Source organism: Ranitomeya imitator, chromosome 1 (genome assembly GCF_032444005.1).
Source record: "Ranitomeya imitator isolate aRanImi1 chromosome 1, aRanImi1.pri, whole genome shotgun sequence".
NCBI lineage: Eukaryota > Metazoa > Chordata > Amphibia > Anura > Dendrobatidae > Ranitomeya > Ranitomeya imitator.
The window spans coordinates 117,097,614-117,169,702 of NC_091282.1; positions in this window are offsets into that span (position 1 = coordinate 117,097,614).

Consider the following 72,089-nt stretch of genomic DNA (forward strand, 5'->3'; position numbering starts at 1 on the left):
TCAGAGAGGGAATTTTCATGTGGACATGCTGGATGGAACAGCTTTGATGCAAATGTGTTATGATCTGGTGGCCTTGGAGCAGCATGAGACGTACTCTGGAGAAGGTGGTCCCTGTACTGACCGCAAACCCTGAACCTAGCAGCGCAACTAGAAGTAGCCGTGGGGGGTACCTAACACTCCCTAAACCCCTCGGCACAGCCTAAGATCTAACTACCCCTAAAGACAGAAACAGGAAACCTATCTTGCCTTAGAGAAAATCCCCAAAGGATAGATAGCCCCCCACAAATATAGACTGTGAGAGGAGAGGGAAATAACATATGCAGATATGAAATCAGAATTTAGCATAGTAGGCCACACTAGCTAAAAAGAAAGAACAGAACAGAGTACTATGCGGTCAGTATAAAAACACTACCACCGCAGAAAATACGGATCACCACATCTGACTAAAGACATGGGGGGTATATCTGCATCTCCAGAGAAATAGCTAGGCTGCAAAAAATCCTTCACAGACCAAGCTGGACAAGACAAAAACATGAAAAAGCACAGAACTATAAGGTCCACTGCAGGTGGACAGCAAAAACAAAGCCAGGACTTATCTTTGTAGAAAAACACAGCAAACTGGAGAGACCAGCAGGGAAGTGAATCCTTCAAGAACAATGGACAACTGGCACTGACTAAAGGATCCAGCAAAGCTATATACCCCAGTCAGTTTTGCAATTAGTAGATACACCTGTCCACTCCTGCAGTCCAGGCACAACTGCATTACCCTCTACAACCACCGGAGGGAGCCCAAAAGCTGAATTCACAACAGTACCCCCCCTTGAGGAGAGGTCACCAAACCCTCACCAGAGCCCCCAGGCCGATCAGGATGAGCCCGATGAAAGGCACGAACCAAATCAACGGCATGGACATCAGAGGCAGAAACCCAAGAATTATCCTCCTGGCCATAACCCTTCCACTTGACAAGGTACTGAAGCTTCCGCCTCGAAAAACGGGAATCCAAAATCTTCTCAACAACATATTCCAACTCCCCATCGACCAATACAGGGGCCGGAGGATCAACAGAGGGAACAACGGGCTCCACATATTTCCGCAACAAAGATCTATGGAAGACATTATGAATAGCTAAAGAGGCCGGAAGCGCCAGGCGAAAGGACACCGGATTAATAATCTCAGAAATCCTATAAGGACCAATAAATTGAGGCTTAAACTTGGGGGAAAAAACCTTCATAGGAACATGACGGTAAGATAACCAAACCAGATCACCAACCCGAAGCCGGGAACCAACACACCGACGACGGTTAGCAAAACGCTGAGCCTCCTCCTGAGACAGCACCAAATTGTCCACCACGTAAGCCCAAATCTGCTGCAACCTGTCGACCACAGAATCCACACCAGGAAGGTCAGAAGGCTCAACCTGCCCAGAAGAAAAACGAGGATGAAACCCAAAATTACAAAAAAAAGGCGAAACCAAAGTAGCCGAACTAGCCCAATTATTAAGGGCAAACTCGGCCAATGGCAAAAAAGCCACCCAATCATCCTGATCAGCAGACACAAAGCATCTCAAATAGGTCTCCAAGGTCTGATTAGTTCGCTCAGTCTGGCCATTTGTCTGAGGATGAAATGCAGAGGAAAAAGACAATTCAATGCCCAGCTTGGCACAAAAGGCCCACCAAAACCTAGAAACAAACTGGGAACCTCTGTCGGACACAATATTCTCCGGAATACCATGCAAACGTACCACATGCTGAAAAAACAATGGAACCAAATCAGAAGAAGAAGGCAATTTAGGCAAAGGCACCAAATGAACCATCTTAGAAAATCAGTCACAGACAACCCAGATAGCCGACATTCTTTGGGAAACAGGAAGATCGGAAATAAAATCCATAGAAATATGCGTCCAAGGTCTCTCAGGGACCGGCAATGGCAAAAGCAACCCACTAGCGCGGGAACAGCAAGGCTAAGCCCGCGCACAAATCCCACAGGACTGCACAAAAGAACGCACATCCCGTGACAAAGAAGGCCACCAAAAGGACCTACTAACCAAATCTCTGGTACCAAAAATCCCAGGATGGCTAGCCAACACAGAACAATGAACCTCAGAAATCACTTTACTAGTCCATCTATCAGGAACAAACAGTTTCCCCACAGGACAGCGGTCAGGCTTATCAGCCTGAAATTCCTGAAGAACCCGTCGAAAATCAGGGGAGATGGCAGAAAGAATCACCCCTTCCTTCAAAATGCCGACCGGCTCAAGAACCCCAGGGGAATCAGGAAAAAACTCCTAGAGAGGGCATCCGCCTTAACATTCTTAGTACCAGTAATGTACGAGACCACAAAATCAAAACGGGAGAAAAACAGGGACCATCGAGCCTGTCTAGGATTCAGCCGTTTGGCAGACTCGAGGTAAATCAGATTCTTATGATCGGTCAGGACCACAATATGGTGCTTGGCCCCCTCAAGCCAATGTCGCTACTCCTCAAATGCCCACTTCATAGCCAACAACTCCCGATTGCCGACATCATAATTGCGTTCTGCAGGCGAAAACTTCCGAGAAAAGAAGGCACACGGTTTCATCAAGGAACCATCAGAATTCCTCTGAGACAAAACGGCCCCTGCCCCAATCTCAGACGCCTCAACCTCAACCTGAAATGGAAGAGAAACATCTGGCTGACGCAACACAGGGGCAGAAGTAAATTGGCGTTTAAGCTCCTGAAAGGCAGAAACAGCCGCGGAGGACCAATTCGTCACATCAGCGCCTTTCTTGGTCAAATCGGTTAGAGGTTTAACCACACTGGAGAAGTTGGCAATCAATTTTTTGCGTTACCACTAGTGTTGAGCGATACCTTCCGATATCGGAAAGTATCGGTATCGGTTTGGATCGGCCGATATTCAAAAAATATTGGATATCGCCGATACCGATACCCGATCCCAATGCAAGTCAATGGGACCAAAATATCGGAATTAAAATAAACCCTTTCTTTCCTTGTAGGTTCATTCTACATCAAGGAAAACAACTAAGAATAATGTAGGATGTATTGGGGGAGGTGGCGGAGACATTAAAGGCAATGAGGATTAGCGCAATCAAATAGAATAGCATGATTTTTTTTTTTTTTAAAGATGTTCGGATTGAAAAAGATATTGACTATGTAAATTTTTTTTTATTTTGTCAGATATTGATGTTTCACTATTCCACGACCTTCCCCTTCTTTTTTTTCCTTTTCCCACACTTTCATCTTCATCATCATCAGCATCTTTGACATCAACTTCTTCACCTTATTCATCTTCTTCTTCATCTTCTACCTATTTTTTTTTTTTTATTACATTCTTCATATTCATTTTATTCAACTATTATTATTCTTCCTATTCTACATATTCTTTTTATTCCACTGTTATTATTCTTCCTATTCTACTTCTTCATCATATTCTCATTTGTGACAGGCATTCCCGTAGTTGTTATCTATAAAAGTTGGAAGATTACACCTTCCGTTCTGCCAGTCACAAAAGTTACATTTGTCCGCGTTCAGTTTGGCCTGCAGCATCAGGCTTTATCCAGGGGCACCACGAGGAGGAACGGACTCACCCCCATACACTGCTTAGTCTTCTTCTGCATATAATTTAGATAATATCTTTTGCTCTGATATTAAGTCTTATGCTTAATGTTCTTCTGCTCTTTGTTCTGCAGCCTCTTGTTCTTCTGCTTCTCGGTCTTCCATGTCGTCGTCTCCAGGGTCGTCGTCTTCAGTGTCGTCATCTCCGCCGTCGTCGTCTCCGCCGTCGTCGTCTCCGCCGTCGTCGTCTCCGCCGTCGTCGTCGTCGTCATCTCCGCCGTCGTCGTCGTCATCGGGGTGGTCTTCCGGGTCGTCGTCGTCGTCGTCATCGGGGTGGTCTTCCGGGTCGTCGACTTTAGGGTCTTAAACTTGGAAATGTAGCAGAAGGTACAAGAAGGCTGAGAAAATGCCAAGAACCAGCTGATGGAACTGGAACTCGGATGGCTACCCGAAGGTTCAAGAGCCTATGGAACTACCGAGGACCAGCTGACGTTACTGGAACCCGGTTACTAAGCAGGAGGTACCCGTGCCTGAAAGCACTACCAAGGACCACCTGACTTTGGCGGAACTCGGATACCCAGAAGGAGGCACCTAAGCCAAAGGCTCTGCCCGGAACCAGCTGACGTTACTGGAACCAGGATGGGGAGCAGAAGGTACAAGAGCAAAAGACACTGCCGAGAACCAGCTGACGGTACTGGAACCCGGATGGGTAGCCGAAGGTCCAAGAGCCAATGGAACTACCGAGGACCAGCTGACGTTACTGGAACCCGGTTACTAAGCAGGAGGTACCCGTGCCTGAAAGCACTACCAAGGACCACCTGACGTTGGTGGAACTTGGATACCCAGAAGGAGGCACCTAAGCCAAAGGCTCTGCCCGGAACCAGCTGACGTTACTGGAACCAGGATGGGGAGCAGAAGGTACAAGAGCAAAAGACACTGCCTAGAACCAGCTGACGGTGCTGGAACCAGGTGGTGGACCCGAAGGCCCACAGGAGAGGAGAGAACAGCTAGGCCGCGAGGCAGCCGCAGTTACCGAACCCCAACAGTCCTACAGGGGGAGCTGGGCCTACTGGCACTACAGAACCAGCCTTGACTACCAGTTCACGCAGCCCACATAGGAAGCTCCTAAACTGGAGGCACCCTGGAGTTGGCTAACTCGACCGCACCACGACGGGGCAAGCATAGGCGTCTCAGTGAAGTTGACACAACCCGGAAACAGCTGACGGTGCTGAAACCAGGCTTGGCACGAGGGAGTACCTGTGACAAGAACACTGCCGAGAACCAGCTGGCGGTGCTGGAACCCGGATGCGTTGCCCCAGTGTGCAAGAGCCAATGGCACGACCGAGGACCAGCTGACGGTGCTGGAACCCGGTTACTAAGCTGTAGGTGCCCGCGCTTAAAAGCACTACCAAGGACCGCCTGGCGTTGGCGGAACTCGGATACCCAGGAGGAGGCACCTAAGCCAAAGGCTCGGCCCGGAACCAGCTGACGGTGCTGGAACCAGGTGGTGGACCCGAAGGTCCACAGGAGAGGAGAGAACAGCTAGGCCGCGAGGCAGCCGCAGTTACCGAACCCCAACAGTCCTACAGGGGGAGCTGGGCCTACTGGCACTACAGAACCAGCCTTGACTACCAGTTCACGCAGCCCACATAGGAAGCTCCTAAACTGGAGGCACCCTGGAGTTGGCTAACTCGACCGCACCACGACGGGGCAAGCATAGGCGTCTCAGTGAGCTTGACACAACCCGGAAACAGCTGACGGTGCTGAAACCAGAATTGGCATGAGGGAGTACCTGTAACAAGAACACTGCCGAGAACCAGCTGGCGGTGCTGGAACCCGGATGCGTTGCCCCAGTGTGCAAGAGCCAATGGCACGACCGAGGACCAGCTGACGGTGCTGGAACCCGGTTACTAAGCTGTAGGTGCCCGCGCTTAAAAGCACTACCAAGGACCGCCTGGCGTTGGCGGAACTCGGATACCCAGGAGGAGGCATCTAAGCCAAAGGCTCGGCCCGGAACCAGCTGACGGTGCTGGAACCAGGTGGTGGACCCGAAGGTCCACAGGAGAGGAGAGAACAGCTAGGCCGCGAGGCAGCTGCAGTTACCGAACCCCAACAGTCCTACAGGGGGAGCTGGGCCTACTGGCACTACAGAACCAGCCTTGACTACCAGTTCACGCAGCCCACATAGGAAGCTCCTAAACTGGAGGCACCCTGGAGTTGGCTAACTCGACCGCACCACGACGGGGCAAGCATAGGCGTCTCAGTGAAGTTGACACAACCCGGAAACAGCTGACGGTGCTGAAACCAGGCTTGGCACGAGGGAGTACCTGTGACAAGAACACTGCCGAGAACCAGCTGGCGGTGCTGGAACCCGGATACGTTGCCCCAGTGTGCAAGAGCCAATGGCACGACCGAGGACCAGCTGACGGTGCTGGAACCCGGTTACTAAGCTGTAGGTGCCCGCGCTTAAAAGCACTACCAAGGACCGCCTGGCGTTGGCGGAACTCGGATACCCAGGAGGAGGCACCTAAGCCAAAGGCTCGGCCCGGAACCAGCTGACGGTGCTGGAACCAGGTGGTGGACCCGAAGGTCCACAGGAGAGGAGAGAACAGCTAGGCCGCGAGGCAGCCGCAGTTACCGAACCCCAACAGTCCTACAGGGGGAGCTGGGCCTACTGGCACTACAGAACCAGCCTTGACTACCAGTTCACGCAGCCCACATAGGAAGCTCCTAAACTGGAGGCACCCTGGAGTTGGCTAACTCGACCGCACCATGACGGGGCAAGCATAGGCGTCTCAGTGAAGTTGACACAACCCGGAAACAGCTGACGGTGCTGAAACCAGGCTTGGCACGAGGGAGTACCTGTGACAAGAACACTGCCGAGAACCAGCTGGCGGTGCTGGAACCCAGATGCGTTGCCCCAGTGTGCAAGAGCCAATGGCACGACCGAGGACCAGCTGACGGTGCTGGAACCCGGTTACTAAGCTGTAGGTGCCCGCGCTTAAAAGCACTACCAAGGACCGCCTGGCGTTGGCGGAACTCGGATACCCAGGAGGAGGCACCTAAGCCAAAGGCTCGGCCCGGAACCAGCTGACGGTGCTGGAACCAGGTGGTGGACCCGAAGGTCCACAGGAGAGGAGAGAACAGCTAGGCCGCGAGGCAGCCGCAGTTACCGAACCCCAACAGTCCTACAAGGGGAGCTGGGCCTACTGGCACTACAGAACCAGCCTTGACTACCAGTTCACGCAGCCCACATAGGAAGCTCCTAAACTGGAGGCACCCTGGAGTTGGCTAACTCGACCGCACCACGACGGGGCAAGCATAGGCGTCTCAGTGAGCTTGACACAACCCGGAAACAGCTGACGGTGCTGAAACCAGGCTTGGCACGAGGGAGTACCTGTAACAAGAACACTGCCGAGAACCAGCTGGCGGTGCTGGAACCCGGATGCGTTGCCCCAGTGTGCAAGAGCCAATGGCACGACCGAGGACCAGCTGACGGTGCTGGAACCCGGTTACTAAGCTGTAGGTGCCCGCGCTTGAAAGCACTACCAAGGACCGCCTGGCGTTGGCGGAACTCGGATACCCAGGAGGAGGCACCTAAGCCAAAGGCTCGGCCCGGAACCAGCTGACGGTGCTGGAACCAGGTGGTGGACCCGAAGGTCCACAGGAGAGGAGAGAACAGCTAGGCCGCGAGGCAGCCGCAGTTACCGAACCCCAACAGTCCTACAGGGGGAGCTGGGCCTACTGGCACTACAGAACCAGCCTTGACTACCAGTTCACGCAGCCCACATAGGAAGCTCCTAAACTGGAGGCACCCTGGAGTTGGCTAACTCGACCGCACCACGACGGGGCAAGCATAGGCGTCTCAGTGAAGTTGACACAACCCGGAAACAGCTGACGGTGCTGAAACCAGGCTTGGCACGAGGGAGTACCTGTGACAAGAACACTGCCGAGAACCAGCTGGCGGTGCTGGAACCCAGATGCGTTTCCCCAGTGTGCAAGAGCCAATGGCACGACCGAGGACCAGCTGACGGTGCTGGAACCCGGTTACTAAGCTGTAGGTGCCCGCGCTTAAAAGCACTACCAAGGACCGCCTGGCGTTGGCGGAACTCGGATACCCAGGAGGAGGCACCTAAGCCAAAGGCTCGGCCCGGAACCAGCTGACGGTGCTGGAACCAGGTGGTGGACCCGAAGGTCCACAGGAGAGGAGAGAACAGCTAGGCTGCGAGGCAGCCGCAGTTACCGAACCCCAACAGTCCTACAGGGGGAGCTGGGCCTACTGGCACTACAGAACCAGCCTTGACTACCAGTTCACGCAGCCCACATAGGAAGCTCCTAAACTGGAGGCACCCTGGAGTTGGCTAACTCGACCGCACCACGACGGGGCAAGCATAGGCGTCTCAGTGAAGTTGACACAACCCGGAAACAGCTGACGGTGCTGAAACCAGGCTTGGCACGAGGGAGTACCTGTGACAAGAACACTGCCGAGAACCAGCTGGCGGTGCTGGAACCCGGATGCGTTGCCCCAGTGTGCAAGAGCCAATGGCACGACCGAGGACCAGCTGACGGTGCTGGAACCCGGTTACTAAGCTGTAGGTGCCCGCGCTTAAAAGCACTACCAAGGACCGCCTGGCGTTGGCGGAACTCGGATACCCAGGAGGAGGCACCTAAGCCAAAGGCTCGGCCCGGAACCAGCTGACGGTGCTGGAACCAGGTGGTGGACCCGAAGGTCCACAGGAGAGGAGAGAACAGCTAGGCCGCGAGGCAGCCGCAGTTACCGAACCCCAACAGTCCTACAGGGGGAGCTGGGCCTACTGGCACTACAGAACCAGCCTTGACTACCAGTTCACGCAGCCCACATAGGAAGCTCCTAAACTGGAGGCACCCTGGAGTTGGCTAACTCGACCGCACCACGACGGGGCAAGCATAGGCGTCTCAGTGAAGTTGACACAACCCGGAAACAGCTGACGGTGCTGAAACCAGGCTTGGCACGAGGGAGTACCTGTGACAAGAACACTGCCGAGAACCAGCTGGCGGTGCTGGAACCCAGATGCGTTTCCCCAGTGTGCAAGAGCCAATGGCACGACCGAGGACCAGCTGACGGTGTTGGAACCCGGTTACTAAGCTGTAGGTGCCCGCGCTTAAAAGCACTACCAAGGACCGCCTGGCGTTGGCGGAACTCGGATACCCAGGAGGAGGCACCTAAGCCAAAGGCTCGGCCCGGAACCAGCTGACGGTGCTGGAACCAGGTGGTGGACCCGAAGGTCCACAGGAGAGGAGAGAACAGCTAGGCCGCGAGGCAGCCGCAGTTACCGAACCCCAACAGTCCTACAGGGGGAGCTGGGCCTACTGGCACTACAGAACCAGCCTTGACTACCAGTTCACGCAGCCCACATAGGAAGCTCCTAAACTGGAGGCACCCTGGAGTTGGCTAACTCGACCGCACCACGATGGGTCAAGCATAGGCGTCTCAGTGAAGTTGACACAACCCGGAAACAGCTGACGGTGCTGAAACCAGGCTTGGCACGAGGGAGTACCTGTGACAAGAACACTGCCGAGAACCAGCTGGCGGTGCTGGAACCCAGATGCGTTGCCCCAGTGTGCAAGAGCCAATGGCACGACCGAGGACCAGCTGACGGTACTGGAACCCGGTTACTAAGCTGTAGGTGCCTGCGCTTAAAAGCACTACCAAGGACCGCCTGGCGTTGGCGGAACTCGGATACCCAGGAGGAGGCACCTAAGCCAAAGGCTCGGCCCGGAACCAGCTGACGGTGCTGGAACCAGGTGGTGGACCCGAAGGTCCACAGGAGAGGAGAGAACAGCTAGGCCGCGAGGCAGCCGCAGTTACCGAACCCCAACAGTCCTACAGGGGGAGCTGGGCCTACTGGCACTACAGAACCAGCCTTGACTACCAGTTCACGCAGCCCACATAGGAAGCTCCTAAACTGGAGGCACCCTGGAGTTGGCTAACTCGACCGCACCACGACGGGGCAAGCATAGGCGTCTCAGTGAAGTTGACACAACCCGGAAACAGCTGACGGTGCTGAAACCAGGCTTGGCACGAGGGAGTACCTGTGACAAGAACACTGCCGAGAACCAGCTGGTGGTGCTGGAACCCAGATGCGTTGCCTTGCCTATTAAAGATTGTCTTCCTAGAGCCCCAACTAGCGGTGTTGGAGCAAAGGGTAAGCAGGGGGAGATGAGTGTAGGCCGAAGCCTGCACTGGAGGCAGCTTTGTGTCTGCGTTGCGTTTGCAGGACACTTTGCCGGCTACACACTGGGGGAACAGCTGGTGTTGCTGAACCCCACTAACACAATGGCGTGTGTTTTTCTCTGTGCAGCTAGCACTTGCGGGCAAAAACTAGCGATGTTAGAGCCCGTGTTGAAGCAGGAGGAGGAGGAGAGGAGCAGAGTGTAGGCCGAAGCCTAGTTGAACCAATTTCAAAGGAAACCTTTAACCCCCCCCCTCAGGTGTTACAAAGTACAAGAGACACACCTTGTGCAGTATTAATGCTGCACAAGTGAAAGGTTGCTCTATTAATTTGTCTACTTGCACACGCTGAATGAAAGACATACACAATTTACCCCATTCTACATTCAAACTGTAGTGGATGCGTGACTTGGTTTTTTGATGAGACGCAGCACAGGTGTCCAAAATAACGCCTTGGTGCTTGGCGCAGCTTCCTGAGCGTTGTTATTTGCTGTACAGGAGTCTGCGCTCTTGTGTTATCCCTTGGCAATGCCCTGTTAGCGCTGCCCATCTTATGACATCATTTCATGTTGGCCGGTGCGGTTAACGATGGCCATAAATCCCAGACCCACAGTGTCTTTTCATAAAGCCACACTGCGGTGCTGGGATTCGTGGCCTTGAGCAGTAAATATTTTAGCCGCTCACACACGTCCTTACACCTGCTTCAGACTGGGCGGCCTCTGCTGATCCCTTCTCGCATGCCGCGGCCATGAGGCTGCACAGTCTGAAGAAGGCGGAAGGAGATGAGTTAAGACAGGCGAAGATATGCACTGCTCGTGCCCATCAATCACACCCTCGCAGTCAAAATAAGTAAGACAACGAGGAGCATTTTATTCAGGCAGGGCGGACGAACAGGCGCAAGTAGCCAACCAATGATGTCAGAAGACGGGAAGCGCTACCAAGGGGGGTGCTGCGTATCATTAGAAAGGAAAGTCACACCTCAGGGACAGTGGAATGGTCTCAAAGAGTCACATTTTGTACGTGTTGAGTTCCACGTGGGCAAGGAGAAAACATCAGCCACCTTGTACAAATGCAGCAGTACTGCTGTACAAGGTGGCTGTTATACATAGAAACACCTGGGGGTGGGGGCCAGGCTCCCTTCAGTTTCAGTTCATGTGCCTGCGTGGCGTTTGCAGGTCACGTTGCAAGCTACACAGCAGGGGAACAGCTGGCGTTGCTGAACCCCACTGACACATTGACTGGTGTTTTTCTCTGTGCAGATCGCATGTCCGGGCAAAAACTGGCGGTGTTAGAGCCCAGGGTCAGCAGGAGGAGGAGAGGAGCAAAGTGTAGGCCGAAGCCTGCACTGGTGGCAGCTTTTGGTCGGTTGTGCCAGCGTGGCTTGTGCTGGACACGATGCCGGCTACACAGCGGGGGAACAGCTGGCGGTGCTGAACCCCACTAACACATTGGCTGGTGTTTTTCTCTGTGCAGCTAGCATTTCCGGGCAAAAACTAGCGGTGTTTGAGCCCAGGGTCAGCAGGAGGAGGAGAGGAGCAAAGTGTAGGCCGAAGCCTGCACTGGTGGCAGCTTTTGGTCGGTTGTGCCAGCGTGGCTTTTGCTGGACACGATGCCGGCTACACAGCGGGGGAACAGCGGGCGTTGCTGAACCCCACTAACACATTGGCTGGTGTTTTTCTCTGTGCAGCTAGCATTTCCGGGCAAAAACTAGCGTTGTTAGAGCCCAGGGTCAGCAGGAGGAGGAGAGGAGCAGAGTGTAGGCCGAAGCCTAGTTGAACCAATTTCAAAGGTTACCTTTAACCCCCCCTCAGGTGTTACAAAGTACAAGAGCCACTCCTTCTGCAGCATTAATGCTGCACAAGTAAAAGGTTGCTCTATTAATTTTGTCTACTTGCACACGCTGAATGCAACACGTACACTATTTAGCCCATTATACTGTTAAACAGTAGTGGAGGCGTGACTTGTCTTTTTAAAGAAAAGCAGCACAGGTGTCGAAAATAACACCTTTTTGCATGGGCGCAGCTTCCTGAGCGTTGTTAGTTGCTGTACAGGAGTCTGCGCTCTTGTGATCCCTTGGCTATGCGCTGTGAGCGCTTCCTGTCTTATGACCTCATTTCATGTTGGCCATTGCGGTTAGCGGTGGACATGAATCCCAGACCCACAGTGTTTTTTTAAAAAATCACACTGTGGTGCTGGGATTCTTGCCCTTGTGCACTAAATATGTTTGCCGCTCACACATGTCCTTACACCTGCTTCAGACTGGGCGGCCTCATCTGATCCCTTATCGCATGCCGCGGCCATGAGGACACCCAGTCTGAAGAAGGCGGAAGGAGATGAGTGAACACAGGCAAACATATGCACTGCACATGCCCATCAATCACACCCTCGCTGTCCAAAACAATAAGACACCGAGGGGCGTTGTTTTGAGCAGGGGAGATGCACAGGCGCAGCCAGCTAACCAATGATGTCAAAAGACGGGCAGCGCTAACAAGGGTGGTGCTGCGTGTCATTACAAAGGAAAGTCACACCTCAGGGACATTGTAATGGTCTCTAATGAGACACATTTTGTACGTGTTGAGTTCCACGTGGGCAAGGAGAAAAAGTCAGCCACCTTGTACAAATGCAGCAGTACTGCTGTACAAGGTGGCTGTTATACATAGAAACACCTGGGGGTGGGGGGCAGGCTCCCTTCAATTTCAGTTCATGTGCCTGCGTGGCGTTTGCAGGTCACGTTGCAAGCTACACAGCAGGGGAACAGCTGGCGTTGCTGAACCCCACTGACACATTGACTGGTGTTTTTCTCTGTGCAGATTGCATGTCCGGGCAAAAACTAGCGGTGTTAGAGCCCAGGGTCAGCAGGAGGAGGAGGAGAAGAGCAAAGTGTAGGCCGAAGCCTGCACTGGTGGCAGCTTTTGGTCGGTTGTGCCAGCGTGGCTTTTGCTGGACACGATGCCGGCTACACAGCGGGGGAACAGCGGGCGTTGCTGAACCCCACTAACACATTGGCTGGTGTTTTTCTCTGTGCAGCTAGCATTTCCGGGCAAAAACTAGCGTTGTTAGAGCCCAGGGTCAGCAGGAGGAGGAGAGGAGCAGAGTGTAGGCCGAAGCCTAGTTGAACCAATTTCAAAGGTTACCTTTAACCCCCCCTCAGGTGTTACAAAGTACAAGAGCCACTCCTTCTGCAGCATTAATGCTGCACAAGTAAAAGGTTGCTCTATTAATTTTGTCTACTTGCACACGCTGAATGCAACACGTACACTATTTAGCCCATTATACTGTTAAACAGTAGTGGAGGCGTGACTTGTCTTTTTAAAGAAAAGCAGCACAGGTGTCGAAAATAACACCTTTTTGCATGGGCGCAGCTTCCTGAGCGTTGTTAGTTGCTGTACAGGAGTCTGCGCTCTTGTGATCCCTTGGCTATGCGCTGTGAGCGCTTCCTGTCTTATGACCTCATTTCATGTTGGCCATTGCGGTTAGCGGTGGACATTAATCCCAGACCCACAGTGTTTTTTAAAAAAATCACACTGTGGTGCTGGGATTCTTGCCCTTGTGCACTAAATATGTTTGCCGCTCACACATGTCCTTACACCTGCTTCAGACTGGGCGGCCTCATCTGATCCCTTATCGCATGCCGCGGCCATGAGGACACCCAGTCTGAAGAAGGCGGAAGGAGATGAGTGAACACAGGCAAACATATGCACTGCACATGCCCATCAATCACACCCTCGCTGTCCAAAACAATAAGACACCGAGGGGCGTTGTTTTGAGCAGGGGAGATGCACAGGCGCAGCCAGCTAACCAATGATGTCAAAAGACGGGCAGCGCTAACAAGGGTGGTGCTGCGTGTCATTACAAAGGAAAGTCACACCTCAGGGACATTGTAATGGTCTCTAATGAGACACATTTTGTACGTGTTGAGTTCCACGTGGGCAAGGAGAAAAAGTCAGCCACCTTGTACAAATGCAGCAGTACTGCTGTACAAGGTGGCTGTTATACATAGAAACACCTGGGGGTGGGGGGCAGGCTCCCTTCAATTTCAGTTCATGTGCCTGCGTGGCGTTTGCAGGTCACGTTGCAAGCTACACAGCAGGGGAACAGCTGGCGTTGCTGAACCCCACTGACACATTGACTGGTGTTTTTCTCTGTGCAGATTGCATGTCCGGGCAAAAACTAGCGGTGTTAGAGCCCAGGGTCAGCAGGAGGAGGAGGAGAAGAGCAAAGTGTAGGCCGAAGCCTGCACTGGTGGCAGCTTTTGGTCGGTTGTGCCAGCGTGGCTTGTGCTGGACACGATGCCGGCTACACAGCGGGGGAACAGCGGGCGTTGCTGAACCCCACTAACACATTGGCTGGTGTTTTTCTCTGTGCAGCTAGCATTTCCGGGCAAAAACTAGCGTTGTTAGAGCCCAGGGTCAGCAGGAGGAGTAGAGGAGCAGAGTGTAGGCCGAAGCCTAGTTGAACCAATTTCAAAGGTTACCTTTAACCCCCCCTCAGGTGTTACAAAGTACAAGAGCCACTCCTTCTGCAGCATTAATGCTGCACAAGTAAAAGGTTGCTCTATTAATTTGTCTACTTGCACACGCTGAATGCAACACGTACACTATTTAGCCCATTATACTGTTAAACAGTAGTGGACGCGTGACTTGTCTTTTTAAAGAAAAGCAGCACAGGTGTCGAAAATAACACCTTTTTGCATGGGCGCAGCTTCCTGAGCGTTGTTAGTTGCTGTACAGGAGTCTGCGCTCTTGTGATCCCTTGGCTATGCGCTGTGAGCGCTTCCTGTCTTATGACCTCATTTCATGTTGGCCGTTGCGGTTAGCGGTGGACATGAATCCCAGACCCACAGTGTTTTTTTAAAAAATCACACTGCGGTGCTGGGATTCTTGCCCTTGTGCACTAAATATGTTTGCCGCTCACACATGTCCTTACACCTGCTTCAGACTGGGCGGCCTCATCTGATCCCTTATCGCATGCCGCGGCCATGAGGACACCCAGTCTGAAGAAGGCGGAAGGAGGTGACTTAAAACAGGCGAACATATGCACTGCACATGCCCATCAATAACACCCTCGCATCCAAAATATGAGACAACGAGGGGCGTTGTGTCGGGCAGGGCGGACGCACAGGCACAGGCAGCCAACCAATGATGTCAGAAGACGGGAAGCGCTAACAATGGGGGTGCTGCGTGTCATTAAAAAGGAAAGTCACACCTCAGGGACATTAGCATTGGTCTCTAATGAGACACATTTTGTACGTGTTGAGTTCCACGTGGGCAAGGAGAAAACATCAGCCACCTTGTACAAATGCAGCAGTACTGCTGTACAAGGTGGCTGTTATACATAGAAACACCTGGGGGTGGGGGGCAGGCTCCCTTCAATTTCAGTTCATGTGCCTGCGTGGCGTTTGCAGGTCACGTTGCAAGCTACACAGCAGGGGAACAGCTGGCGTTGCTGAACCCCACTGACACATTGACTGGTGTTTTTCTCTGTGCAGATTGCATGTCCGGGCAAAAACTAGCGGTGTTAGAGCCCAGGGTCAGCAGGAGGAGGAGGAGAGGAGCAAAGTGTAGGCCGAAGCCTGCACTGGTGGCAGCTTTTGGTCGGTTGTGCCAGCGTGGCTTGTGCTGGACACGATGCAAGCTACACAGCAGGGAAACAGCTGGCGTTGCTGAACCCCACTAACACATTGGCTGGTGTTTTTCTCTGTGCAGCTAGCATTTCCGGGCAAAAACTAGCGGTGTTTGAGCCCAGGGTCAGCAGGAGGAGGAGAGGAGCAAAGTGTAGGTCGAAGCCTGCACTGGTGGCAGCTTTTGGTCGGTTGTGCCAGCGTGGCTTTTGCTGGACACGATGCCGGCTACACAGCGGGGGAGCAGCGGGCGTTGCTGAACCCCACTAACACATTGGCTGGTGTTTTTCTCTGTGCAGCTAGCATTTCCGGGCAAAAACTAGCGTTGTTAGAGCCCAGGGTCAGCAGGAGGAGTAGAGGAGCAGAGTGTAGGCCGAAGCCTAGTTGAACCAATTTCAAAGGTTACCTTTAACCCCCCCCCTCAGGTGTTGCAAGGTGCAAGAGCCACACCTTGTGCAGCATTAATGCTGCACAAGTAAAAGGTTGCAGCTGACGGTGCTGGAACCAGGTGGTGGACCCGAAGGTCCACAGGAGAGGAGAGAACAGCTAGGCCGCGAGGCAGACGCAGTTACCGAACCCCAACAGTCCTACAGGGGGAGCTGGGCCTACTGGCACTACAGAACCAGCCTTGACTACCAGTTCACGCAGCCCACATAGGAAGCTCCTAAACTGGAGGCACCCTGGAGTTGGCTAACTCGACCGCACCACGACGGGGCAAGCATAGGCGTCTCAGTGAAGTTGACACAACCCGGAAACAGCTGACGGTGCTGAAACCAGGCTTGGCACGAGGGAGTACCTGTGACAAGAACACTGCCGAGAACCAGCTGGCGGTGCTGGAACCCAGATGCGTTGCCCCAGTGTGCAAGAGCCAATGGCACGACCGAGGACCAGCTGACGGTGCTGGAACCCGGTTACTAAGCTGTAGGTGCCCGCGCTTAAAAGCACTACCAAGGACCGCCTGGCGTTGGCGGAACTCGGATACCCAGGAGGAGGCACCTAAGCCAAAGGCTCGGCCCGGAACCAGCTGACGGTGCTGGAACCAGGTGGTGGTGTACCCGAAGGTCCACAGGAGAGGAGAGAACAGCTAGGCCGCGAGGCAGCCGCAGTTACCGAACCCCAACAGTCCTACAGGGGGAGCTGGGCCTACTGGCACTACAGAACCAGCCTTGACTACCAGTTCACGCAGCCCACATAGGAAGCTCCTAAACTGGAGGCACCCTGGAGTTGGCTAACTCGACCGCACCACGACGGGGCAAGCATAGGCGTCTCAGTGAAGTTGACACAACCCGGAAACAGCTGACGGTGCTGAAACCAGGCTTGGCACGAGGGAGTACCTGTGACAAGAACACTGCCGAGAACCAGCTGGCCGTGCTGGAACCCAGATGCGTTGCCTTGCCTATTAAAGATTGTCTTCCTAGAGCCCCAACTAGCGGTGTTGGAGCAAAGGGTAAGCAGGGGGAGATGAGTGTAGGCCGAAGCCTGCACTGGAGGCAGCTTTGTGTCTGCGTTGCGTTTGCAGGACACTTTGCCGGCTACACACTGGGGGAACAGCTGGCGTTGCTGAACCCCACTAACACAATGGCGTGTGTTTTTCTCTGTGCAGCTAGCACTTGCGGGCAAAAACTAGCGATGTTAGAGCCCGTGTTGAAGCAGGAGGAGGAGGAGAGGAGCAGAGTGTAGGCCGAAGCCTAGTTGAACCAATTTCAAAGGAAACCTTTAACCCCCCCCTCAGGTGTTACAAAGTACAAGAGACACACCTTGTGCAGTATTAATGCTGCACAAGTGAAAGGTTGCTCTATTAATTTGTCTACTTGCACACGCTGAATGAAAGACGTACACAATTTACCCCATTCTACATTCAAACTGTAGTGGATGCGTGACTTGGTTTTTTGATGAGACGCAGCACAGGTGTCCAAAATAACGCCTTGGTGCTTGGCGCAGCTTCCTGAGCGTTATTTGCTGTACAGGAGTCTGCGCTCTTGTGTTATCCCTTGGCAATGCCCTGTTAGCGCTGCCCATCTTATGACATCATTTCATGTTGGCCGGTGCGGTTAACGATGGCCATAAATCCCAGACCCACAGTGTCTTTTCATAAAGCCACACTGCGGTGCTGGGATTCGTGGCCTTGAGCAGTAAATATTTTGGCTGCTCACACACGTCCTTACACCTGCTTCAGACTGGGCGGCCTCTGCTGATCCCTTCTCGCATGCCGCGGCCATGAGGCTGCACAGTCTGAAGAAGGCGGAAGGAGATGAGTTAAGACAGGCGAAGATATGCACTGCTCGTGCCCATCAATCACACCCTCGCAGTCAAAATAAGTAAGACAACGAGGAGCATTTTATTCAGGCAGGGCGGACGAACAGGCGCAAGTAGCCAACCAATGATGTCAGAAGACGGGAAGCGCTACCAAGGGGGGTGCTGCGTATCATTAGAAAGGAAAGTCACACCTCAGGGACAGTGGAATGGTCTCAAAGAGACACATTTTGTACGTGTTGAGTTCCACGTGGGCAAGGAGAAAACATCAGCCACCTTGTACAAATGCAGCAGTACTGCTGTACAAGGTGGCTGTTATACATAGAAACACCTGGGGGTGGGGGCCAGGCTCCCTTCAGTTTCAGTTCATGTGCCTGCGTGGCGTTTGCAGGTCACGTTGCAAGCTACACAGCAGGGGAACAGCTGGCGTTGCTGAACCCCACTGACACATTGACTGGTGTTTTTCTCTGTGCAGATCGCATGTCCGGGCAAAAACTGGCGGTGTTAGAGCCCAGGGTCAGCAGGAGGAGGAGAGGAGCAAAGTGTAGGCCGAAGCCTGCACTGGTGGCAGCTTTTGGTCGGTTGTGCCAGCGTGGCTTGTGCTGGACACGATGCCGGCTACACAGCGGGGGAACAGCTGGCGGTGCTGAACCCCACTAACACATTGGCTGGTGTTTTTCTCTGTGCAGCTAGCATTTCCGGGCAAAAACTAGCGGTGTTTGAGCCCAGGGTCAGCAGGAGGAGGAGAGGAGCAAAGTGTAGGCCGAAGCCTGCACTGGTGGCAGCTTTTGGTCGGTTGTGCCAGCGTGGCTTTTGCTGGACACGATGCCGGCTACACAGCGGGGGAACAGCGGGCGTTGCTGAACCCCACTAACACATTGGCTGGTGTTTTTCTCTGTGCAGCTAGCATTTCCGGGCAAAAACTAGCGTTGTTAGAGCCCAGGGTCAGCAGGAGGAGGAGAGGAGCAGAGTGTAGGCCGAAGCCTAGTTGAACCAATTTCAAAGGTTACCTTTAACCCCCCCTCAGGTGTTACAAAGTACAAGAGCCACTCCTTCTGCAGCATTAATGCTGCACAAGTAAAAGGTTGCTCTATTAATTTGTCTACTTGCACACGCTGAATGCAACACGTACACTATTTAGCCCATTATACTGTTAAACAGTAGTGGAGGCGTGACTTGTCTTTTTAAAGAAAAGCAGCACAGGTGTCGAAAATAACACCTTTTTGCATGGGCGCAGCTTCCTGAGCGTTGTTAGTTGCTGTACAGGAGTCTGCGCTCTTGTGATCCCTTGGCTATGCGCTGTGAGCGCTTCCTGTCTTATGACCTCATTTCATGTTGGCCATTGCGGTTAGCGGTGGACATGAATCCCAGACCCACAGTGTTTTTTTAAAAAATCACACTGTGGTGCTGGGATTCTTGCCCTTGTGCACTAAATATGTTTGCCGCTCACACATGTCCTTACACCTGCTTCAGACTGGGCGGCCTCATCTGATCCCTTATCGCATGCCGCGGCCATGAGGACACCCAGTCTGAAGAAGGCGGAAGGAGATGAGTGAACACAGGCAAACATATGCACTGCACATGCCCATCAATCACACCCTCGCTGTCCAAAACAATAAGACACTGAGGGGCGTTGTTTTGAGCAGGGGAGATGCACAGGCGCAGCCAGCTAACCAATGATGTCAAAAGACGGGCAGCGCTAACAAGGGTGGTGCTGCGTGTCATTACAAAGGAAAGTCACACCTCAGGGACATTGTAATGGTCTCTAATGAGACACATTTTGTACGTGTTGAGTTCCACGTGGGCAAGGAGAAAAAGTCAGCCACCTTGTACAAATGCAGCAGTACTGCTGTACAAGGTGGCTGTTATACATAGAAACACCTGGGGGTGGGGGGCAGGCTCCCTTCAATTTCAGTTCATGTGCCTGCGTGGCGTTTGCAGGTCACGTTGCAAGCTACACAGCAGGGGAACAGCTGGCGTTGCTGAACCCCACTGACACATTGACTGGTGTTTTTCTCTGTGCAGATTGCATGTCCGGGCAAAAACTAGCGGTGTTAGAGCCCAGGGTCAGCAGGAGGAGGAGAAGAGCAAAGTGTAGGCCGAAGCCTGCACTGGTGGCAGCTTTTGGTCGGTTGTGCCAGCGTGGCTTGTGCTGGACACGATGCCGGCTACACAGCGGGGGAACAGCGGGCGTTGCTGAACCCCACTAACACATTGGCTGGTGTTTTTCTCTGTGCAGCTAGCATTTCCGGGCAAAAACTAGCGTTGTTAGAGCCCAGGGTCAGCAGGAGGAGGAGAGGAGCAGAGTGTAGGCCGAAGCCTAGTTGAACCAATTTCAAAGGTTACCTTTAACCCCCCCTCAGGTGTTACAAAGTACAAGAGCCACTCCTTCTGCAGCATTAATGCTGCACAAGTAAAAGGTTGCTCTATTAATTTTGTCTACTTGCACACGCTGAATGCAACACGTACACTATTTAGCCCATTATACTGTTAAACAGTAGTGGAGGCGTGACTTGTCTTTTTAAAGAAAAGCAGCACAGGTGTCGAAAATAACACCTTTTTGCATGGGCGCAGCTTCCTGAGCGTTGTTAGTTGCTGTACAGGAGTCTGCGCTCTTGTGATCCCTTGGCTATGCGCTGTGAGCGCTTCCTGTCTTATGACCTCATTTCATGTTGGCCGTTGCGGTTAGCGGTGGACATGAATCCCAGACCCACAGTGTTTTTTTAAAAAATCACACTGTGGTGCTGGGATTCTTGCCCTTGTGCACTAAATATGTTTGCCGCTCACACATGTCCTTACACCTGCTTCAGACTGGGCGGCCTCATCTGATCCCTTATCGCATGCCGCGGCCATGAGGACACCCAGTCTGAAGAAGGCGGAAGGAGGTGACTTAAAACAGGCGAACATATGCACTGCACATGCCCATCAATAACACCCTCGCATCCAAAATATGAGACAACGAGGGGCGTTGTGTCGGGTAGGGCGGACGCACAGGCACAGGCAGCCAACCAATGATGTCAGAAGACGGGAAGCGCTAACAATGGGGGTGCTGCGTGTCATTAAAAAGGAAAGTCACACCTCAGGGACATTAGCATTGGTCTCTAATGAGACACATTTTGTACGTGTTGAGTTCCACGTGGGCAAGGAGAAAACATCAGCCACCTTGTACAAATGCAGCAGTACTGCTGTACAAGGTGGCTGTTATACATAGAAACACCTGGGGGTGGGGGGCAGGCTCCCTTCAATTTCAGTTCATGTGCCTGCGTGGCGTTTGCAGGTCACGTTGCAAGCTACACAGCAGGGGAACAGCTGGCGTTGCTGAACCCCACTGACACATTGACTGGTGTTTTTCTCTGTGCAGATTGCATGTCCGGGCAAAAACTAGCGGTGTTAGAGCCCAGGGTCAGCAGGAGGAGGAGGAGAGGAGCAAAGTGTAGGCCGAAGCCTGCACTGGTGGCAGCTTTTGGTCGGTTGTGCCAGCGTGGCTTGTGCTGGACACGATGCAAGCTACACAGCAGGGAAACAGCTGGCGTTGCTGAACCCCACTAACACATTGGCTGGTGTTTTTCTCTGTGCAGCTAGCATTTCCGGGCAAAAACTAGCGGTGTTTGAGCCCAGGGTCAGCAGGAGGAGGAGAGGAGCAAAGTGTAGGCCGAAGCCTGCACTGGTGGCAGCTTTTGGTCGGTTGTGCCAGCGTGGCTTTTGCTGGACACGATGCCGGCTACACAGCGGGGGAGCAGCGGGCGTTGCTGAACCCCACTAACACATTGGCTGGTGTTTTTCTCTGTGCAGCTAGCATTTCCGGGCAAAAACTAGCGTTGTTAGAGCCCAGGGTCAGCAGGAGGAGTAGAGGAGCAGAGTGTAGGCCGAAGCCTAGTTGAACCAATTTCAAAGGTTACCTTTAACCCCCCCCTCAGGTGTTGCAAGGTGCAAGAGCCACACCTTGTGCAGCATTAATGCTGCACAAGTAAAAGGTTGCTCTATTTAATTTGCTCCTTGCACACGATGAATAAAACACGTACACTATTTAGCCCATTATACTGTCAAACAGTAGTGGAGGCGTGACTTTCCTTTTTACGGAGATGCAGCACAGGTGTCAAAATTAACACATAGCTGCTGTGCGCAGATTCCTGAGCGTTGTTATTTGCTGTACAGTAGTCTGCGCTATTGTGTGATCCCTTGGCCATGCGCTGTGAGCGCTTTCTGTCTTCTGACCTCATTTTATGATGGCCGTTGCGGTTAGCGATGGACATGAATCCCAGACCCACAGTGTGTTTTCAAAAAATCACACTGCGTGGCTGGGATTCGTGGCCTTGTGCAGTAAATATGTTTGACGCTCACACATGTCCTTACACCTGCTTCAGACTGGGCGGCCTCATCTGATCCCTTATCGCCTGCCGCGGCCATGAGGACACCCAGTCTGAAGAAGGCGGAAGGAGATGAGTGAACACAGGCAAACATATGCACTGCACATGCCCATCAATCACACCCTCGCTGTCCAAAAAAATAAGACACCGAGGGGCGTTGTTTCGAGCAGGGGAGATGCACAGGCGCAGCCAGCTAACCAATGATGTCAAAAGACGGGCAGCGCTAACAAGGGTGGTGCTGCGTGTCATTACAAAGGAAAGTCACACCTCAGGGACATTGTAATGGTCTCTAATGAGACACATTTTGTACGTGTTGAGTTCCACGTGGGCAAGGAGAAAAAGTCAGCCACCTTGTACAAATGCAGCAGTACTGCTGTACAAGGTGGCTGTTATACATAGAAACACCTGGGGGTGGGGGGCAGGCTCCCTTCAATTTCAGTTCATGTGCCTGCGTGGCGTTTGCAGGTCACGTTGCAAGCTACACAGCAGGGGAACAGCTGGCGTTGCTGAACCCCACTGACACATTGACTGGTGTTTTTCTCTGTGCAGATTGCATGTCCGGGCAAAAACTAGCGGTGTTAGAGCCCAGGGTCAGCAGGAGGAGGAGGAGAGGAGCAAAGTGTAGGCCGAAGCCTGCACTGGTGGCAGCTTTTGGTCGGTTGTGCCAGCGTGGCTTGTGCTGGACACGATGCAAGCTACACAGCAGGGAAACAGCTGGCGTTGCTGAACCCCACTAACACATTGGCTGGTGTTTTTCTATGTGCAGCTAGCATTTCCGGGCAAAAACTAGCGGTGTTTGAGCCCAGGGTCAGCAGGAGGAGGAGAGGAGCAAAGTGTAGGCCGAAGCCTGCACTGGTGGCAGCTTTTGGTCGGTTGTGCCAGCGTGGCTTTTGCTGGACACGATGCCGGCTACACAGCGGGGGAGCAGCGGGCGTTGCTGAACCCCACTAACACATTGGCTGGTGTTTTTCTCTGTGCAGCTAGCATTTCCGGGCAAAAACTAGCGTTGTTAGAGCCCAGGGTCAGCAGGAGGAGGAGAGGAGCAGAGTGTAGGCCGAAGCCTAGTTGAACCAATTTCAAAGGTTACCTTTAACCCCCCCTCAGGTGTTACAAAGTACAAGAGCCACTCCTTCTGCAGCATTAATGCTGCACAAGTAAAAGGTTGCTCTATTAATTTGTCTACTTGCACACGCTGAATGCAACACGTACACTATTTAGCCCATTATACTGTTAAACAGTAGTGGAGGCGTGACTTGTCTTTTTAAAGAAAAGCAGCACAGGTGTCGAAAACAACACCTTTTTGCATGGGCGCAGCTTCCTGAGCGTTGTTAGTTGCTGTACAGGAGTCTGCGCTCTTGTGATCCTTTGGCCATGCGCTGTGAGCGCTTCCTGTCTTATGACCTCATTTCATGTTGGCCGTTGCGGTTAGCGGTGGACATGAATCCCAGACCCACAGTGTGTTTTTAAAAAATCACACTGCGGTGCTGGGATTCGTGCCCTGGTGCACTAAATATGTTTGCCGCTCACACATGTCCTTACACCTGCTTCAGACTGGGCGGCCTCATCTGATCCCTTCTCGCATGCCGCGGCCATGAGGCTGCACAGTCTGAAGAAGGCGGAAGGAGATGAGTTAAGACAGGCGAAGATATGCACTGCTCGTGCCCATCAATCACACCCTCGCAGTCAAAATAATTAAGACAACGAGGAGCATTTTATTCAGGCAGGGCGGACGCACAGGCGCAACTAGCCAACCGATGATGTCAGAAGACGGGAAGCGCTACCAAGGGGGGTGCTGCGTATCATTAGAAAGGAAAGTCACACCTCAGGGACAGTGGAATGGTCTCAAAGAGACACATTTTGTACGTGTTGAGTTCCACGTGGGCAAGGATAAAAAGTCAGCCACCTTGTACAAATGCAGCAGTACTGCTGTACAAGGTGGCTGTTATACATAGAAACACCTGGGGGAGAGGGGGCCAGGCTCCCTTCAATTTCAGTTCATGTGCCTGCGTGGCGTTTGCAGGACACGTTGCCAGCTACACAGCAGGGGAACAGCTGGCGTTGCTGAACCCCACTAACACATTGGCTGGTGTTTTTCTCTGTGCAGCTAGCAGTTCCGGGCAAAAACTAGCGGTGTTTGAGCCCAGGGTCAGCAGGAGGAGGAGAGGAGCAAAGTGTAGGCCGAAGCCTGCACTGGTGGAAGCTTTTGGTCGGTTGTGCCAGCGTGGCTTTTGCTGGACACGATGCCGACTACACAGCAGGGGAACAGCTGGCGGTGCTGAACCCCACTGACACATCACCTAGTGTTTTTTCTGTGTAGACAACACTTCCAGGTGTCAACTGACAGTGTTGAAACCCAGGGAATCAAAGAGGAGCAGAGTGTAGGCCGAAGCCTGCAGTGGAGCAAGTGTAAAGGGAACCTTTAACCCCCCCCCCCCCCCCAGGCATTTGTTGCTGAGAGAGCCATCTTGTACAGCAGTAATACTGCACATGGAAAATGGTGGCTCCGAAAATAATGCTCCTTGCAAACGCTGAAGTACACACTCATATAATGTGTCCCCTCACACCGTCAAACCATCCCGGAAGTGGGACTTTCCTTTGTAATGTGACACAGCACAGCCGTCATTCCAACCCCCTTGGTGCCGTGCGCCACCTCCTCAACGTTGTTTGGTTCTGTCACGGAGCCCGCGCTGTAATGTTATCCCTTGGCCATGCACAGTTAGCGGTGCCCGTCTTCTGACATCATTTAGGTGTCAGGCTGGCAGTGCCTGTGCGTCAAAGCTGCCCGAGATCCAACCTTGCAGTGTCATCAAATGTAATCCCACTGCGGGCCAGGGATCCATGGGCATGCGCAGTGCATATCATCGCCTCTCACTCACCTCCTTCATGCTTCTTCAGACTGTGCGGCGTCACGGCCGTGGCATGCTATTAGGGATCAGCTGACGCCGCCTAGCCTGAAGAAGCATGAAGAAGGGGAATGAGAGGCTAGTATATGCACTGCGCATGGCCATGGATACCAGGCCCACTGTGGGATCACATTAGACGACACTGCGAGGTGGGATTTCGGGCAGCGTGGACGCACAGGCGCAGCCAGGACGACAACAAATGATGTCAGAGGACGGGCAGCGCAAACTGTGCATGGCCAAGGGATAACATAACAGTGCAGGGTCCATGACGGAATCAAACAACGCTAAGGAGGCAGCGCACGGTGCCAAGGGGGTAGCAATGACGGCTGTGCTGCGTCACATTACAAAGGAAAGTCCCACCTCTGGGACGGTTGGACGGTGTGAGGGGACACATTACATGAGTGTGTAGTTCAGCGTTTCCAAGGAGCATAATTTCAAGAGCGACCTTTCCCTTGTGCAGTATTAGTGCTGCACATGGTGGCTCTTTCAGTAACAAACGCCTGGGGGGGGGGGGACAGGTCCCCTTACATTTTATTTGTGCCAGCGTGGCGGTCGCATGACACGTTGCCGGATACACAGCTGGGGATCAGCTGACGTTACTGAACCCCAATAACAGAGGAGCGACTGTTGACTGTGCACACAGCACTTCCAGGCACCAACTGGCGGTGTTAGAGCCCGGGGACAGCAGGAGGAGCAGATTGGAGGTATTACCGCACACACAGCTGGGGATCAGCTGACGTTACTGAACCCCAATAACAGAGGAGCGACTGTTGACTGTGCACACAGCACTTCCAGGCACCAACTGGCGGTGTTAGAGCCCAGGGACAGCAGGAGGAGCAGATTGGAGGTATTACCGCACACACAGCTGGGGATCAGCTGACGTTACTGAACCCCAATAACAGAGGAGCGACTGTTGACTGTGCACACAGCACTTCCAGGCACCAACTGGCGGTGTTAGAGCCCAGGGACAGCAGGAGGAGCAGAGGAACAGAGTGTAGGCCGAAGCCTGATTGGAGCAAGTTGAAAGGGAACCTTTAACCCCCCCCCCAAGACGTTTGTAGCTGAAAGAGCCATCTTGTGCAGCGCTAAGGATGCAAAAGGAAAAGGTTGCTCTTTTAATTATGCTCCTTGCAAACACAGAAGTAAACACTAAAAATGTGTCCCCTTATACCGTTAAACCGTCACGGAGGTGGGAATTTCCTTCGTAATGGGACACAGCACAGCTGTCATTCCTATCCCCTTGGTGCCGTGTGCTGCCTCCTCAGCGTTGTTTTAAGCTGTCACGGAGCCTGCGCTGTTCTGTTATCCCTTGGCCATGCCCAATTAGCGCTGCCTGTCTTCTGACATAATTTGGTGTCAGGCTGTCAGTGCCTGTGCGTCCACGCTGCTCCAGATCCCACCTCGCAGTCTCGTCTAACGTAATCCCACTGCGGGCCTTGGATCCATGGGCATGCACAGTGCATATCCTCGACTCTCACTCCCCTCCTTCCCTCTTCTTCAGACTGTGCGTTGTCACGGCCGTGGCATGCTATTAGGGATCAGCTGACGGCGCACAGTCTAAAGAAGGCGGAGGGAAATGAGCGAGAGCCCGAGGGGAAGATATGTACTGCGCATGCCCATGGATCCCAGGCCCGCAGTGTGACTCAATCAGAAGACACTGCGAGGCGGGATCTATGGCAGCGCGGCCGCACAGGCGCAGCCAGCCTGACACCAAATTATGTCAGAAGACAGGCAGCGCAAATAGGGCATGGCCAAGGGATAACAGAACAGCGCAGGCTCCGTGACAGCTTAAAACAACGCTGAGGAGGCAGCGCATGGCACCAAGGGGGTAGGAATGACGGCTGTGCTGCGTCACATTACGAAGGAAAGTCCCAGCTCTGGGACGGTATAACGGTATCAGTGAACACATTTTATAAGTGTTAAGTTCTGCGTGTGCAAGGAGCCCAAAAAAAATAGCTACCTTTTCCTTGTGCAGCATTACTGCTGCACAAGATGGCTCTTTCAGTAACAAACGACGGGGGGGGGGGGCAGGTTCCCTTACATTCAGGTTGTTGTGCCAGCGTAGCGGTCGCAGGACACATTGCCGGCTACACAGCTGGGGATCAGCTGACGTTACTGAAACCCAATAACACTGGGTCGTATGTTTTGACTGTGCAGCCTGCACTTCTGAGCCGCAACTGGCGGTGTTGGAGCCCAGGAATAGCATTTCAGGTGGTAGAAAGATGAACACAGCAGAAGACCTGGATGACACCCAATTAATTAATCAGGCAGAGGAGTGGCAAATTCCTGCGAGATCCAGGCCTGGTTCATTTTCAGGAAAGTAAGCCGGTCAACGTTATCGGAGGATAGTCGCATGCGACGGTCTGTTAGTACACCACCTGCGGCACTAAAGACACGTTCCGATAAGACACTAGCCGCAGGGCAAGCCAGCACCTCCAATGCATACTGACTTAGCTCTGGCCATGTATCCAGCTTAGAGACCCAAAACTTGAACGGGGAAGAGCCGTCGGGGAGTACAGTAAGAGGGCAAGCCATGTAGTCTGTCACCATCTGACGGAACCGTTGCCTCCTGCTGACTGGAGCCGCCGGTGATGGTGTAGACATTTGGGGCGGGCACACAAAAGTGTGCCAGAGTTGTGCCATACTCGGCTTGCCTTGGGCAGAGGCACTGCTTCTGCTCCCTCTTTGGGCAGAGCCTCCCCCACTGCCTCGACGCACTGAGCTGCTTTGTAAAGCACTAGCAGCACTCCTCTCAGTTGGACAGGAGAAGATGATGGAATTCACCAGTGTGTCGTGGTACTCCCGCAATTTACGCTCCCGGGTCAACGCAGGGATGAGGTTTTGGACGTTGTCCCGGTAGCGAGGATCGAGGAGGGTGAACACCCAATAATCAGGCATGTTGAGAATGTGGTCGATGCGGCGGTCATTTCTCAGGCACTGCAGCATAAAATCCACCATGTGCTGCAGAGTGCCAACCGGCCCAGAAACGCTGTCCCCTGCTTGAGACATGATCTCTGCCCGCTCGTCATCACCCCACCCTCGCTGTACACACTGACCACTGGACAATTGTGTCGCTCCCTCCTCTGGACGGAGCTCTTCCTCGTCCATTGACTCCTCCTCATCCTCCTCACAAATTGGCCCCTGCGTACCCCTTTGTGAGGAACCACGTGGCGCTGACTCTCCAGAAGCTGATGGAAAAGGTGACTCCTCATCCTCCACCTCTTCCACCACATCATCCCTTAACCCTTGCAAAGTTTGCTGAAGCAGGCAGATAAGGGGGACAGTCATGCTGACTAGTGCATCATCTGCACTTGCCATCCGCGTGGAATAATCAAAAGGACGCAAAACCTGGCAGACGTCCTTCAGAGTGGCCCACTCTGTGGTTGTGAAGTCTGATCGGCGCTGACTGCGACTTCTTTGCGCCTGATGCAGCTGGTACTCCATAACTGCTTGCTGCTGCTCACACAACCGCTCCAACATATGTAACGTGGAATTACACCGGGTAGGTAGGTCACATATGATGCGGTGTTCCGGAAGGCGGAATCTGCGCTGCAGAGCAGCAATGCGGGATCTGGCCAAGCTGGAACGCCGCAAGTGAGCACACTCTAGGCGGACCTTGTGCAGCAGGGCATCAAGATCCGGATAGTCCCTCAGAAAACTCTGCACAACCAAATTGAGCACATGTGCCAGACATGGGATGTGAGTGAGGTTGCCAAGGGCCAAAGCTGCCACCAGATTTCGGCCATTGTCACACACTACCATGCCTGGCTGGAGATTCGCTGGCAGTAACCACACATCGCTCTCCTGCTTGATGGCATTCCAGAGCTCCTGCGCTGTGTGGCTTCGATGCCCCAATGAAACTAGTTTCAAGACGGCCTGCTGACGTTTGGCCACGGCTGTGCTCATGTCGGTCATAGGTAAACGTTCACGGGTCCATGTGGGGGTGGACTGTGACGGATCCTGCAGAGAGGAATCAGAGGAACTGGTGTAAGAGGAGGAGTCGATGCGTACAGACTGGATTCCTGCAATCCTTGAAGTGGGCAGGACACGTCCTGCGCCACTCGCACGATCTGTACCTGGCTCAACAACATTAACCCAATGGGCAGTGAGGGAAACATATCGCCCCTGTCCATGCTGACTGGTCCACGCATCGGTGGTGAGGTGGACCTTGCTACTGACGGCGTTCAGTAGCGCATGTTTTATGTTTGCCTCAACATGCCTGTGCAGGGCAGGGACAGCCTGCCTGCTGAAGTAAAAGCGGCTGGGCACCTTGTACTGTGGGACTGCCAATGCCATCAAGTCACGGAAGCTGTCAGTCTCCACCAGCCTGAACGAGAGCATTTCCAGGGACAACAGTTTGGCAATGCCTGCATTCAGAGCCTGTGCTCGGGGGTGGTTGGCCGAGAATGCCCGCCTTTTCTCCCATGCCTGTACTACCGATGGCTGTAGAGTAGACTGGGAGTGTGAGGATGACTGGGAAGGTGGTGCTGTGGGTGGAATTACACAAGGTCTCTGGGAGGAAGCCAAACCAGCTGTGCGTGAGCTGGAGGAAGAGGCAACACGAGCTGAAGAGGTGGTAGCTGCCGCTGTTGGTTGGCCTACATCTTCAGTGTGTTTCTGTAACTCCACCGCGTGCCTGGTCCGCACATGTTTCCACATATTTGTGGTATTGAGGTTGCTGACATTTTTCCCTCTTTTTACTTTATGATGACACAGCTTGCATTTGACAAAACAAATGTCATCTGCAACTGTGTCAAAAAAGGACCAGGCACTGCAAGTCTTGGGAGCGCCCTTTTTGGCTTTGGAAAGAGACAGGCTCCTAACGGGTGCCAAAGTGGAGGCTACAGGCTCCGCAGTCTTCCCCCTCCCTCTCCCTCTTTGGCCCGTAAGAGGAAGCTCTTCCTCTGAGCTGCTCCCACCACCTTCCTGTTCCTCACGCCACGATGGGTCAAGGACCTCATCATCTCCACTACCCTCTGCCACCAACTGCTCCTCCTGGGTAGTCTCAGCAGCACAGTACGCACGAGAAAGCAGCACCTGAGTTTCATCATCAGATGCGTACTGCGCTGTGGTCACCGGAGGCACTGGCCCACCTGCCTCTTCAGAGTCAGAGAGAAAAAGGTGTTGGGCATCACTGCACACTGCCTCTTCTTCCATTTCTCCAATGCTGCTTGGCTGGCCCCCTGTTTCCAAGCCAAGAGATTCAGAGAACAGAAGTAGAGACGGCTCCTGTCCTGGGCTCTCTGACTGCCTGGCCAATTTGGCAGGTGGTGAAGAGACAGATGGCTGCTCTCCAGTGCTCTGTGCCTGAGAGGATGTGGCACTAACTGAAGTCGATGCCGAGGCGTTAGCTGCCATCCACCCGACAACGGCTTCAATTTGGTCTTCACGCAGCAGCGGTGCACGGCGCTCTCCGACAAAGCTGCGCATGAAGGACTGTTCCCTGCTGAAACTGAGTGACGACGAGTCACCGGCGCCCGCAGCAGGCACAGAATCACCACGTCCTCTCCCTGCTCCTCTCCCTGCTCCGCGCCCACGCCCACGTGCCTTACTCCCTGCCCTCTTCATCTTGGTTGACAGATAAAGATAAGCAGAAAAGTACTAAGGCCTTAGTGTGCTTATTCCTGTAATGCTCCTCCTAACAGGTGTAAGAAACACTAATGTTGTAAATTGTGGACTAAACTTTATTATTTTTCAAATGTGGCCTACACAAGTGTAAGTTGTGTTTGGTGAACTTAACTTTTTTTTTGGTGCAGATCGGGCTACAGAGCTAGTTTAAATCACACGGAGACCGTGCAGACAGCCGTAAACGGCGCTGCAAGGCCAAAAAACCCTCCTCTACGTTATCCTATATAGTGTTTTTCCACTATTTAGCTGGATACAAGTGGAAAGACACTAATAGGAATTTTTTTTTTCAAATTTTAAACTGGCTGCACTATTTGAAAAAAAGGAAATTGTTTTTCAAGGTATGAGGCAGTAACGCACCCTGAGCTGAATCCAACCGGCTATGGCTGCACACAGACTACAGGGCGAGCTGCGCTCACACAGAGACCGTGCAGACAGCCGTAAACGGCGCTGCAAGGTCCAAAAAAACCCCTCTAGGTTATCCTATGTAGTGTTTTTCCACAATTGAGCTGGAGACTGGTGGAAAGACACTAATAGGAATTTTTTTTTTTCAAATTTTAAACAGGCTGCACTATTTCAAAAAAAGGAAAATTTTTCTCAAGGTATGAGCCAGTAACGAACCCTGAGCTGAATCCAACCGGCTATGGCTGCACACAGACTACAGGGCGAGCTGGGCTCACACGGAGACCGTGCAGACAGCCGTAAACGGCGCTGCAAGGCCAAAAAACCCTCCTCTAGGTTATCCTATATAGTGTTTTTCCACTATTTAGCTGGATACGAGTGGAAAGACACTTATAGGTTTTTTTTTTTTCAAATTTTAAACAGGCTGCACTATTTGAAAAAAAAGGAACATTTTTCTCAAGGTATGAGCCAGTAACGAACCCTGAGCTGAATCCAACCGGCTATGGCTGCACACAGACTACAGGGCGAGCTGGGCTCACACAGAGACCGTGCAGACAGCCGTAAACGGCGCTGCAAGGCCAAAAAACCCTCCTCTAGGTTATCCTATATACTGTTTTTCCACTATTTAGCTGGATACGAGTGGAAAGACACTAATAGGAATTTTTTTTTTCAAATTTTAAACAGGCTGCACTATTTGAAAAAAAGGAAAATTTTTCTCAAGGTATGAGCCAGTAACGAACCCTGAGCTGAATCCAACCGGCTATGGCTGCACACAGACTGCAGGGCGAGCTGGGCTCACACGGAGACCGTGCAGACAGCCGTAAACGGCGCTGCAAGGCCCTAAAAACCCCCTCTAGGTTATCCTATGTAGTGTTTTTCCACAATAGAGCTGGAGACTGGTGGAAAAACACTAATAGGAAATTTGAGAAAAAATGTGCAGCAGGCTGCACTAAGAGCAAAAAAGAACAACTGTGTGAGGCAGTGTGAACCCCCCCTGAGCTGAATACAACCGGGTATATGGCTGCCCACAGACTACAGAGTGAGCTGCACACACACACACACACAGAGACCTTGCAGAACGCTGTTAAAACAGCGCTGCAAGGCAAGAGCAAGGTGAACAGTGAAGAACACACAGCGTTTTGCTAAATTAGCCTTTGGAAAGGAAAATAAAGCAATTAGCAAGCTCAACTGGCCCTCAGTTAGAACACAGCGTCCTGTCCCTAACTGAAATCACAGCCGAGTGAGCGCAAAATGGCGGCAGCGCTTTTTTATAGTGCAGAGTGACATCATTTCAGCAGCCAATCCCAGCCTTGCCAGTACTTACATGCCCACCATGCTAAACAGGATGTGCCCACACTTTCATTCATTCCTCATTGGCTGCTGCGTTCAATTTGAATTCTGGGAACTTCCGATTCCGGTATCCGATACGCGGGAAGTATCGGAATTCGGTATCGGAATTCCGATACCGCAAATATCGGCCGATACCCGATACTTGCGGTATCGGAATGCTCAACACTAGTTACCACATTTTGAGAGCTATAATTTTTCCATATTTTAGTCCACAGAGTCATGTGAGGTCTTGTTTTTTGCGGGACGAGTTGACGTTTTTATTGGTAACATTTTCGGGCACGTGACATTTTTTGATCGCTTTTTATTCCGATTTTTGTGAGGCAGAATGACCAAAAACCAGCTATTCATGAATTTCTTTTGGGGGAGGCGTTTATACCCTTCCGCGTTTGGTAAAATTGATAAAGCAGTTTTATTCTTCGGGTCAGTACGATTACAGCGACACCTCATTTATATTATTTTTTATGTTTTGGCACTTTTATACGATAAAAGCACAGATGATTGGCCTCGGGGAGACCAAAACATCCAACACCGCGGAGACACCATCACGTGTTTCTCAACGCAGTGATTCCAGAACACTGCCCCCATCCCTTATGGGAAATATGCAGATGCATGTATAGAATTTGCGGAGACACCATCACGTGTTTCTCGACGCAAGCAGTGAATAGCCAGGCCTTTCCCCGGGAAGGAACAACCACGGGAAGGGCAGCATCCTATGAAGGAAATCCACCTATGCCAAGCATGGTATCCATCCACAGACAGCTGTTTTGGGGTTTTTGCCCCTCATCAGTGTGGAGTAGGAATCTGGCTATTAGGAGCAGTGCCTAGTAAAAAGGCTATAAAGGCACAGATGATTGGCCTCGGGGAGACCAAAACATCCAACACCGCGGAGACACCATCACGTGTTTCTCAACGCAGTGATTCCAGAACACTGCCCCCATCCCTTATGGGAAATATGCAGATGCATGTAAAGAATTTGCGGAGACACCATCACGTGTTTCTCGACGCAAGCAGTGAATAGCCAGGCCTTTCCCCGGGAAGGAACAACCACGGGAAGGGCAGCATCCTATGAAGGAAAGCCACCTATGCCAAGCATCGTATCCATCCACAGACAGCTGTTTCGGGGTTTTTGCCCCTCATCAGTGTGGAGTAGGAATCTGGCTATTAGGAGCAGTGCCTAGTAAAAAGGCTATAAAGGCACAGATGATTGGCCTCGGGGAGACCAAAACATCCAACACCGCGGAGACACCATCACGTGTTTCTCAACGCAGTGATTCCAGAACACTGCCCCCATCCCTTATGGGAAATATGCAGATGCATGTAAAGAATTTGCGGAGACACCATCACGTGTTTCTCGACGCAAGCAGTGAATAGCCAGGCCTTTCCCCGGGAAGGAACAACCACGGGAAGGGCAGCATCCTATGAAGGAAAGCCACCTATGCCAAGCATGGTATCCATCCACAGTGTGTTCCTTGTTGTTTTTTGCCTCGTTTTTTTTTTTTTTTCTCACGGTGTTTACTGAAGGAGTTAACTAGTGGGACAGTTTTATAGGTCGGGCTGTTACGGACGCGGCGATACTAAATATATGTACTTTTATTGTTTTTTTTAATTTATTTAGATAAAGAAATGTATTTATGGGAATAATATTTTTTTTTTTTCATTATTTAGGAATATTTATTTTTTTTTTTTTACACATTTGGAAACATTTTTTTTTAACTTTTTTACTTTGTCCCAGGGGGGGACATCACAGATCGATGATCTGACAGTTTGCACAGCACTCTGTCAGATCACCGATCTGATAGCAGTGCAGGCTGCTTCACAGTGCCTGCTCTGAGCAGGCTCTGTGAAGCCACCTCCCTCCCTGCAGGACCCGGATCCGCGGCCATCTTGGATTCGGGTCTGGAGCAGGGAGGGAGTTAAGACCCTCGCAGCAACGCAATCACATCGCGTTGCTGCGGGGGGCTCAGGGAAGCTTCCCTGCACCGCCGGCACATCGCGATCATCTTTGATCGCGGTGTGCCAGGGGTTAATGTGCCGGGGGCGGTCCGTGACCGCTCCTGGCACATAGTGCCGGATGTCAGCTGCAATAGGCAGCTGACACCCGGCCGCGATTGGCCGCTCTCCCCCCGTGAGCGCCGCTGATCGCGCTGGACGTACTATCCCGTCCGTGGTCATAGGGGCCCACCCCACCTCGACGGAATAGTACGTCCGATGTCAGAAAGGGGTTAAAGGGCAGTGTAGCATAGCTAACAGGTGCTGATCAAAAGGTTTGTAATGTGAAGCAGCTAAACTCAGTTGTTCTGTCCTTCTTCCCACATCAATCTTATCTGAAAGTTATGAGATGTCTGTGCTCTAATCTTCCAGCACTTTCTAATCATGCAGTAGGTTAGACCTGGAGATCAGAGCTGTATCATTGCATCTCACAGTTAAAAACCTAAGCTATTATGTGAGGGGGTGTTCTTTTTTTGAGTTGTGTTGTTGCCTGCTCATGATTGGGCAACTCATACAGAGATAAGAAATCCCCACCCTGAGTAAAAAAAATCCCTTTTGCACATAATAAAGGTTAACTCATTAAGTGTCAAATACATTAATTTTTAATATATTCGCAATGTAGAGGCAAAAATAAATAATACTAATTTATAAAAATTAAACATTTGATTTTTCTCTTCAGCCCCTATTGCATTGTGTCCACAAATGTCAAAATGTCAAAAAATGTGTCAAAATTTGATGAAAGATCCCAACATAACTTTCTATGATTTGTTATAAATATCGAGATAGTACGTTATTTGCAAAGGTAAATTTTAATTCTCTACATATCAGGCAACGTGAATGCACTGACAGATTAACAGACTTCCGGAACAATTGCCCTGGTTTCTGAATCTAATGGAGATTTGATTGTAAGCCCTAATTGGTGTCACGGTTGCACTGTCCATGGAAGACTGGCAGTTAATAATAGAGCTTCCCTGGACAGGCTTAACACAAGCCATTCTGTTTACCAGATCCAAAGAGTTGCCCTGGCCTTAGCCCTTAAACTCCTATACAGTGATCTGGACCTACACAGGGGCCTCTGGGCTGGGGCTAGGAAGTATCTGCTGACCAATGGAGCAAGCTGAACATGATAAGAGTTGACACGCTTGGTCAATGCCAAGAGGTCACATCATGGACAAAATCAGGCAGCAAGCAGATGGTCAAAATTCAAGTCAAAGTCAGAAAACATGAGAAATCAGGAACTCCACACAAGAACAAGGACTAGAGCTATATGCCAGGTAAGCAGAATTCATTGAGAGCAGTGGAAGTAAAAAATCCACGAACTTGAATAACAGACAAATTTGCCAAGACCTCCCAGAAAGAAGTAATGAGTAATGACAACCAAATCATTAACCCTATAGCTCCATGGTCTAGTGGCACCAAAAGTCTTAGGAATTAAACAAGACTGTCAGTGTCACGTGTCACTCGCAATAAAGATGTGGTGTCGCCTAGTGGACAGAGTAGGGATAGAGGTGACAGAAACCGACACTGATGTTTCAATTGGGGACAGAAATGGATAAACCTTTGTTTTTGGTGCAAGCCAATTATGTTTTCTGCATCAGCAAACATTTCTTATTCAATTACATTTTGCATGTTACATTTCTTCATTAACTAATGACTAATGAGAAGTACTTTACTATGTCAAAAATCAACCTATTCCTGGAAATTGTAATGTGGATGCTTTCTTCTAGTAATATCTTTGAGTGAATAAAATATAATTCTAAATTGCAATTAGAAGCTTTAAACTGTTTCCCTTCCCATTCCTTTAAGGTAAATTACTTTTTATGTATGTCATAAATAAACCATAGAGATACATGCAGATATTCTGTGGTGATCACTGATGGGCTTTCTCTTCTCTGTAATTAATGTTGAAACAAAGTGTAATTGAGGCAATAGAAATCCATCTTTTACATCATTGCTACCAAATCAGTCTGTAAACTTTTGAAAAAGAGTTGCTGTAATTAGAGATGGGCAAAACTAGTGTCTGTGCACAGACCCCGAACATGGACTTCTCCCGGAAGTCATTGTCATTGCAGAGCAGCCAATCAACAAGCATTTCCTGTGTGGACACTTCCGGCCCCATCAGAGCTATGTTAGGTGTTGATTGGCTGGTGCTCTGTGAGAAAAATAAAAAAGACATGCTGTCTCCTCTATTCTTGATAACAAGTGCAGGTAAAGTTGACAGCTGTGGGCTGTAGCTTTTAGCGTTATCCTTGACACATGTGGTCACAGTTCCGTCATCTCGTGGCTACGATGTATTTTTCATTTGGCAGGGCTCCACGTCACACCTCAATTCATTTCTTAGTCACCTTAATGATAATCCATTTAATATTAAACTGACCTGGAAATACAGTCAAACTGTAATTGGTTTTCTAGATCTTCAAATCTCAAAATCCAGAGATGGAACTGTCTGTACAGACATTTTCAGAAAGACTACTGCGACCAATGCATTACTGCATTTTACGTCCTCACGTCCACCGAAGCTTAAGAGTTCTATTCCCATAGGGCAATTCCTGCGGGCCCGCCGCATTTGCTCAAATGACGTGACATTTCATAAACAAGCTAAAGATCTACACTGTAGATTTAAAAATAGGGGCTACCCAAACAAAGATATTGCCAGGGGTTAGAAACAAACCTAGAAGCAAACTGGGAACCTCTGTCGGACGCAATATTCTCCAGAATACCATGCAAACGTACCACATGCTGAAAAAACAATGGAACCAAATCAGAAGAAGAAGGCAATTTAGGCAAAGGCACCAAATGAACCATCTTAGAAAATCAGTCACAGACAACCCAGATAACCGACATTCTTTGGGAAACAGGAAGATCGGAAATAAAATCCATAGAAATATGCGTCCAAGGTCTCTCAGGGACCGGCAATGGCAAAAGCAACCCACTAGCGCAGGAACAGCAAGGCTTAGCCCGCACACAAATCCCACAGGCCTGCACAAAAGAACGCACATCCCGTGACAAAGAAGGCCACCAAAAGGACCTACTAACCAAATCTCTGGTACCAAAAATCCCAGGATGGCTAGCCAACACAGAACAATGAACCTCAGAAATCACTTTACTAGTCCATCTATCAGGAACAAACAGTTTCCCCACAGGTCAGCGGTCAGGCTTATCAGCCTGAAATTCCTGAAGAACCCGTCGAAAATCAGGGGAGATGGCAGAAAGAATCACCCCTTCCTTCAAAATGCCGACCGGCTCAAGAACCCAAGGGGAATCAGGAAAAAAACTCCTAGAGAGGGCATCCGCCTTAACATTCTTAGTACCAGGAATGTACGAGACCACAAAATCAAAACGGGAGAAAAACAGGGACCATCGAGCCTGTCTAGGATTCAGCCGTTTGGCAGACTCGAGGTAAATCAGATTCTTATGATCAGTCAGGACCACAATACGGTGCTTGGCCCCCTCAAGCCAATGTCGCCACTCCTCAAATGCCCTCTTTATAGCCAACAACTCCCGATTGCCGACATCATAATTGTGTTCCGCAGGCGAAAACTTCCGAGAAAAGAAGGCACACGGTTTCATCAAGGAACCATCAGAATTCCTCTGAGACAAAACGGCCCCTGCCCCAATCTCAGACGCCTCAACCTCAACCTGAAATGGAAGAGAAACATCTGGCTGACGCAACACAGGGGCAGAAGTAAATCGGCGTTTAAGCTCCTGAAAGGCAGAAACAGCCGCGGAGGACCAATTCGTCACATCAGTGCCTTTCTTGGTCAAATCGGTTAGAGGTTTAACCACACTGGAGAAGTTGGCAATGAAACGACGATAAAAATTAGCAAAGCCCAAGAATTTCTGAAGGCTCTTCACAGGTGTGGGCTGAATCCAATCATGAATGGCCTGAACCTTAACCGGATCCATTTCTATAGATGAGGGAGAAAAAATGAAACCCAAAAAAGAAACCTTCTGTACTCCAAAGAGGCACTTTGACCCTCACAAACAAAGCATTATTACGGAGGATCTGAAATACCATCCTGACCTGTTTCACATGAGACTCCCAATCATTGGAAAAAATCAAAATATCATCCAAATATACAACCATGAATTTATCAAGATAACTCCGAAAGATATCATGCATGAAGGATTGGAACACAGATGGGGCATTAGAGAGTCCGAATGGCATCACAAGGTATTCAAAATGGCCTTCGGGCGTATTAAATGCAGTTTTCCATTCGTCACCCTGCTTGATACGAATAAGATTATATGCCCCTCGAAGGTCAATCTTAGTAAACCAGATAGACCCCTTAATCCTAGCAAACAAATCAGTAAGCAAAGGCAAGGGGTATTGAAATTTAACCGTGATCTTATTCAAGAGGCGATAATCAATACAGGGTCTCAAGGAGCCATCCTTCTTGGCAACAAAAAAGAACCCCGCTCCCAACGGTGAAGAAGATGGCCGAATATGCCCTTTCTCCAAAGACTCCTTAATATAGCTCCGCATGGCGGTATGTTCAGGCACAGACAGGTTGAAAAGTCGGCCCTTAGGGAACTTACAACCTGGAATCAAATCAATAGCACAATCACAGTCCCTATGCGGTGGAAGGGAACTGGATTTGGGCTCATCGAATACATCCTGGAAGTCAGACAAAAACTCAGGAATTTCAGAAGAGGGGGAAGAGGAGATTGACATCAAAGGAACCTGATCATGAACCCCCTGACAAGCCCAACTAGTCATAGATAGAGTTGAGCGACCTTGACCTTTTTAGAGTCGAGCCGGGTTTCGCGAAACCCGACTATCTCAAAAGTCGGGTCGAGTGAAATCAGCCGATTATGACGTAAAGTCGGGATCGACCGAAACACGAAACCCAATGCAAGTCAATGGGGCAGCATAGTCGGCAGTGAGTGGGGGCCAGGAAAACACCTAGAGTGCCTATTTTAATGTCAAAACCATCCATTCTTCTTAATGAAGCTTGTCAAGCGTAATTTACCTGATAATAATTGGAAGGCATTTGAAATTGGGGTTCATTTGGCTAAAGTTGTGGTGGGTAGGGCTGGTTCAAGTAATTAGTGGGCCCAGGAAATCTGGACCACGTCACGGCAGTGGAGCAGGGAGAGGTAAGTATTTCAACTTTGCAAGTGCTGTGAACCTGAGCAAGCGGGGGGGCCCACTCGTTGGCATTGGCACTGGCACAGGGCCCCTCAAAGTACAGCGGTGTGTTTGCACGGCGGGGGCGCCTCCCACCGGCAGCAACACTTTTGCGTACTATGAGAGGCCCTGTGCCAGTGACGTCGCCAACTAGTATTCCTCCCCCCACCTGATGAAGGAACCTGCACTTTCATCTGCACCTTCCTCTTTGTCCCCGTGTAAGGTGGTATGGTATGCGGGAAGAGCAACCTGACTTTCAGCAGGGTCACAATGTTGTTGTGTAGCGTGCACGGGGAATGTTGCGTTATGGGTCAATGTACCAGCAGACTCATCTATCACTGGCTGGGCAATGGGCAGGATGAGGAGGAAACACAGATATAGGCCCAAAGAATAAAGTTGGCTAAATGCAGTTCAAAATTGGTAACACAGGAATAACCAGGGGGCATTGCAGTGGAGGACAACTGGAATGAGAGGCTGACACAGAGAGTAGGCCCAAATCAGTAAGTAGTCGAAATGCAGTTCAAAATTGGCAACCGTAGTAAACAGGCGGCACAGCTTTGTTCAGTGGAGGAGAACAGCAAGGAGTGGCAGACACCGATAGTAGGCCCCAACCCAACTAGTAGGCCAAATGCAGTCTAACATTAACAACTACTTAACGAGCGCCTGAAAACGGAATTTCAGGACAGGAAACCAGGAGAACAGCAAGGAGTGGCAGACACCGATAGTAGGCCCCAAACCAACTAGTACGCCAAATGCAGTTGTTCCGTTTAACCACAATTTAATGAGAGCCTGAAGATAGAAGTTCAGGAAAGGCAACCTGGAGAACACCTTGGAGTGGAACACACCATCTCTCTACACCCCATACCCAATTTGTAGGCCTAATGCAGCGTAGTTTCCAACAACTACTAAACGAGAGCATGATGATCGAAGCATTGGCGAGGAAACCTGGGGAACACCTTGGAGTGGAACACACCATCTCTCTACACCCCATACCCAATTTGTAGGCCTAATGCAGCGTAGTTTCCAACAACTACTAAACGAGAGCCGGAAGATCGAAGCTCAGGAAAGGCAACCTGGAGAACACCTTGGAGTGGAACACACCATCTCTCTACACCCCATACCCAATTTGTAGGCCTAATGCAGCGTAGTTTCCAACAACTACTAAACGAGAGCATGAAGATCGAAGCATTGGCGAGGAAACCTGGGGAACACCTTGGAGTGGAACACAACATCTCTCTACACCCCATACCCAATTTGTAGGCCTAATGCAGCGTAGTTTCCATCAACTACTAAACGAGAGCCGGAAGATCGAAGCTCAGGAAAGGCAACCTGGAGAACACCTTGGAGTGGAACACACCATCTCTCTACACCCCATACCCAATTTGTAGGCCTAATGCAGTGTAGTTTCCAACAACTACTAAACGAGAGCCGGAAGATCGAAGCTCAGGAAAGGCAACCTGGGGAACACCTTGGAGTGTAACACACCATCTCTCTCCACCCGATACCCATTTTGTAGGCCTAATGCAGTGTAGTTTTCTACAACTGCTAAACGAGAGTCGGAAGACCGAAGCAATGGCAAGGAAACCTGGGGAACACCTTGGAGTGTAACACACCATCTTTCTCCACCCCATACCCAATTTGTAGGCCTAATGCAGCCTACTTTCCGACAACTACTAAACGAGAGCATGAAGATCGAAGCTCAGGAAAGGCAACCTGGGGAACACCTTGGAGTGTAACAAACCCTCTCTCTACACCACGGAAGGGCTGATTCTTAGGAAGGAAGGCTGTCGGAAAGAAGCAGGGCGCGTCCGAGGGTGATTATATTCTTATTAGGTATATACTCACCCTCGGACGCGCCCTGCTTCTTTATTTGTAATGAATGTTTATTTGCAATGTGGTTTTGACTTACTCTATTTTTTTGGTAAATAATGATTTTATTATTTTCATTGTTTTGCATCTTCTTGGCAATAATATAAAGAAGACGCGACAGGACAACACTCGGTGGATGCCATATCTGTGTTTTAAATTGAAAAAAACTTTCTGTTAACTACTTGCAGGAGAAAGTTATTGTAGCTGGTGGCCATTTTTAGTACTGTACCAGATTTTTGTTGTATGTGTTTGTTTTTAATGTTAAAATGTCTGCATTTGATATCTCTCCAGTATTTTCTTTTTTATAAGCAAAATACTTATTTTTATATTTTCTGATGTTGGTTCCAGGGGTACACGGGCAGCAGTGGTGTGGTCAGTGGAGGCCTAGTGGAAGGAGTGACCGCAGACAGGCATCGAAGGCCTAAAATAATAACACATGGCTGTAGGCAATTTTAAATTGGTTCCAGGGTTACACGGGCAGCAGTGGTGTGGTCAGTGGAGGTCTAGTGGAAGGAGTGACCGCAGACAGGCATCGAAGGCCTAAAATAATAACACATGGCTGTAGGCAATTTTAAATTGGTTCCAGGGGTACACGGGCAGCAGTGGTGTGGTCAGTGGAGGCCTAGTGGAAGGAGTGACCACAGACAGGCATCGAAGGCCTAAAATAATAACACATGGCTGTAGGCAATTTTAAATTGGTTCCAGGGGTACACGGGCAGCAGTGGTGTGGTCAGTGGAGGCCTAGTGGAAGGAGTGACCGCAGACAGGCTTCGAAGGCCTAACATAACAAAAATGTCAATACAATGGTATTGTCAGTGGCAGGCATTGAAGGATGTCAGCGCATAGACTAAACATTGGTGGAGCTGTGAGATAATTTTGCAAGTGGTAGAGCACTGTTTGAGCTGGGGGGGGGGGAACTGTCTTGTGGCCGGCGGTACAGGCCCAGGGCCCCTCATATTACAACGGTGTGTCTGACGTTGGGTGCGCACCACCACCGCCAGAGACACTTTATTGTACTAGGAGGGACCCAGTGGCAGTGCCGTCGACCAAAAGCGGGCACACCCACCTATTCAGACAAACAGCACTCTCACGGGTGCTGTCGCCAAGTGTCGATACCACGACCCCGTGTGGGGAGTTTGGCCATTTAGTGAGGTGTAAACATGTCGTATGCTGGACAATCAGGTGCAGAAAATTACGAGATTGGAAAAGGCATTCAGAATAGTCCACAGGCAAGACCTTTTCATAGGAAAGCTAGGTGTCAGCCGGGCAAGGTGGGGCAAAAGATTTCGAAATCCAGTTGTGGTTCATTTTAATGAAGGTTAGATCATCTACATTTTGGGCAGCCAGACGAGTCCTTTTTTCTGTTAGTATTGAACCTGCAGCACTGAATACTCTTTCTGATAGGACACTAGCTTCCGGGCAAGCAAGCTCCTGCAATGCATATTCTGCCAATTCTGGCCAGGTGTCTAATTTGGATGCCCAGTAATCAAATGGGAATGACGGTTGAGGGAGAACATCGATAAGGGATGAAAAATAGTTTGTAACCATACTGGACAAATGTTGTCTCCTGTCACTTTGAATTGATGCTGCAGTACCTGTCCTGTCTGCGGTCATAGCAAAATCACTCCACAACCTGGTCAGAAAACCCCTCTGGCCAACGCCACTTCTGATTTCTGCCCCTCTAACTCCTCTGGTCTGCTGGCCCCTGCAGCTCGTGTGAGAACGATCATGGGCGCTGTGTGCAGGGAATGCCAGAAGCAAACGGTCAACAAGAGTTGATTGTTTGGTTGCTAATATTAGTTCCAAGTTCTCATGTGGCATTATATTTTGCAATTTGCCTTTATAGCGAGGATCAAGGAGGCAGGCCAACCAGTAATCGTCATCGTTCATCATTTTAGTTATGCGTGTGTCCCTTTTGAGGATACGTAAGGCATAATTCGCCATGTGGGCCAAAGTTCCAGTTCTCAAATCTGTGGTTGTGCTTGGTTGAGGGGCAGTTTCAGGCAAATCCACGTCACTTGTGTCCCTCCAAAAACCAGAACCCGGCCTTGCCGCGCCACCAATTTCCAGTGGCCCCGGAAAAGCTTCCTCATTAAAAATATAATCATCCCCATCATCCTCCTCGTCCTCCTCCTCCTCTTCGCCCGCTAACTCGTCCTGTACACTGCCCTGGCCAGACAATGGCTGACTGTCATCAAGGCTTTCCTCTTCCTCAGCTGCAGACGCCTGATCCTTTATGTGCGTCAAACTTTGCATCAGCAGACGCATTAGGGGGATGCTCATGCTTATTATGGCGTTGTCTGCACTAACCAGCCATGTGCATTCCTCAAAACACTGAAGGACTTGACACATGTCTTGAATCTTCGACCACTGCACACCTGACAACTCCATGTCTGCCATCCTACTGCCTGCCCGTGTATGTGTATCCTCCCACAAAAACATAACAGCCCGCCTCTGTTCGCACAGTCTCTGAAGCATGTGCAGTGTTGAGTTCCACCTTGTTGCAACGTCTATGATTAGGCGATGCTGGGGAAGGTTCAAAGAACGCTGATAGGTCTGCATATGGCTGGAGTGTATGGGCGAACGGCGGATATGTGAGCAAAGTCCACGCACTTTGAGGAGCAGGTCGGATAACCCCGGATAACTTTTCAGGAAGCACTGCACCACCAGGTTTAAGGTGTGAGCCAGGCAAGGAATGTGTTTCAGTTGGGAAAGGGAGATGGCAGCCATGAAATTCCTTCCGTTATCACTCACTACCTTGCCTGCCTCAAGATCTACAGTGCCCAGCCACGACTGCGTTTCTTTCTGCAAGAACTCGGACAGAACTTCTGCGGTGTGTCTGTTGTCGCCCAAACACTTCATAGCCAATACAGCCTGCTGACGTTTGCCAGTAGCTGCCCCATAATGGGAGACCTGGTGTGCAACAGTGGCAGCTGCGGATGGAGTGGTTGTGCGACTGCGGTCTGTGGACGAGCTCTCGCTTCTGCAGGAGGACGAAGAGGAGGAGGAGGGGGTGCGAACGGCTACAGCCAACTGTTTCCTAGACCGTGGGCTAGGCAGAACTGTCCCAAACTTGCTGTCCCCTGTGGACCCTGCATCCACAACATTCACCCAGTGTGCCGTGATGGACACGTAACGTCCCTGGCCATGCCTACTGGTCCATGCATCTGTTGTCAGGTGCACCTTTGTGCTCACAGATTGCCTGAGTGCATGGACGATGCGCTCTTTAACATGCTGGTGGAGGGCTGGGATGGCTTTTCTGGAAAAAAAGTGTCGACTGGGTAGCTTGTAGCGTGGTACAGCGTAGTCCATCAGGGCTTTGAAAGCTTCGCTTTCAACTAACCGGTAGGGCATCATCTCTAACGAGATTAGTCTAGCTATGTGGGCGTTCAAACCCTGTGTACGCGGATGCGAGGCTAAGTACTTCCTTTTTCTAACCATAGTCTCATGTAGGGTGAGCTGGACTGGAGAGCTGGAGATCGTGGAACTAGCGGGGGTGCCGGTGGACATGGCAGACTGAGAGACGGTGGGAGATGGTATTGTTGCTGCCGGTGCCCTAGATGCAGTGTTTCCTACTACGAAACTGGTGATTCCCTGACCCTGACTGCTTTGGCCTGGCAAAGAAACCTGCACAGATACTGCAGGTGGTGCGGAAAATGGTGGCCCTACACTGCCGGAAGGGATGTTGCGTTGCTGACTAGCTTCATTGGCCGAGGGTGCTACAACCTTAAGGGACGTTGGTAGTTAGTTCAGGCTTGCAAATGCATGGTGGTTAAATGTCTATGCATGCAACTTGTATTGAGACTTTTCAGATTCTGTCCTCTGCTTAAGGTAGTTGAACATTTTTGACAGATGACTTTGCGCTGATCAATTGGATGTTGTTTAAAAAAATGCCAGACTGCACTCTTTCTAGCATCGGATACCTTTTCAGGCATTGCAGACTGAGCTTTAACCGGATGGCCACGCTGTCCTCCAACAGGTTTTGGCTTTGCCATGCGTTTTGGGCAAGATACGGGCCCGGCAGATGGAACCTGTTGCGATGTTGATGCCTGCTGCGGCCCCTCCTCCTCCGCTTCAGAACTGCTGCCGCCTGCACCCTGTTCCCCCAATGGCTGCCAATCGGGGTCAAGAACTGGGTCATCTATTACCTCTTCTTGTAGCTCGTGTGCAACTTCGTCTGTGTCACCGTGTCGGTCGGTGGTATAGCGTTCGTGATGGGGCAACATAGTCTCATCAGGGTCTGATTCTTGATCATTACCCTGCGAGGGCAATGTTGTGGTCTGAGTCAAAGGACCAGCATAGTAGTCTGGCTGTGGCTGTGCATCAGTGCACTCCATGTCAGATTCAACTTGTAATGGGCATGGACTGTTAACTGCTTCACTTTCTAAGCCAGGGACGGTATGTGTAAAGAGCTCCATGGAGTAACCCGTTGTGTCGCCTGCTGCATTCTTCTCTGTTGTTGTTTTTGCTGTAGAGGACAAGGAAGCGACTTGTCCCTGACCGTGAACATCCACTAACGACGCGCTGCTTTGACATTTACCAGTTTCACGAGAGGAGGCAAAAGAGCTAGAGGCTGAGTCAGCAAGATAAGCCAAAACTTGCTCTTGCTGCTCCAGCTTTAAAAGCGGTTTTCCTACTCCCAGAAAAGGGAGCGTTCGAGGCCTTGTGTAGCCAGATGACGAACCTGGCTCCACAGCTCCAGACTTAGGTGCAATATTTTTTTTCCCACGACCAGCTGATGCTCCACCACTACCACTACCCTCATTACCAGCTGACAATGAACGCCCCCGGCCACGACCTCTTCCACCATACTTCCTCATTGTTTTAAAAACGTAAACAAACTAACGGTATTTGTTGCTGTCACACAAATTACACGGTGAGCTATAACTTCAGTATGATTTAGCTACCCCTTTACAGGTGAGTGAGACCACAACGAAAATCAGGCACAATGTTACACACTCTGTTGTTGGTGGCAACAAATGAGAGAGATGCCACACACGCAGGACTGTCACTGAAGCACAAATGTAAATATTAATCTCCCACTGATTTGATTTTTTTTTTTTTTTTTCAGGGAGACTTTAGGAAAAAAAAATAATAGAATAAAATGATTTTTTCAGGAACAATTTAGAAACCAAATAAAATAAAATGATTTTTTCAGGGAGAATTTAGAAAACAAATAAAACAAAAAAAGGCTTTCTATGGCCCACTGAGTGAGAGATGACGCACACAGGAGTCAGGAGTGGCACACAAGCCCAGAGGCCAATATTTATCTCCCACTGATTGATGTAGTGATTTTTTCAGGTAGATTTTGGAACCCAAATCAAGATAAAAAAATAATAGGCTTTCTATGGCCCACAATTGGAGAGAGAGAGAGAGATGGCACACCCAGGAGTCAAGACTGGCACACAAGCAGAAAGGGCAATATTAATCTCCCACTGATTTGTTTTTGTTTTTGTTTTTTCAGGGAGACTTTAGGAAAAAAAAATAATAGAATACAATGATTTTTTCAGGAAGAATTTAGAAACCAAATAAAATAAAATGATTTTTTCAGGGAGAATTTAGAAAACAAATAAAACAAAAAAAGGCTTTCTATGGCCCACTGAGTGAGAGATGACGCACACAGGAGTCAGGAGTGGCACACAAGCCCAGAGGCCAATATTTATCTCCCACTGATTGATGTAGTGATTTTTTCAGGTAGATTTTGGAACCCAAATCAAGCTAAAAAAATAATAGGCTTTCTATGGCCCACAATTGGAGAGAGAGAGAGAGATGGCACACCCAGGAGTCAAGACTGGCACACAAGCAGAAAGGGCAATATTAATCTCCCACTGATTTGTTTTTTTTGTTTTTTTTCAGGGAGACTTTAGGAAAAAAAATAATAGAATAAAATGATTTTTTCAGGAAGAATTTAGAAACCAAATAAAATAAAATGATTTTTTCAGGGAGAATTTAGAAAACAAATAAAACAAAAAAAGGCTTTCTATGGCCCACTGAGTGAGAGATGACGCACACAGGAGTCAGGAGTGGCACACAAGCCCAGAGGCCAATATTTATCTCCCACTGATTGATGTAGTGATTTTTTCAGGTAGATTTTGGAACCCAAATCAAGCTAAAAAAATAATAGGCTTTCTATGGCCCACAATTGGAGAGAGAGAGAGAGATGGCACACCCAGGAGTCAAGACTGGCACACAAGCAGAAAGGGCAATATTAATCTCCCACTGATTTGTTTTTGTTTTTTTTTTCAGGGAGACTTTAGGAAAAAAAAATAATAGAATAAAATGATTTTTTCAGGAAGAATTTAGAAACCAAATAAAATAAAATGATTTTTTCAGGGAGAATTTAGAAAACAAATAAAACAAAAAAAGGCTTTCTATGGCCCACTGAGTGAGAGATGACGCACACATGAGTCAGGAGTGGCACACAAGCCCAGAGGCCAATATTTATCTCCCACTGATTGATGTAGTGATTTTTTCAGGTAGATTTTGGAACCCAAATCAAGCTAAAAAAATAATAGGCTTTCTATGGCCCACAATTGGAGAGAGAGAGATGGCACACCCAGGAGTCAAGACTGGCACACAAGCAGAAAGGGCAATATTAATCTCCCACTGATTTGTTTTTTTTGTTTTTTTTCAGGGAGACTTTAGGAAAAAAAATAATAGAATAAAATGATTTTTTCAGGAAGAATTTAGAAACCAAATAAAATAAAATGATTTTTTCAGGGAGAATTTAGAAACCAAATAAAATAAAATGATTTTTTCAGGGAGAATTTAGAAAACAAATAAAACAAAAAAAGGCTTTCTATGGCCCACTGAGTGAGAGATGACGCACACAGGAGTCAGGAGTGGCACACAAGCCCAGAGGCCAATATTTATCTCTCACTGATTGATGTAGTGATTTTTTCAGGTAGATTTTGGAACCCAAATCAAGCTAAAAAAATAATAGGCTTTCTATGGCCCACAATTGGAGAGAGAGAGAGAGATGGCACACCCAGGAGTCAAGACTGGCACACAAGCAGAAAGGGCAATATTAATCTCCCACTGATTTGTTTTTGGTTTTTTTTCAGGGAGACTTTAGGAAAAAAAAATAATAGAATAAAATGATTTTTTCAGGAAGAATTTAGAAACCAAATAAAATAAAATGATTTTTTCAGGGAGAATTTAGAAAACAAATAAAACAAAAAAAGGCTTTCTATGGCCCACTGAGTGAGAGATGACGCACACAGGAGTCACGAGTGGCACACAAGCCCAGAGGCCAATATTTATCTCCCACTGATTGATGTAGTGATTTTTTCAGGTAGATTTTGGAACCCAAATCAAGCTAAAAAAATAATAGGCTTTCTATGGCCCACAATTGGAGAGAGAGAGATGGCACACCCAGGAGTCAAGACTGGCACACAAGCAGAAAGGGCAATATTAATCTCCCACTGATTTGTTTTTTTTGTTTTTTTTCAGGGAGACTTTAGGAAAAAAAATAATAGAATAAAATGATTTTTTCAGGAAGAATTTAGAAACCAAATAAAATAAAATGATTTTTTCAGGGAGAATTTAGAAAACAAATAAAACAAAAAAAGGCTTTCTATGGCCCACTGAGTGAGAGATGACGCACACAGGAGTCAGGAGTGGCACACAAGCCCAGAGGCCAATATTTATCTCCCACTGATTGATGTAGTGATTTTTTCAGGTAGATTTTGGAACCCAAATCAAGCTAAAAAAATAATAGGCTTTCTATGGCCCACAATTGGAGAGAGAGAGAGAGAGATGGCACACCCAGGAGTCAAGACTGGCACACAAGCAGAAAGGGCAATATTAATCTCCCACTGATTTGTTTTTTTTGTTTTTTTTCAGGGAGACTTTAGGAAAAAAAATAATAGAATAAAATGATTTTTTCAGGAAGAATTTAGAAACCAAATAAAATAAAATGATTTTTTCAGGGAGAATTTAGAAAACAAATAAAACAAAAAAAGGCTTTCTATGGCCCACGGAGTGAGTGATGATGCACACAGGAGTCAGGAGTGGCACACAAGCCCTGAGGCCAATATTTTTCTCCCACTGATTGATGTAGTGATTTTTTCAGGTACATTTTAGAACCCAAATCAAGCAAAATAATAAATAGGCTTTCTATGGCCCACTATTTGTGAGAGAGATGGCACGCTCAGGACTGGCACACAAGCCCAGAGGCCAATATTAATCTCCCACTTTTTTTTTTTGGTTCCAGGGAAAATTTATAAACCCAATAAAAAAAATAATAAATAGGCTTTCTATGGCCCACTATCTGAGAGAGAGAGATGGCACGCTTAGGACTGGCACACAAGCCCAAAGGCCAATATTAATCTCCCACTGATTGATTTATTGATTTTTTCAGGTAGAATTTAGAACCCAAATAAAGCAAAAAAAAAAAAAAAAGGGCTTTCTATGGCCCACTGAGTGAGTGATGATGCACACAGGAGTCAGGAGTGGCACACAAGCCCTGAGGCCAATATTTTTCTCCCACTGATTGATGTAGTGATTTTTTCAGGTTGATTTTAGAACCAAAATCAAGCAAAAAAATAAATAGGCTTTCTATGGCCCACTGACTGAGAGATGGCACCCACAGGAGTCAAGAGTGGCACACAAGCCCTGAGGCCAATATTTTTCTCCCACTGATTGATGTAGTGATTTTTTCAGGTAGATTTTATAACCCAAACCAAGCAAAAAAATAAATAGGCTTTCTATGGCCCACTGAGTGAGAGATGGCACACACAGGGATGGCACTCTAGCAGAAATGTCAATCTTAATCTCCCACAAAAAAAAAAAAAAAAAAACAGGGAGTGTCCTTCAATTACTATCTCCCTGCAGTAATCTCAGCCAGGTATGGCAGGCAGCAATAAGGAGTGGACTGATGCACAAATTAAATAAAAAGTGTGTACAAACAAAAAAGATAGCTGTGCAGAAAGGAAGGAACAAGAGGATTTGTGCTTTGTAAAAAGCAGTTGGTTTGCACAGCGGCGTACACACAGCAATGCAGCTATCAGGGAGCCTTCTAGGGCAGCCCAATGAGCTACAGCGCTGAGGGGAAAAAAAAAAAAAATGTAGCTTCCACTGTCCCTGCACACCGAAGGTGGTGTTGGGCAGTGCAAATCGCTACAGCACAAGCGGTTTGGTGGTTAATGGACCCTGCCTAACGCTATCCCTGCTTCTGACGAAGCGGCAGCAACCTCTCCCTAAGCTCAGATCAGCAGCAGTAACATGGCGGTCGGCGGGAACACCCCTTTATAGCCCCTGTGACGCCGCAGACAGCAAGCCAATCACTGCAATGCCCTTCTCTAAGATGGTGGGGACCAGGACCTATGTCATCACGCTGCCCACACTCTGCATTTACCTTCATTGGCTGAGAAATGGCGCTTTTCGCGTCATTGAAACGCGACTTTGGCGCGAAAGTCGCGTACCGCATGGCCGACCCCGCACAGGGGTCGGATCGGGTTTCATGAAACCCGACTTTGCCAAAAGTCGGCGACTTTTGAAAATGAACGACCCGTTTCGCTCAACCCTAGTCATAGACATGGATTTCGAATCAGTAAGCAAAGGCAAGGGGTATTGAAATTTAACCGTGATCTTATTCAAGACACGATAATCAATACAGGGTCTCAAGGAGCCATCCTTCTTGGCAACAAAAAAGAACCCCGCTCCCAACGGTGAAGAAGATGGCCGAATATGCCCTTTCTCCAAAGACTCCTTAATATAGCTCCGCATGGCGGTATGTTCAGGCACAGACAGGTTGAAAAGTCGGCCCTTAGGGAACTTACAACCTGGAATCAAATCAATAGCACAATCACAGTCCCTATGCGGTGGAAGGGAACTGGATTTGGGCTCATCGAATACATCCTGGAAGTCAGACAAAAACTCAGGAATTTCAGAAGAGGGGGAAGAGGAGATTGACATCAAAGGAACCTGATCATGAACCCCCTGACAACCCCAACTAGTCATAGACATGGATTTCGAATCTAACACCGGATTATGTAGCTGCAACCATGGAAAACCCAGCACAATATCATCATGCAAATTATGCAACACCAGAAGACGACAATCTTCCTGATGGGCTGGCGCTATGCGCATGGTCAGCTGTGTCCAAAACTGAGGTTTATTTTTAGCCAACGGTGTAGCATCAATGCCCCTCAAAGGAATAGGGTTCTGCAAAGGCTGCAAGGCTGCAAGGGAAAACCACAACGTCTGACAAATTCCAAGTCCATTAAGTTCAGAGCGGCGCCTGAATCCACAAATGCCATGACAGAAAATGATGATAATGAGCAGATCAAGGTCACAGATAACAGAAATTTAGGTTGTATAGTACTGATGGCAACAGAACTAGCGATTCTCTTTGTACGCTTAGGACAATCAGAAATAACATGAGCAGAATCGCCGCAGTAAAAACACAATTCTGACGCCTGAATGTTTGACGTTCAGCTCTACACAAAATCCTATCACACTGCATAGGCTCAGGGCTCCGCTCAGAGGACAACGCCACAGTGTGCACAACTCTGCGCTCACGCAAGAGCCGATCAATCTGAATGGCCAGAGACATTGAATCACTCAGACCAGCAGGCGTGGGGAACCCCACCATAACATCTTTAACGGATTCAGAAAGACCCTTTCTGAAAATTGCCGCCAAGGCATCCTCATTCCATTTAGTCAGTACAGACCATTTTCTAAATTTCTGGCAATACAATTCTGCCGCTTCTTGACCTTGACACAGGGCTAACGAGATTTTCTCAGCCTGATCCACAGAATTAGGCCCATCATACAACAACCCCAATGCCTGAAAGAACGAATCAACATTAAGCAAAGCAGGATTGCCAGTTTCCAGGGAAAATGCTCAATCCTGTGGGTCACCACGCAGCAGAGATATGATGATTTTAACCTGCTGAATAGGATCACCAGAAGACTGGGGTCTTAATGCAAAAAGCAGTTTACAGTTATTTTTGAAACTCAAAAATTTGGATCTGTCACCAAAGAATAAATCAGGAGTGGGAATCTTAGGTTCTAATGCAGGAGTCTGAACAATGAAATCTGAAATACCCTGTACCCTAGCAGCAAGCTGATCCACCCGAGAAACTAACTCCTGAACATTCATGTTAATACTAGACTCCGTAGCCACCCAGTGGTAAAGAGGGAGGAACAGACCAAACAGGCTAAGGAAAAAAAATGGCTCAAAATCTTTCCACCCTTCTTCTGAGATGCAATTAACTCTGTTGAGAAAGGTAATTCAGTACCACAATGGACATAGAGGTCAGAACACATACAGTGACCTGACAATAACCCAAAAACATAGAACGAGCTCTGAGACGTGGGAACTCTGCTGACCGCAATCCCTAATCCTCTCCAACCACACTAGAGGCAGCCGTGGATTGCGCCTAACGCTTCCTATGCAACTCGGCACAGCCTGAGAAACTAGCTAACCTGAAGATTGAAAATAAGCCTACCTTGCCTCAGAGAAATACCCCAAAGGAAAAGGCAGCCCCCACATATAATGACTGTGAGTTAAGATGAAAAGACAAACGTAGAGATGAAATAGATTTAGCAAAGTGAGGCCCGACTTTCTGAACAGAGCGAGGATAGGAAAGGTAACTTTGCGGTCAACACAAAACTCTACAAAAACCACGCAAAGTGGGCAAAAAGACCCTCCGTACCGAACTAACGGCACGGAGGTACACCCTCTGCATCCCAGAGCTTCCAGCAAGCAGGAAAAACAAATAGACAACCTGGACAGAAAAAACAGCAAACAAAATAGCAAAGCGGAACTTAGCTATGCAGAGCAGCAGGCCACAGGAACGATCCAGGAGGAAACAGGTCCAATACTAGAACATTGACTGGAGGCCAGGATCAAAGCACTAGGTGGAGTTAAATTGAGCAGCACCTAACGACTTCACCACGACTTCACCACATCACCTGAGGAAGGAAACTCAGAAGCCGCAGTACCACTTTCCTCTAACAACGGAAGCTCACAGAGAGAATCAGCCGAAGTACCACTTGTGACCACAGGAGGGAGCTCTGCCACAGAATTCACAACAGTGCCCCCCTCTTGAGGAGGGGTCACCGAACCCTCACCAGAGCCCCCAGGACGACCAGGATGAGCCATATGAAAGGCACGAACAAGATCGGGAGCATGGACATCAGAGGCAAAGACCCAGGAATTATCTTCCTGAGCATAACCCTTCCACTTAACCAAATACTGGAGTTTCCGTCTTGAAACACGAGAATCCAAAATCTTCTCCACAATATACTCCAACTCCCCCTCCACCAAAACCGGGGCAGGAGGATCAACAGATGGAACCATAGGTGCCACGTATCTCCGCAACAATGACCTATGGAATACGTTATGTATGGAAAAAAGAATCTGGAAGGGTCAGACGAAAAGACACAGGATTAAGAACCTCAGAAATCCTATACGGACCAATGAAACGAGGTTTAAACTTAGGAGAGGAAACCTTCATAGGAATATGACGAGAAGATAACCAAACCAAATCCCCAACACGAAGTCGGGGACCCACACAGCGTCTGCGATTAGCGAAACGTTGAGCCTTCTCCTGGGACAAGGTCAAATTGTCCACTACATGAGTCCAAATCTGCTGCAACCTGTCCACCACAGTATCCACACCAGGACAGTCCGAAGACTCAACCTGCCCTGAAGAGAAACGAGGATGGAACCCAGAGTTGCAGAAAAACGGCGAAACCAAGGTAGCCGAGCTGGCCCGGGCGAACTCAGCCAAAGGCAAAAAGGACACCCAGTCATCCTGATCAGCAGAAACAAAGCATCTCAGATATGTTTCCAAGGTCTGATTGGTTCGTTCGGTCTGGCCATTAGTCTGAGGATGGAAAGCCGAGGAAAAAGACAAGTCAATGCCCATCCTACCACAAAAGGCTCGCCAAAACCTCGAAACAAACTGGGAACCTCTGTCAGAAACGATATTCTCTGGAATGCCATGTAAACGAACCACATGCTGGAAGAACAATGGCACCAAATCAGAGGAGGAAGGTAATTTAGACAAGGGTACCAAATGGACCATCTTAGAGAAGCGATCACAGACCACCCAAATGACTGACATCTTTTGAGAGACGGGAAGATCTGAAATAAAATCCATAGAGATATGTGTCCAAGGCCTCTTCGGGACCCGCAAGGGCAAAAGCAACCCACTGGCACGAGAACAGCAGGGCTTAGCCCGAGCACAAATCCCACAGGACTGCACAAAAGTACGCACATCCCGCGACAGAGATGGCCACCAAAAGGATCTAGCCACTAACTCTCTGGTACCAAAGATTCCAGGATGACCAGCCAACACCGAACAATGAACCTCAGAGATAACTTTATTCGTCCACCTATCAGGGACAAACAGTTTCTCCGCTGGGCAACGATCAGGTTTATTAGCCTGAAATTTTTGCAGCACCTGCCGCAAATCAGGGGAGATGGCAGACACAATTACTCCCTCTTTGAGGATACCCGCCGGCTCAGATAAACCCGGAGAGGCGGGCACAAAACTCCTAGACAGAGCATCCGCCTTCACATTATTAGAGCCCAGAAGGTACGAAATCACAAAGTCAAAACGGGCAAAAAACAGCGACCAACGAGCCTGTCTAGGATTCAACCGCTTGGCAGACTCGAGATAAGTCAAGTTCTTATGATCAGTCAAGACCACCACGCGATGCTTAGCTCCTTCGAGCCAATGACGCCACTCCTCGAATGCCGACTTCATGGTCAGCAACTCTCGATTGCCCACATCATAATTTCGCTCAGCAGGCGAAAACTTCCTGGAAAAGAAGGCGCATGGTTTCATCACCGAGCAATCAGAACTTCTCTGCGACAAAACAGCCCCTTCCTGGAACGGAAGCGAAACATCTGGTTGACACAACACAGGGGCAGAAGAAAAACGACGCTTCAACTCTTGAAAAGCTTCCACAGCAGCAGAAGACCAATTGACCACATCAGCACATCAGCACCCTTCTTGGTCAAATCGGTCAATGGTTTAGCAATGCTAGAAAAATTGCAGATGAAGCGACGATAAAAATTAGCAAAGCCCAGGAACTTTTGCAGACTTTTCAGAGATGTCAGCTGAGTCCAATCATGGATGGCTTGGACCTTAACAGGGTCCATCTCGATAGTAGAAGGGGAAAAGATGAACCCCAAAAATGAAACCTTCTGAACACCAAAGAGACACTTTGATCCCTTCACAAACAAAGAATTAGCACGCAGGACCTAAAACACCGTTCTGACCTGCTTCACATGAGACTCCCAATCATCGGAGAAGATCAAAATGTCATCCAAGTACACAATCAGGAATTTATCCAGGTACTCTCGGAAGATGTCATGCATAAAGGACTGAAACACTGATGGAGCATTGGCAAGTCCGAATGGCATTACTAGATACTCAAAATGGCCCTCGGGCGTATTAAATGCAGTTTTCCATTCATCGCCTCGCTTAATACGCACAAGATTATACGCACCACGAAGATCTATCTTGGTGAACCAACTAGCCCCCTTAATCCGAGCAAACAAATCAGATAACAATGGCAAGGGGTACTGAAATTTAAACGTGATCTTATTTAGAAGGCGGTAATCTATACAAGGTCTCAGTGAACCATCCTTCTTGGCTACAAAAAAGAACCCTGCTCCTAATGGCGACGATGACGGGCGAATATGCCCCTTCTCCAAAGACTCCTTCACATAACTCCGCATAGCGGCGTGCTAAGGCACAGATAAATTAAACAGTCGACCTTTTGGGAATTTACTACCAGGAATCAAATCGATAGCACAATCACAATCCCTATGCGGAGGTAGGGTATCGGACTTGGGCTCATCAAATACATCCCGGTAATCAGACAAGAACTCTGGAACCTCAGAAGGGGTGGATGACGAAATAGTCAGAAATGGGACATCACCATGTACCCCCTGACAACCCCAGCTGGACACAGACATGGATTTCCAATCTAATACTGGATTATGGACTTGTAGCCATGGCAACCCCAACACGACCACATCATGCAGATTATGCAACACCAGAAAGCGAATAACCTCCTGATGTGCAGGAGCCATGCACATGGTCAGCTGGGTCCAGTACTGAGGCTTATTCTTGGCCAAAGGCGTAGCCTCAATTCCTCTCAATGGAATAGGACACTGCAAGGGCTCCAAGAAAAACCCACAACGCCTAGCATACTCCAAGTCCATCAAATTCAGGGCAGCGCCTGAATCCACAAATGTCATGACAGAATACGATGACAAAGAGCAGATCAAGGTAACGGACAGAAGAAATTTTGACTGTACCGTACCAATGGTGGCAGACCTAGTGAACAGCTTAGTGCGCTTAGGACAATCAGAGATAGCATGAGTGGAATCACCACAGTAGAAACACAGCCCATTCAGACGTCTGTGTTCTTGCCGTTCAACTCTGGTTAAAGTCCTATCGCACTGCATAGGCTCAGGTTTAAGCTCAGGTAATACCGCCAAATGGTGCACAGATTTACGCTCACGCAAGCGTCGACCGATCTGAATGGCTAAAGACATAGACTCATTCAGACCAGCAGGCATAGGAAATCCCACCATGACATCCTTAAGGGCTTCAGAGAGACCTTTTCTGAAAATAGCTGCGAGCGCACCTTCATTCCATTGAGTGAGTACGGACCACTTCCTAAATTTCTGACAATATAGCTCTATCTCATCCTGACCCTGACACAGAGCCAGCAAATTTTTCTCTGCCTGATCCACTGAATTAGGTTCATCGTACAGCAATCCGAGCGCCAGGAAAAACGCATCGATATTACTTAATGCAGGATCTCCTGACGCAAGAGAAAATGCCCAGTCCTGAGGGTCGCCACGTAAAAAAGAAATAATGATCCTAACTTGTTGAACTGGGTCACCAGAGGAGCGAGGTTTCAAAGCCAGAAATAGTTTATAATTATTTTTGAAACTCAGAAATTTAGTTCTATCTCCAAAAAACAAATCAGGAATAGGAATTCTCGGTTCTAACATAGAATTCTGAACCACAAAATCTTGAATATTTTGTACTCTTGCCGTGAGCTGATCCACACATGAAGACAGACCTTTAATGTCCATCGCTACACCTGTGTCCTGAACCATCCAAATGTCTAGGGGAAAAAAAAGGCAAAACACAGTGCAGAGAAAAAAAAATGGTCTCAGAACTTCTTTTTTCCCTCTATTGAGAATCATTAGTACTTTGGGCCTCCAGTACTGTTGTGAAAGGTAATTCAGTACCGCAATGGACATAGAGGTCAGAACACATACAGTGACCTGACAATAACCCAAAAACACAGAACGAGCTCTGAGACGTGGGAACTCTGCTGACCGCAATCCCTAATCCTCTCCAACCACACTAGAGGCAGCCGTGGATTGCGCCTAACGCTTCCTATGCAACTCGGCACAGCCTGAGAAACTAGCTAACCTGAAGATAGAAAATAAGCCTACCTTGCCTCAGAGAAATACCCCAAAGGAAAAGGCAGCCCCCACATATAATGACTGTGAGTTAAGATGAAAAGACAAACGTAGAGATGAAATAGATTTAGCAAAGTGAGGCCCGACTTTCTGAACAGAGCGAGGATAGGAAAGGTAACTTTGCGGTCAACACAAAACCCTACAAAAACCACGCAAAGGGGGCAAAAAGACCCTCCGTACCGAACTAACGGCACGGAGGTACACCATCTGCGTCCCAGAGCTTCCAGCAAGCAGGAAAGAACAAATAGACAAGCTGGACAGAAAAAACAGCAAACAAAATAGCAAAGCGGAACTTAGCTATGCAGAGCAGCAGGCCACAGGAACGATCCAGGAGGAAACAGGTCCAATACTAGAACATTGACTGGAGGCCAGGATCAAAGCACTAGGTGGAGTTAAATAGGTGCTGCTCTAACGACTTCACCACATCACCTGAGGAAGGAAACTCAGAAGCCGCAGTACCACTTTCCTCCACCAACGGAAGCTCACAGAGAGAATCAGCCGAAGTACCACTTGTGACCACAGGAGGGAGCTCTGCCACAGAATTCACAACATAACTCATTGTTGGCCAGTTGTACTGTTATGATCTGGTGGCCTTGGAGCAGCATGAGACGTACTCTGGAGAAGGTGGTCCCTGTACTGACCGAAAACCCTGAACCTAGCAGCGCAACTAGAAGTAGCCGTGGGCGGTACCTAACACTCCCTAGACCCCTTGGCACAGCCTAAGATCTAACTACCCCTAAAGACAGAGAAAATCCCCAAAGGATAGATAGCCCCCCACAAATATTGACTGTGAGAGGAGAGGGAAATAACATACGCAGATATGAAATCAGAATTTAGCATAGGAGGCCACACTAGCTAAAAAGAAAGAATAGAACAGAGTACTATGCGGTCAGTATAAAAACACTAGAAAATATCCACTGCAGAAAATACGGATCACCACATCTGACTAAAGACATGGGGAGTATATCTGCATCTCCAGAGAAATAGCTAGGCTGCAAAAAATCCTTGACAGACCAAGCTGGACAAGACAAAAACATGAAAAAGCACAGAACTATAAGGTCCACTGCAGGTGGACAGCAAAAACAAAGCCAGGACTTATCTTTGTAGAAAAACACAGCAAACTGGAGAGACCAGCAGGGAAGTGAATCCTTCACGAACAATGGACAACTGGCACTGACTAAAGCATCCAGCAAAGCTATATATCCCAGTCAGTTTTGCAATTAGTAGATACACCTGTCCACTCCTGCAGTCCAGGCACAACTGCATTACCCTCTACAACCACCGGAGGGAGCCCAAAAGCTGAATTCACAACACAAATGACCCATAAGGAGTGGTGGACTCCCTAGTCTTGTAGAAACAAGAGAACAATTACAGAACCAGAAACACATGGGATACTTGCGCAATGAACAAGTCTGTAGGAACCTGTTCACACACTACCAAGAAACTTGAAGACACAAAAGAGCACATTTATTTCCTTTGTGAGTAGACATATTGAGTCAAGCTTGAGTCAACTTCTCCCCTTTTTATGTAGATACAGGTGTGATTTTCATATTGCCCACACCTGTTACTTGCTACAGTTGAGTTTGCATCAGCATCTCAAGCTTGAAACTTAGTTGTTTACCCACAGTTTTGGAATGGTGGCAACAATTTTGTACAGCCCATTTTCTGGTTTTGTGTGATATGGTGTCCAATTCCCCTTTTTCTCTTTTTTTTGCTGTGTAGTTCCAATACACACAAAGGAAATAAACATGTGTATAAAAAAAACTTGTAATTGAAATCATTTTCTAGGAGAAAAATTTCATTCTCTGGAACAATTTCAAGGGTTCCAACACTTTTGTAAATAACTGTATGTTTGTTGTGCTCAAAAGTTGCTTTGAGCACAACAGACATAAGTGTGACTCATTTCTGTACAGATAGTGGGGGGTGTTAACCTCTTTACCCCCAAGGGTGGTTTTCAGGTTAATGACCGGGCCAATTTTTACAATTCTGACCAATGTCCCTTTATGAGGTTATATCTCTGGAACGCTTCAACAGATCCCAGTGAATCTGACACTGTTTTCTCGTGACATATTGTACTTCATGACAATGGTAAAAATTATTTGATAGTACCTGCGTTTATTTGTGAAAAAAATGGAAATTTGGCGAAAATTATGAAAATTTCGCAATTTTCCAAATTTGAATTTTTATGCAATTAAATCACAGAGATATGTCACACAAAATACTTAATAAGTAACATTTCCCACATGTCTACTTTACATCAGCACAATTTTGGAACCAAAATTTTTTTTTGTTAGGGAGTTATAAGGGTGAAAAGTTGACCAGCAATTTCTCATTTCAACAACACCATTTTTTTTTAGGGACCACATCTCATTTGAAGTCATTTTGAGGGGTCTATATGATAGAAAATACCCAAGTGTGACACCATTCTAAAAACTACACCCCTCAAGGTGTTCAAAACCACATTCAAGAAGTGTATTAACCCTTCTGGTGCTTCACAGGAATTTTTTGAATGTTTAAATAAAAGTGAACATTTAACTTTTTTTCACAAAAAATTTAATTCAGCTCCAATTTGTTTTATTTTACCAAGGGTAACAGGAGACAATGGACACCAAACATTGGTGTACAATTTGTCCTGAGTACGCCAATACCCCACATGTGGGGGTAAACCACTGTTTGGGCGCATGGCACAGCTCAGAAGCGAAGGAGCGCCATTTGACTTTTCAATGCAAAATTGACTGGAATTGAGATGGGACGCCATGTTTCGTTTGGAGAGCCCCTGATGTGCCTAAACATTGAAACCCCCCACAAGTGACACCATTTTGGAAAATAGACCCCCAAAAGAACTTATCTAGAGGTGTGGTGAGCACTTTGACCAACCAAGTGCTTCACAGAAGTTTATAATGTAGAACCATAAAAATAAAAAATCATATTTTTTCACAAAAATTATCTTTTCGCCCCCAATTTTCTATTTTTCCAAGGGTAAGAGAAGAAATTGCACCCCAAAAGTTGTTGTACAATTTGTCCTGAGTACGCTGATACCCCATATGTGGGGGTAAACTACTGTTTGGGCGGATGGGAGAGCTCGGAAGGGAAGGAGCGCCGTTTGACTTTTCAATGCAAAATTGACGGGAATTGAGATGGGATGCCATGTTGCGTTTGGAGAGCCACTGATGTGCCTAAACATTGAAACCCCCCACAAGTGACACCATTTTGGAAAGTAGACCCCCTAAGGAACTTATCTAGATGTGTGGTGAGCGCTTTGACCCACCACGGGCTTCACAGAAGTTTATAATGGAGAGCCGTAAAAATAAAACAAAAATTTTTTCCCGCAAAAATTATTTTTTAGCCCCCAGTTTTGTATTTTCCCGAGGGTACCAGGAGAAATTGGACCCCAAAATTTGTTGTCCAATTTGTCCTGAGTGCGCTGATACCCTATATGTGGGGGGAACCACTGTTTGGGCGCATGGGAGGGCTCGGAAGGGAAGGAGCTCCATTTGGAATGCAGACTTAGATGGAATGGTCTGCAGGTGTCACATTGCATTTGCAGAGCCCCTAATGTACCTAAACAGTAGAAACCCCCCACAAGTGACACCATTTTGGAAACTAGACCCCCTAAGGAACTCATCTCGATGTGTTGTGAGAGCTTTGAACCCCCAAGTGTTTCACTACAGTTTGTAACACAGAGCCGTGAAAATAAAAAAAAAATCTTTCCCCCAAAAATAATTTTTTACCCCCAGTTTTGTATTTTCCCGAGGGTAAGAGGAGAAATTCGACCCCAAAAGTTGTTGTCCAATTTGTCCTGAGTACGCTGATACCCCATATGTTGGGGGGCACCACCGTTTGGGCACATGGGAGGGCTCGGAAGGGAAGGAGTGCCATTTGGAATGCAGACTTAGATGGAATAGTCTGCAGGCGTCACATTGCGTTTGCAGAACCCCTAATGTACCTAAACAGTAGAAACCCCCCACAAGTGACCCCATATTGGAAACTAGACCCCCCAGGGAACTTGTCTAGATGTGTTGTGAGAACTTTGAACCCCCAAGTGTTTCACTACAGTTTATAACGCAGAGCCGTAAAAATAAAAAATATTTTTTTCCCACAAAAATTATTTTTTAGCCCCCAGTTTTGTATTTTCCCAAGGGTAACAAGAGAAATTGGACCCCAACAGTTGTTGTCCTATTTGTCCTGAGTACGCTGATACCCCATATGTTGGGGTAAACCCCTGTTTGGGCACACGGGAGAGCTCGGAAGGGAAGAAGCACTGTTTTACTTTTTCAACGCAGAATTGGCTGGAATTGAGATCGGACGCCATGTCGCTTTTGGAGAGCCCCTGATGTGCCTAAACAGTGGAAACCCCCCAATTATAACTGAAACCCTAATCCAAACACTCCCCTAACCCTAATTCCAACGGTAACCCTAACCACACCTCTAACCCTGACACACCCCTAACCCTAATCCCAACCCTATTCCCAACTGTAAATGTAATCTAAACCCTACCTGTAACTTTAGCCCCAACCCAAACTGTAGCCCTAGCCCTAACCCTAGCCCTAACCCTAGCCCTAACCCTAACCCTAGCCCTAACCCTAGCCCTAAACCTAGCCCTAGCCCTAACCCTAGCCCTAACCCTAGCCCTAACCCTAGCCCTATCCCTAACCCTAAACCTAGCCCTAACCCTAACCCTAGCCCTAGCCCTAATGGGAAAATGGAAATAAATACATTTTTTTTAATATTTCCCTAACTAAGGGGGTGATGAAGGGGGGTTTGATTTACTTTTATAGTGGGTTTTTTAGCGGATTTTTATGATTGGCAGCCGTCACACACTGAAAGACGCTTTTTATTGCAAAAAATATTTTTTGCGTTACCACATTTTGAGAGCTATAATTTTTCCATATTTTAGTCCACAGAGTCATGTGAGGTCTTGTTTTTTGCGGGACGAGTTGACGTTTTTATTGGTAACATTTTCGGGCATGTGACATTTTTTGATCGCTTTTTATTCCGATTTTTGTGAGACAGAATGACCAAAAACCAGCTATTCATGAATTTCTTTTGGGGGAGGCGTTTATACCGTTCCGCGTTTGGTAAAATTGATAAAGCAGTTTTATTCTTCGGGTCAGTACGATTACAGTGACGCCTCATTTATATCATTTTTTATGTTTTGGCGCTTTTATACGATAAAAACTATTTTATAGAAAAAATAATTATTTTGGCATCGCTTTATTCTCAGGACTATAACTTTTTTATTTTTTTGCTGATGATGCTGTATGGTGGCTCGTTTTTTGTGGGACAAGATGACGCTTTCAGCGGTACCATGGTTATTTATATCTGTCCTTTTGATCGCGTGTTATTCCACTTTTTGTTCGGCGGTATGATAATAAAGCGTTGTTTTTTGCCTCGTTTTTTTTTTTTCTTACGGTGTTTACTGAAGGGGTTAACTAGTGGGACAGTTTTATAGGTCGGGCCGTTACGGACGCGGCGATACTAAATATATGTACTTTTATTGTTTTTTTTTATTTATTTAGATAAAGAAATGTATTTATGGGAATAATATATATATTTTTTTTCATTATTTAGGAATATTTTTTTTTATTTTTTTTTACACATTTGGAAATTTTTTTTTAAACTTTTTTACTTAGTTCCAGGGGGGGACATCACAGATCGATGATCTGACAGTTTGCACAGCATTCTGTCAGATCACCGATCTGATAGCAGTGCAGGCTGCTTCACAGTGCCTGCTCTGAGCAGGCTCTGTGAAGCCACCTCCCTCCCTGCAGGACCCGGATCCGTGGCCATCTTGGATCCGGGTCTGGAGCAGGCAGGGAGGGAGGCTCAGGGAAGCCCGCAGGTGATCGCGGTGTGCCAGGGGTTAATGTGCCGGGGGCGGTCAGTGACCACTCCTGGCACATAGTGTCGGATGTCAGCTGCGATAGGCAGCTGACACCCGGCCGCGATTGGCCGCTCTCCCCCCGTGAGCGCCGCCGATCGCGCTGGACGTACTATCCCGTCCGTGGTCACAGGGGCCCACCCCACCTCGACGGAATAGTACGTCCGATGTCAGAAAGGGGTTAAAGGGCAGTGTAGCATAGCTAACAGGGGCTGATCAAAAGGTTTGTAATGTGAAGCAGCTAAACTCAGTTGTTCTGTCCTTCTTCCCACATCAATCTTATCTGAAAGTTATGAGATGTCTGTGCTCTAATCTTCCAGCACTTTCTAATCATGCAGTAGGTTAGACCTGGAGATCAGAGCTGTATCATTGCATCTCACAGTTAAAAACCTAAGCTATTATGTGAGGGGGTGTTCTTTTTTTGAGTTGTGTTGTTGCCTGCTCATGATTGGGCAACTCATACAGAGATAAGAAATCCCCACCCTGAGTAAAAAAAAATCCCTTTTGCACATAATAAAGGTTAACTCATTAAGTGTCAAATACATTAATTTTTAATATATTCGCAATGTAGAGGCAAAAATAAATAATACTAATTTATAAAAATTAAACATTTGATTTTTCTCTTCAGCCCCTATTGCATTGTGTCCACAAATGTCAAAATGTCAAAAAATGTGTCAAAATTTGATGAAAGATCCCAACATAACTTTCTATGATTTGTTATAAATATCGAGATAGTACGTTATTTGCAAAGGTAAATTTTCCTTCTCTACATATCAGGCAACGTGAATGCACTGACAGATTAACAGACTTCCGGAACAATTGCCCTGGTTTCTGAATCTAATGGAGATTTGATTGTAAGCCCTAATTGGTGTCACGGTTGCACTGTCCATGGAAGACTGGCAGTTATTAATAGAGCTTCCCTGGACAGGCTTAACACAAGCCATTCTGTTTACCAGATCCAAAGAGTTGCCCTGGCCTTAGCCCTTAAACTCCTATACAGTGATCTGGACCTACACAGGGGCCTCTGGGCTGGGGCTAGGAAGTATCTGCTGACCAATGGAGCAAGCTGAACATGATAAGAGTTGACACGCTTGGTCAATGCCAAGAGGTCACATCATGGACAAAATCAGGCAGCAAGCAGATGGTCAAAATTCAAGTCAAAGTCAGAAAACATGAGAAATCAGGAACTCCACACAAGAACAAGGACTAGAGCTATATGCCAGGTAAGCAGAATTCATTGAGAGCAGTGGAAGTCAAAAATCCACGAACTTGAATAACAGACAAATTTGCCAAGACCTCCCAGAAAGAAGTAATGAGTAATGACAACCAAATCATTAACCCTATAGCTCCATGGTCTAGTGGCACCAAAAGTCTTAGGAATTAAACAAGACTGTCAGTGTCACGTGTCACTCGCAATAAAGATGTGGTGTCGCCTAGTGGACAGAGTAGGGATAGAGGTGACAGAAACCGACACTGATGTTTCAATTGGGGACAGAAATGGATAAACCTTTGTTTTTGGTGCAAGCCAATTATGTTTTCTGCATCAGCAAACATTTCTTATTCAATTACATTTTGCATGTTACATTTCTTCATTAACTAATGACTAATGAGAAGTACTTTACTATGTCAAAAATCAACCTATTCCTGGAAATTGTAATGTGGATGCTTTCTTCTAGTAATATCTTTGAGTGAACAAAATATAATTATAAATTGCAATTAGAAGCTTTAAACTGTTTCCCTTCCCATTCCTTTAAGGTAAATTACTTTTTATGTATGTCATAAATAAACCATAGAGATACATGCAGATATTCTGTGGTGATCACTGATGGGCTTTCTCTACTCTGTAATTAATGTTGAAACAAAGTGTAATTGAGGCAATAGAAAAGCATCTTTCACATCATTGCTACCAAATCAGTCTGTAAACTTTTGAAAAAGAGTTGCTGTAATTAGAGATGGGCAAAACTAGTGTCTGTGCACAGACCCCAAACATGGACTTCTCCCGGAAGTCCATGTCATTGCAGAGCAGCCAATCAACAAGCATTTCCTGTGTGGACACTTCCGGCCCCATCAGAGCTATGTTAGGTGTTGATTGGCTGGTGCTCTGTGAGAAAAATAAAAAAAGACATGCTGTCTCCTCTATTCTTCATAACAAGTGCAGGTAAAGTTGACAGCTGTGGGCTGCAGCTTTTAGCGTTATCCTTGACACATGTGGTCACAGTTCCGTCATCTCGTGGCTACGATGTATTTTTCATTTGGCAGGGCTCCACGTCACACCTCAATTCATTTCTTAGTCACCTTAATGATAATCCATTTAATATTAAACTGACCTGGAAATACAGTCAAACTGTAATTGGTTTTCTAGATCTTCAAATCTCAAAATCCAGAGATGGAACTGTCTGTACAGACATTTTCAGAAAGACTACTGCGACCAATGCATTACTGCATTTTACGTCCTCACGTCCACCGAAGCTTAAGAGTTCTATTCCCATAGGGCAATTCCTGCGGGCCCGCCGCATTTGCTCAAATGACGTGACATTTCATAAACAAGCTAAAGATACACACTGTAGATTTAAAAATAGGGGCTACCCAAACAAAGATATTGCCAGGGGTTAAGGTACCGTCACACTTAACGATATCGTTAACGCAGGGGCGGACACAGACAGCTTGGGGCCCCTGTGCAGGAAATGTGTCTGGGCCCCCCCTTCTTTAAAGGCGACAAAGCTATATATATATATGCTTTGGATGCAGCACATGTCCGCTCGGTCCAAAGCGCTGCCAGCTTTTGTACGAGTGATGCTTCCGCATGTGTTCATTGAACACATGCGGAATCACCGTGTGAAGAGCAGAACAAAAAAGATTACCTCAATGAACAAAAAAAAAAAAAACAAAAAAAAGAATTTGTGATAAATATTGACCTGTCCATTCAAGGACATTTTAGCTATAGTATGAAATCCTGTTTTTCCTGTCTGTGGAATTGCCTTTGTACTGTTTGTTGTGAAACTGCCGCCCACGAAACTGTTTTCTTTTCTTTTCTTTCTTTCCTGTTTTGTCTCTTTGTTTAAACATGCAAAACTTGTATAACCACTAAACCTACTGAAACAACTATATAAAGAAGGGATAGCACCTTGAAGGCAGGCGTGCTTCAGAGACTTCCCAGTGATACACTATACAAGACGTGTCTTGTGTATTATTTCTGGTGATTCCCCACTTCCAAAGGCTGCTCCGACTGAGTGTGATCCCGACATTTCCTGGCGCCTGAACAGGGACCCGAGGTCTGTGTATTCCTTCAAGAACACCGGCAGAATACGAGCGAAAAGAGAATCTGGGATAATGGACGGCAGATGAACAAAAACCTGGCCAGGTAAGAGACACTGTTAGATCTCTTATATCTGCCCTGCACTGTCCGTAAGATTTTCTGTGTCGTGTTCTTTAGCGGGTAGTTCTAGTAGAGGAGGATACCTATAGCTCGGGTTCTTGAACTATTTAGGAATTGATCACCTCACGGAGTACGGCATTGAATGAGAGTGAATGTGAATAGAAGGTGTGTGGAAGTTGGGAATAGCCCTATAAGCCGCCCAGGGGGTTGAAACAGAAGAAGTGACTGTCCCACTGGGCAACGTGGTTGCGTCCTTTCGGGGAGACCTCCGCGCCTATGTTCAATCTCTGATCCTGTCTTTGACAAAAACCTGGTGACGGATAAGTGTATGATAGTATGAGCCCAGGACAGATAAATTAGCCTGGGACAAGAATACGTTGTATGTGATAGTATAAGCCCAGGACAGATAAATTAGCCTGGGACAAGATACGTTGTATGTTCTTTTTCTTTTTCTGTCTGGTTGCATTTGTGTTGTTTGCTATAGGTGTAGGAATCAACACAGTTTAAACATCCTAGCTCCTTAGGAAGAAGGTAACGAGGTATTCTCATACCCAAACGCCACCTAGGGCAAGAAAAAGACATCCTAGCTCCTTAGGAAGAAGGTAACGAGGTATTCTCATACCCAAACGCCACCTAGGGCAAGAAAAAGACATCCTAGCTCCTTAGGAAGAAGGTAACGAGGTATTCTCATACCCAAACGCCACCTAGGGCAAGAAAGCTCAGGATAAGAAAATGGGGAATAAGCAAACAAAGTCGGAACCAGAAGAATTAGATATCTATACTATCATATAGGAGAGAAGTGGTGAAGATGCCACTAAGGGGCTGAAAAAGATTTTTAGTAAGTTTGGAGTTACTAGGGCAGAAGCTTTTAGTAGAAAACTATGGGAAGGAATTCAGGAAAGGAAAAAAGGCATAATCAGAGACAAGAAATGGATAGATCAGATCCAAGCATTGATTGATGTCTCTAGGGTAGCAGAAAATGAGGGATGGACATATAATCAACAGAGTAAAAAGTGGTGTATTAGACCCACAGGCTGTGGAGAAAAACAAAATGTGGAATCTAAAAATACCCCACCTCCATACCTTAACCCACATGCCCCATCTTTTCTCCAAACACCACCTCAAAGTTTAGCCGGACCAGGAGGATGGGTATGTCCGCACTGTGGACAACAAAATCCAGACTGGAGAAATGATTGCCTAGCCTGTGGTACACCTAAGCATATAGCGCAGACAGAAAGCTGTAGGGATAGAAATGGACTTAAGAGAAAATTCTAAGCCAGTAAGAATTGCACAGGCTAATACTGGCTCTGCTAATCAAAAGTTTACTTTTCATTACTGTAAGAAGCCAGGACATTTCCAAAGGGAATGTAGGAAGAGAAAAGCAGATATAGATTCAGGAACCTTTGTACCCAAAAATAGGATAAATAACCCAGTGCCTGATCAAACAGACAGCTCAGAATGACTGAAAGTTATGCAGGTCTCTCTTCCTTCTAGAAGACCAATAATACAAGTTGAAGTTGAGGGTAAAAATGTACCTTTTCTGATAGATACGGGAGCAACATCCTCCATTTTAAATCAGGACTTTTTACCATATCCTGACAATATATCCTCAAAGGTTACATATGCAGAAGGGTATGATGGTAAAATTCAGGCGTTGCCCTTTACAAAACCTTTAAATGTGAGCTTTGGCCCTAAAACTTTTGTATCCAAATTTTTATTTGCTAAAGGTGCACCTACCTGCTTGTTGGGTACTGATGTCTTAAGTAAAATGCATGCAAACATCCATTTTAGAGAAGATGGCACAGTTATGCTGACCATCCCTGAAGATGCAGAAACTCTGGAACCATATGTTAGAATACAGGCAATGGAGGATTTTCCCGAAATTTACACTCAACAAGCAAAAATTGACTTGTCTCGGGTTCCTGACAGCCTATGGGCAAAAGGAGACACTGATGTAGGATTTTTATCAGTAGCTCCTATACTGTTAGAAACTGCCCCGGGAACCATATTACCTCAGCTTAGGCAATACCCCATCAGCGCCCAGCAAGAACAGGCGATTTCTCAACAAATTCAGGATTATGTGTTACAAGGTGTTTTGGTAGAAATCAGGTCACCCGCCAATACACCCTTATATCCTGTTAAAAAGAAAGTGTCCTCCAAAGAAACTATGGTGAAATATCGCATGGTGCACGACTTACGGGAAATCAATAAGGTTTTGGCACCGGTCACCCCTGTGGTACCGAATCCTCATACCTTAATGTCTCAAATTCCCAGCACTGCTGCATATTTTACGGTAATTGACTTATCAAACGCATTTTTTTTCTGTGCCACTACATAAGAACTGTTGGCATTTGTTTGCCTTTACATTCAAGGGTAAACAATTAGCATGGACAAGATTGCCACAAGGTATGGTACACTCACCAACTTTCTACTCTGAAGCAATGCAGACCGTGCTAAAAAATTTCATCCCAGAACCAGGAGTAGTCATTCTACAGTATGTAGATGACTTACTTATTTGTTGCCCTGATGAGCAGACGGCAGTTACCTCAACTGTTAATTTCTTAATTTTCCTAGCGCAAGAAGGCTGTAAAGTAAATAGACAGAAACTCCAGGCTTGTCAACAAACAGTCGTGTTTTTAGGTCACTGCATATCACAGGGCATCAGACACCTCACACCTCAACGTACGGAAGCCATACGTAACATGCTTGAACCCAGGAATCACAAACAGCTGCGTGCTTTCCTAGGTATTGTTTCACACTGTAGACAGTGGATCATACATGCAAGTCAACTCATGCAGCCTTTATATGACTGTATTGCCAACACACCATATTCACTCAGTGAAGAGGCTAAACAGTCATTTTCCTCTTTGAAAACAGCACTGGTATCAGCTCCGGCTTTGGGACTCCCAGACTACACTAAACCTTTTCAATTGATGGCAGCTGAGATATCCTCACATGCTACAGGGGTGCTCACACAAAAACATGGAAACAAACAGAGACCTGTGGCATACATATCAGCTCATCTGGACCCTGTAGCTAGAGCCGCACCTTCTTGTGTAAGAGTAGTAGCCGCAATTTCACTGTTATTAGATAAAGCTTCTGAGATTGTTCTTGATCACCCACTTCTAGTTCAGACCACTCATGATGTACATGGCATTCTTAACCAGGTCCAACCTAAACATATTTCAATGGCCAGACACCTCCGTCTCCAATGTTCCCTACTACTGCCGCCCAACATTTCCTTTGCCAGGATTCAGACTCTTAATCTCGCGTCTTTGCTCCCTTTAGAGTCTGAGGGGGGTACCATACCTGAGGAAACTGCAACTGCACTCTCCAACTCCTTTGACCCATCAAAGTCAGCTTTTGTACGAGTGATGCTTCCGCATGTGTTCATTGAACACATGCGGAATCACCGTGTGAAGAGCAGAACAAAAAAGATTACCTCAATGAACAAAAAAAAAAAAAAAAAAAAAAAAGAATGTGTGATAAATATTGACCTGTCCATTCAAGGACATTTTAGCTATAGTATGAAATCCTGTTTTTCCTGTCTGTGGAATTGCCTTTGTACTGTTTGTTGTGAAACTGCCGCCCACGAAACGGTTTTCTTTTCTTTTCTTTCTTTCCTGTTTTGTCTCTTTGTTTAAACATGCAAAACTTGTATAACCACTAAACCTACTGAAACAACTATATAAAGAAGGGATAGCACCTTGAAGGCAGGCGTGCTTCAGAGACTTCCCAGTGATACACTATACAAGACGTGTCTTGTGTATTATTTCTGGTGATTCCCCACTTCCAAAGGCTGCTCCGACTGAGTGTGATCCCGACACACCGCATCCTATACATTGGACTGTGATATTTATCTTGTGGAGACTGAGCGTCTCCGCAAGATAAATAGACATGCTACGGTCTAGAAAGATGTGTCGCATGTCCGTCTCTGCAGGGAAGCTGCGGGTGCCGCTGCATACATAGTGGACATTGCATTCCTTGAAATCTCATGCACTATGCTGTAACATCAGGACGCTGCGGACTGGATGCTGCGGATGTACACAGCGTCCAATCCGCAGAGTTTACTGACAGTGGAAACATACCCTTATATGTGTCTTTGTATTGTACCTGTGTGTTTAATGCAACAGATACAGTATATGTGAAAAAGTCTTCACTGGGGGATGGGCTCAGGGTCAGTCCCAGCCTGGATCTGATACTGCAGTGATGACTGGAGTCCCGTCAGAGAATAGACCCAGTGATTTAGTGACTGTGTTCCTGAGCTCTGAACTCTCTGGTCCCTGCTGTGTGTGGATGAAAATCCTGCACTGACCAGAGAACACAAAGCTCCGGGGGTCACAGTCAGTAAATCACTGCTTCTAGTCTCTGACTGCAGCCCCTGTCTCCCCTCTTTACTCTCTAAACAATGCGTCACATTCAGACCGTTCTTTACCTCCTGTTCAGGGGGTGATTGAGGTCCTGCACAGCTGCAGCTTCCTTCCAGGCATGAGTGTGCAGACGCCGTTCTGCACAGGCTGGAAGTGTGTGCAGGGAGAAGGTGCCAGACAGGACGAGCCGGGAGGAGGAGCAGCCGTGAAGAAGACCTCTGCGCACGGATCCTATCCTGAAGCTGCACGCCGGCAGCTTCCTGTCTCGCACAGCCGCAGAGCGGAATTATGTCATTCAGCTGAGCCGCTACTGTCTGTGTGAGAAAGGAAGCAGGAAGCATCCATTCCCTGCAGATCCATTGCCATTTTCTCTTGCAGGCAGCGGAGCTGCAGGGATTGCTCCATGCCTGCCGCACATGAGGGCAATCTGGCCAGGGGGCCCCCGGAGCCTCGGGGCCGGATAGACTGGCCAGATTGCCCTCTATATTAGCCGCCCTGAGGGGTGAACCTAGCCTCTCTGCTGCCTGAGGCGAACGGAAAAATGGCGACATCCCCCCACACAGTCCCTGCCTCACTGCCTGTGCACACACATCCCTCCACCGGACCCAGTAATCGCCGCTCGCAGGAGCATACCAGCAGAGGTGTATCTAGGGTTTCTGGCACCAGGGACAAGAATTCATTTTGGTGCCCCCCCCTCCGCCAAGGACATATGCGATT